This window comes from Cupressus sempervirens, chromosome 5 (genome assembly GCF_028749045.1).
Source record: "Cupressus sempervirens isolate cs-2001-9-10 chromosome 5, ASM2874904v1, whole genome shotgun sequence".
Classification (NCBI taxonomy): Eukaryota; Viridiplantae; Streptophyta; class Pinopsida; order Cupressales; family Cupressaceae; genus Cupressus; species Cupressus sempervirens.
Window position 1 is genome coordinate 1,440,045 of NC_143122.1, and position 72,089 is coordinate 1,512,133.

Below are 72,089 nucleotides of genomic sequence, written 5' to 3' on the forward strand. Positions count from 1 at the left end.
GAAAGATGCACCTTCAAGCAACATGTAGATGATAGTATGATGAAGAACTTGTAAATGATAGGTACAATAAATCCTACAATAGATAAAGAAAGAAAACAAAGTTAGGTAATAGAAATAAATGGATGGACATTTGGGGAACTTGGGCTATGGTAATTTAGCTTAATAGTATTTGATAGTAAAGAAATCATTCAAAAGCAAAGAAATTGTCATACCATCAATCAAAATGATTAATAAATATCCAAATTTTGTGTGGAATAAATGTACTTAAACTTATCACTAATGTAGTGGTGTAAATTTTTTTTTTTTAAATGTAGACTTCAATGAAACAAATTATTAAACCACCACAAAGAACAAAGAATTATGAAAAAATAAAAGGATAGAGTATTTTATTTGAATGGTCCAAAATATTAGGTGTAAAGAGTATTATTTTGAATGATATAATAAACAATAGTAATGCTTGAATTTTTTTGAGTAGACCAATTTTACTATTGAGGATTTACAATGAGGGAAAGATAAAAATGTAACTACTTGAAAATATGAGAATAATATATAAATAAATAATATGATAATTTGAATATACTATATTGTAATAGAAAAAAAATATAGTATTAAATGAAGACTAACATTTAGTTTATAGTTTTCAAGATTTAGAAATGCATAATAATATAATATATTATTACAATTTACTTAAAATACAATAACTAACAACTACCAATAAACATCTATATTGATAGGACCTAGATATTTAGGTTTTTTAGGTAATGAAATTTTGTTCCAAAATGTCGTATTGGTCTAAAAGACAATATATGAAAATAAAGAGAGTACTTGACAAAGGAGGATTTTTTTTCAATATATTTGGGTGTTAATTATTTATGGCACTCTTGACAAAGAGTATCTAATAATCAAAATACATTCTTTATGAACTAAGTAGACATAGATCTTATAGAAGATGTAAGAAGAGAAATAGGACCATCTAGTAGATCTAAAAAATTACAACATTTAAAAGTGAATAACCAAACTATGTTATGAGCTCTACAATGTCCATAATCTATTTCAAGTCTGCATAGGGTATTAAATCCATAACACATTGCTAAGTGTGGTTGAGGTAGTCTTGGAACACATGACGAATGAGTGGAGCATTGCCTTGATGATAAAATTCATCAGCATGCATTTTCCTCGGGAAAGTATAGAATCCAAGAAATATATCATAATTGGCACAAATTTTCTCAAGCATATTATGTATAGCCAAAACTTTGTTATCTTTGACATCACATGTATTGCGACATATTAATTTCAGTTGTTGAACACTGATATCAAAAGCCAGATTAATTGAACTTGTGTAATGCTCAATCTCTATTTTTGGAGACCCGTCATAGTTGATGGATGAGTTTGAGGCAGATGATGAAAGTGGAATACTTATATAAAACATGCTACTTGATATATCTATAATTTGGTCTTGAAGTGGATTATGTGTCATGACCTATAAAATAGTTGCAATGTTAAATATATGATGGAAAACAAATTGTACAATAATTTGGGTTGATGGAGTGCAATATATACATAATAATAAAAATAAATTAAAAAACTATATATGTATGTATATGAAAAAAAATTTTAAAATAGCATTTTTGAGATAGCTTCTTCTAATCCACATAATCAAATGTTGTAATTAGAAAAACTTAGGGAATGTAGTCCACATGAAGATAAACATGCCTAACCATCCTTTATTCCTATAAAAACATCATTTACCCACATCTAAATAATACCTATTTCTAAGCACACCCCAAGAATGCCAATAATATATTTATTAACTTAATAATAAGTAATTTTTTTCATACCAAATATAAGTATTGAACTAAAATGTGTACTTTTAGATAACTATTGTGCCCTATTAATAAGGTACAAAATTATCACATATGATTATTGTAATGTCCATAAACACATGAAAAAAAGATGACCTACCTTCCTAAACTTTGGTTTTATGATGACAAGCCTACAAGGATATCCAATCTACATCTATTCATCTTTAGATCATAATTGTAAATGATAACCATAACTAGATGATGCTACACGTAATAAATATATAATGGTAATACATAACCCAATTTATATTAATAAATTTAACGTAAAAGAATAAACCCTAACCCTAATCATAAGACTAAACCTAACTCTAACCATATTTTAAATACAAACACAAGCCTAACTGTATGCTAATCAAAACCTTGACCACAACTTGACCCTAACCATAACTATTGGCCTAAGTTTTCTATCTTCAATCTTAATATAACTAATCTAGACATCTAAAATAAATATAACTTAACCTATCAATTATAAAATATTTAAAATTAATAGTACTATGCAATTCATTATTCATCTAATTATTTACAAAGGTATTTTTAATAGTATATTATATTTATAATCAATATTAAAATTTTGACATGTAGTAGTTAGTAAAATTTAAGCTAAATGGATAATTTTTTTGACACTGATAGAATGGCACAATCATAATACAACCTTTGTTGGAATTGTAGAATGTCCTGTGACATTAGTTATAATTCCAACCCGAGCTTTAATAGTAATTCCAATGCTACTACTAGCAAAACTCTATTGTAACTAAACCTATGATAATTATTATCCAAACACTACCCTTACCATTAAAACTAAATAAAAATATTATTAAAGGCTATTATAATTTATTTATTTTTTAAAATACCTTACTGTTAAACATTGTAATTCAAAAAATCTTTTATTTAATAAGTAAATTAAATTTTATGTATATTGTAGTTCGTTGTTTACATTATAATTTTTTTTAATATTACTAATATAAATTATAGTTTTAGGATACATTTTAAAGATTAAATTAATTAGTTTATATATTATTTTAATCAATCTTTATATTGTCATGTATTCAAATTTTTCTAGATTTGATTATCAAGAAATAGATAAAATGTTTACAACAATTGAATAATAATAATAACAACATGAAAAAAAAAAAAATTAGATGCACATTTAAATGCACATATAGTTGTCTACTCTTACACATTTAAATGCACATATATTAATAAATCAATATATAAACTTAACAAATATTTATTTATAAAAAAATTACTTACTATGATTATTTGATGCATGCAAAACTAATACCAAACTGAACAGTATACATAGAGAAATAAAGTAGAATGTACAATAGATTAAAAAATTGAAAGTAGATTGATAACAAATGAATCTTGAATTAACACATGTGATACAAACCTATGAATTTAGCAATATTGTAAACTCTAAACCATAAATATATGTAATTTACTTAAAATTAAAAATTACATGCGTATTTAATCTTCCAACAAACTTTTAAGAGAGACTTATTTTTATTTTATATATCTAGTTTAAATCAACTATAATTGAGAATAATTAAGATAATATTATTTGTGTCAAATAAACTATAGTATTTATACAATTCAATCATAATAATTTTGCAAATTCTGAATTCTAAATGTAGCATACTATTGGTGCATTGAGTCTCTTGTCAAATCTGTCAATCAAAATATATCTAAAATCTAAAACAAAAGGTTGAAGGGGAAAAGTGTACCAATAAGAGCATTTGAAATGTGTTTTTGTTGTTATGAAGTAAAAAAATGACTTATTCTATGAAATAAAGTTTTACCTAAGAATGTAGCCAACTTTAAAAGGCTATGTAGAGGTTTTGATCCACTACTAGGTCTATATCATCACTAAGGAGAAGCAAAATGTTTTAACTACAAACACCTTCAAACATAAAATACACATAATGAAGGGGATTTCTTAGCTAGTATCCATTGTGGATGGAAACATAATTGATTAAATGAAATGAAATAACACTGAAAGTGCATAGTGATGAGTAGAGAAAACACATAAGCTACTATTAAACTAAATTGTGAAAAAAAGGATGAAATAAAGCAAGAAATTAGATATCAGTTCAATACTTGCAAAGTATAAGTATTCGGGAACAACTATAAACAAGTATTGATGCAGACTGCTATACAAAATAAATTGTGTTGCTGCTATTTGTATTTATTCTGTTTAGCTAAAGACATACTTTGGTGATAGGTCAAGCATCCTAGCTTTTGTGCATGCAAACTGCAGTAGCAAAGGTCTAACGTGGGCCAATTATCTATAGTCTAATAATGTAGAGTTTTGGATGGAAATACCACTCCCAACACCTCTTCTCCATGCATTATTGCATGTTGTTTATTTAAAAATTAGCGCACATAGCGGAAAGAGGAATGTGTGGATCCCCTACAGCAACTAGATTAAGCACCAGTTGGCAGCTCTGCCTCCTTTTTGAGAGCCCCACACCATATCTCTTGATTGCATCCTAATGCATAAATTGAATCCAGGGAATCTAGCTTGAATCCAGGGCTGGGAATATTTCTTGGAGCAGTTCTAGAGAATAGACTCTAGGATCAATTATTTTGGGGAATATGTCAATCCAGGAGAGTAGGGTGACTAATACTTTGAGATGCATTTGTGAATCCCTATATTGGAGAGGGAAGAGGGAATATTAGAGTGGGATTCCCAAGTGAAAAAATAGCACACAAAGCAGAGAGAGAAAGGTTGAAAGTAGCACACAGAGCCAGGAGATAGGAGGGTTGAAGCATGGGATATGCCAAGATGTGGCATGGATATGAAACCGACATTGGGAGTGCTTGAACTATTATGACAGGGAATGCAATGTGATAGTTCAATTTGAATAGTGCTATCGTAAAGTTTTGATATAAATGTGAAATCAATATTTAATACAAAGCATTATTCTAGATGCCACATTGTGTGGTGTCAAAGACCACTACAATTCAGTTGTAGAAACATAAGAGTATACTTGTGTTTTTATTGCAAATTTAGAGAGAATCTTATTCACATTCATGTGAGTCAATATTTTTTCTCTTTGTAACAAGCATGCCGTATTTTTGCAAAAAATCATTTATATGTGTTAAATGATGAAACAAAACAACTGAAACGTATTACCTATAAAAACATCATTTAAAAGAATTAACTGAGTTAATTGAGTTAACTGTTGACCTAGTTATGTATTGGGATCCTCTAACAACACATAGTGACTTAGTTGCGTATTAACTGACTGTACTTGAGACACCAAAAATATTTATTTTAGAGCTATTGCTCCATAGAAGAAGCCTATCAGTTTAATTATAATTATATTATAAAGTTTTAACTTTAGGGAAAGTTAAATATTTGCAAAAAATGTAGATTTGAGAATTAGTCAGGAACCTAGTTTTCAAATGATTGTCTAGGGCATGTTTTGGAGGCCAAAATATGACTACCATAAATTGACAAAAAGGTCTCAGAGTGAGCTTTCCAGATTTTCTTTTTTTTTTTGCATAGGATGAAGTGCGTATGAGATATTATGGGGTTTTTTTTTGAGGTGCTTTTTTTCAACTACAGTCTGGTATGGTGGTTCAGACTTGTTTCTTTGGTGAAATGATGAAGTGGGTGTGCACCAAAGTTAATGGAGATGTAGTTGGTGATGTCAATTACCTCCAAGTCAATTTAATGAAGGATTTATCAACATTTTAGATGCATATCTAATTTTTTATCAGAGTAAGGGTTTCCCATCAGTGGGGCCCAAGGAGGTCGATTTGAACATAATGAAGTAAATTTTAATCCAACATGACATTAACAAGAAGATAGTGTGGACATGCCAGACCAATCAAACAATGACATGAACACCTAGGCAACAAATGGCAAAGTGGCATGTGGCACATGCTTCTAGGGCTAGCATGGATTTTGAGGAGATGACATGGCAATGTGCAAGAAAAATGCACTAGATTACGACATGTGGTGAGATCATTGTCGCAAAATAAAGATGCTCGACCATTAACCAAAGAGACAAGGCAACACATGGTGGAGATGATGATGTGGTGCCACATAGATGGATGCTCTAGATTGTGCCATGTGGCATGAAATTGACACTCATCACATTATCACAAAATGAAGATGCTTGGAGGTTAAGGAATGCAAAAATGTGATGACGAATCGGATGGTGACACATGGCACTACATTAGAGGCTAATGACAAGTAGTGAATCAATTAGGTGATGCCACATGGTGCTTAGGTGGCAAAGATGTCTAGAAGGTATTGACTGGGTAGTACAGACCAATAAGAGATTGACACATGGCAATGATGTAGTATAAGGGCAATGAGGTAGGTTGATGTGTTAGTGTGACAATGCAGAAATTGATGAATCAGGTGCTGCCACATGTTAGATTAGTCAAAGCCAGATTCCATTCAAAAAGGGCTTAAAAGAAAGTATTTCAAAAAAATTATTATTATAATTATATTATAAATTTTTAACTTTAGAGAAAGTTAAATATTTGCCAAAAATGTAGACTTGAGAATTAGTCATGAACCTGGTTTTCAAATGATTCTTTAGGGCACGTTCTGGAGGCCTACATATGACTATCATATACTGACAGAAAGGTCTCAGAGTGAGCTTTCTAGATTTTCTATTTATTTTTGTATAGGATGAAGTATGTATGAGATATTATGGGTTTTTTCTAAGGTGATTTTTTTCAACTACATTCTAGTATGGCGGTTTAGACTTGTCTCTTTAGTGAAATGATGAAGTGGGTGTGCGCCAAAGTTAATGGAGATGTAGTTGGTGATTTTTTTTTTACCTCCAAGTCAATTTAGTGAAGGATTTATCAATATTTTAGATGCATATCTAATTTTTTTATTAGAGTAAAGGTTTCTCATCATTTGGAGGAGATATTTCAAGTTTTTTGTACACAATGATGAGATTCCATTTGGATTTCAATTGTAGAGAGAAGAGAGATGCTTTGAAACAATATGGGATGGAGATTCAAGTGTACATATGTCACTTCCAAATCAAATCTAGATTCTTCTTCCTTCTCTATATCTTTCTATTTTCTCTCATTGTAAATTGTTGGTTCCCAAGTTTTCTAAACAAGTTCTTAGCTAGGTTTCTACCATTCTCAACATTTCTCTATTGTATGAACAACAATAACAAAGTTAATATAGATGGTTTTGTCCTACTAAGTTATTTTCTCAGTTATTTCATGAATCCTTTATGTATTTATTTAAATAGAATAATTAAAATGAACGATGAGTTTACCTTTAATCTAAATATTCTCTCATGTTTGTGTTATTTTTAATTCTTTGTGGTTTGTGAACAAAGAGCACAAAACTAGTTATAGCCTATTTTAGGTTGTATGTGTTGATATATTTTGCTTGTGATTCATGGAGCCATGTAAATTCTTGGTTTATCATCACAGGTTATAGATTCCATGAAGGGATAGGTTGAGTATGAGATTTAGAAATGATGCAGATGCTTGATTCACAAGGTGAATGGATAGATTTGGAGTCTTGATACATGAGATGTATCAATGAACTCCAAGGATGTGTGTTAGTAATTTGTGTATTTTCCCAATAGGTAAGGCACTAATCAACTACATGATCTAAATGTTTTTTTGTTCATATCTTGGTTTTGCTAATATTCAACATATTAATCAAATTCATTTCCCTTTTATGTTGAAGAGTTCAATAAGTCAACCCTCACTCAGCTTGTGAATTTCATAGGTTTTTCAATTTGCTACTGCATACCTTTGTTATTACATATGTATAGGAGAAATAAGGGTTTCATCTGCTTTGTATAGGTTCATATTGTATGCTTTGGAATTAGTACCATATAAATCAATCTGAGGTCTACCCACCTAGGTCTTGTAGAGCCTGAGGTAGGAGTACAGTCTTATAGTTGGCCCTGATGTCTAAATAGGTATGTTGAAGATGGAAATTAGCTACCCCTAGATGTATTTGTTCATATCATTAGGTTATTGAAATTTTTTTAATTTAGGAGCCAACAACTCACATTTTATGTGTCTGGAATTTGGAGTAGAGACCCCATTCTCAAATAGGTTGGATTCAATGGTGGAATAATGCTATTACTAGAACTGCTAGGTTTCTTTGCATCTATGGGCGGCAATTGGCTATATTCAGAAAGAGGTCTTATGAAGCCAATACCAAGGCTCTTAGGAAGGCTTTTGAAGCTCTTTCCCTTAACCTGTTTGATTCTAATTTGCAAGTCCATCTTGTCAAGCTTCACCATGAAAAACAAATTGTTGATAACTATGCTTCTCAGGGTGGCCAAATTATGGCTCATCTCCATTGGTTGAAGACTGATGATAAAGGTTCTAAAGAATTCTTCTAGGCTCTTAATGCCCATCAAACCAACTTTGGGATTAAAAAGATTAAATAGGAAAATTCTATTCTTTCCAATCTCCCTGACATCCTACAAGCTTTTTTACACCAAATGTTATGAAAATGTTTTTGCTTCACAGGGAAATTTGTTTTCCCAGGAGGAAGCTCTTAGAAAGTGTATTTTTGTTACTCCAAACCACCTAATGGTCCAACAACGAGCTTTCTATGAGAAGCTTCTCATCACTAGGGACCTTGCGGAGATTGTCTTTTCTATGGTAGATGATAAGTCCCTTGGGTGTGATGGGTTCCCCTATGAATTTTACAAGCACCTTTGGGAGTATATTGGCCAGGACCCACACAAAGTCTATCTTGGAGCATATCATACTAGGAGTCTTGGAGCCATCATTAACAAAGGAAATATTAAATTCATACCTAAAGTTGGTGACCTTGAGTATATTTGCTACTAGTGGCCTATCACCTTGCTTAACGTGTCATACAAGGTCATTGCTAAGGCCTTAGCTCTCAAGATTCTACATCTTCTTCCCTTAATTGTGTGACCTAAGAAAAATGGTTTTATCAAATCTAGGTATATTCTTGACAAAATCATTGTTATTTGGGAAGGCATGGAGTGGGCTCATAACCAACCAACAGACTCTATTTTTTTAAATTGGTTTTTCCAATGCTTATGATTAAATTGAATGAACCTTCATTTTGGCTATGCTCTAAGCTTTGGGTTTTGGTCCTAATTTTCTCCATTATGTGGAGATTATTTTTGAAGATACTAATGCTTGTATTACCATCAACAACTCTCAATTTGAAGCCTCAAGGCTCTTTTGATCTATCTGTCAAGGTTGTCCTCTGGCTCCATCTTTGTATGTTCTTGTTGGTAAAGCTTTTGGTTACCTACTTTCCCACTCAATTTCTTCTAGTTTGGTGCATGGAATTTCCTTGCCCGAGTCTTCTTCCCTGCTTGTTAAAGGTCACTTTGCTGATGACTCATTTCTCACTCTCCTAGAGGATGAGGAAAATATCATTAATGCCTTGCAATGCTTGGATACCTTTTGTCAAGCTTCTGGTTTATCTATTCAATGGCACAAGACACTCTGTTATAGGCAATCCTTTCTTCTAGCTTAGCGTTGGCTTGCTCAATTTGAGTGGAAATGGGTCACTTGCGAGGAGATATTCCACTTTTTGGGCATCCCCTTTTCCTTTCAAGCTTCTTCGGTGGATTTGTGGAATGTTGTGCTCATGAAAATTGAGAAAAAGCTTGACTACTGGATTACCAAACCCCTCTCTCTTGCAGGAAAATTCCAAATTTTATCGAAGGTGTTGCCTGCTACTCACTCCTCTTATTGGGATCCCTTCAAAGCCTCCTACCCAAGCTGGAACACTTGCTTCATGAATTTCTTTAGGCTTTTGGTTCTAATCATCATGGCTTTTACAGGGTTGCCTAGGATTTTTGTTGTCTCCCTAAAGAGTCTGGAGGTCTTGGCCTTCTTTCCACACAAAAGAAAGGGCTTTCTCTTTGTGCTAAGTGGATTATTTGTGCTCTCACTAGTGTTGAAGCTTGGAAAGTGTTGGTTTGACACTATATCTCTTCTGGATATCCTATTAATAGGCTTGCGTAGAAGGGGATTTGTCTTTAGAACCTTCTCATTATGCGGGAGCCTATTCATATGAAAGGCTCTTTTGTTATCAAGAGTATTTGGAAAGAGTGGGAAGTTGTGAAGCCTTGGCTTTGCTAGGATGGTGATGGGTTTTTTGATGAGCTTTCTTTGAATCAACATAACCTTTGGTGGTCTCTTTTGTTTTCCATTCAGGGTGTTCCTCTAGCCAAGACTCAAGGCAATAGTGCTTTGCATTTTTTCAAATACAACATCAAGACTCCTAAGGATCTTTTCTCCAAGGTCTCTATGAGTCTCAAATCTTAGGAGGATATGCATGTCCAATTTCAACTTGCTCATCTAGATCGTCAAACTTTTGATTTGTTGCTCTTTGCCTTTCCTAATCATTTGCTTCATAAGTTGGGAATCTAGTCCGTGCGACCTTGGTGGAAAGACTAGAAGTGGTATCCTACCACACCCTTCACCAGTTATAAGACCAACTTAGGGTATCGATGGCTTTCTCCCCATCTCCCTATGGTTGATACTCCCAGCTAATGATGAAATCTTCAATTTTCTCCTCGTCATTGGAGGGCTTGATTTAATACTATTTGGGACTTTATTAATAAGCCTAAGATTGCCCATTTTTCCTAGTGCCTATTGTTTCAAGGGCTTCCCCTTGGGCTACGAATCAAACATCTTGGTGTTCCTGATCCTCATTGTCCTTTTTGTGGGCATCTTGAGTCATTTTTGCATATTTTCTCTAGTTCTATAGGCATGCTCAAAATTATTGGTAGTGGATACATGATTTTTTAAAGCCTTTTAGGCCAAAACCCTTTTCTTGGCACATGATTGTGATGGGTGATTCCCCGAGGATTCCTCATCAATTTACCTAGATCTGACATACTTTTAGGATGGAGATTTTGTTTACTTTGTGGAAAGCTAGGAATTTTATTATTTTCACTCACAACTTTCTTGATATCAATGTTGTTATGTACACTAAAGCATGCATTTGTAATAATGACATGTTGCAGATCCAGGTCCAGGCCAACAAGGTGGCACCGGAGGTGGTCCACCTCTAAGAATTTTTCAATCATTGGGGTACTGCACCTGGCACAATTTCCATTTGGTTGTCCACACTTTGGCCTAGGGCCACTGTCAGGGCCATAGTTCTTCTGCCCACCACTCGTATACACCATGCTTGTAGGCTCCTTATTACTACTCTCCTAGTGGCGACATTGCTGGTTTGTGACACCACTCATCTTCTCCATGTCGTCATGATTTTGGCTAGTCCCTGGTTCCTGTGGCTCCCCCTTCTGTTGTTCCTCTTGTATTTGGTGGCTGCAAGTGGTCTTTACCTCACTTGGATCTAGCAATTTCTTTGCCATGGGCAGAGGAAAAAGACAAAGAGAAAGTTGTTGATCTAAAGACGTTGCTAATGGTTGGACTGTTCCTAGTCCACCTGCCAATCCCATGGATTCTTGGAGTTATAATGATCATGGTGATCCCCCTTGGTTGGTATTGCTCTTGTGACCTAAGGGAGCTACTTATATTTTATTTTGTGAATAGTTGTTGTTTTTGACTTTTGTCGTGTGAACTTTCATAGGGTGATCTTGTATCCCCCGACCCCTTTTTTATGAATATGTAGTTCAAGTATATTATTTTATTAATAGAAAGGGACTATTCATCAAAAAATAAATTTATATAAAAATATTCTTTTCCAATATATTAATTTATATATAATTTCCTAGCGGCTAACCTCTACACCACCCTTTAGGTACACAAACTAGTTGTTTTACCTCTTTAAAGTACTAACCGAAACAATAAGGAAAATACAATCACAATTAAAAAAGATTTAGCAACATATTCACCAAATGTATACAATCAAAATAAAAAATTAAAAAATAAATAATAATTAGCTCAAGAAAAATTATAGCAATTTTTATATCTTACTAATCCCATGTGAACATCAACAAAATGACATTGATTTTGTTTTGGATTTGGATGCTAAATATCTATAACATAACACCATGATTCGATGAGGACTAATTTGGAGATTGAATTCATATAAGATGTTAAATATATAAAATGAGGAAGGAATGATTCTATTTGTAGAAATCTACTAAGAGATGAAGATAAATATAAAGAGTTCATTTTATAAAGCAAACTCAATTAAAATGGAAAGTTTATCATTTTGAATCTCTAATGGGATAAAAACAATTAGTTTATTAACTTGATGATTAATTTGTGTGCCCATTTTTTGTTTGAAAATGAAGTGAACTTTGTGAAAGAAGTTTCTAATTTGAAGATGAGATGATTAAGAGATGAATATCTATAAATTATAAATAATAACTATTAGGCAGGGATCCATGGGAGGGGCTTGGGCTCTATTTTTGTGGAGTGGGTGACTTGTGATAATTTTTTAAGGGGGGCTAAGGTAGGTGTCCCATGGGAGGGGCTTGGGCTCTATTTTTGTGGAGCAGATGACCAAATGATAACATTTTAAGGGGGGCTAAAGGTTATTTATAATCTTTTCCTATAAAATAGGAGCACTGACTTTTTATTCCTCTCAATTTAAGGGGGTGAAAATGGGGTGGGGCTAGAATTAGTCCCACTGCCTTAGGGAAGGATTTTGCCATTTGTCAAAAAGCTCTTCAACTTCCCACCAAAATGAATTAATCTCTTTAGTTTTAAAATTTATGAGACACCTAGATTTTTTTATTTTAGAAGTTGATTTTTTAAAGAGGATTCAATTAAAAACTTCATGGGACCCTGGCCTAAAGGTTTATTTAGAATCTTTCCTATAAAATAGGAGCTCCAACTTTTTAACCCCCTCAATTTTAGTAGGTAAAAACGGGTGGGTCTAGAAATAACCCTGGAAGAAATAAGCCACTTGTAACATCTAGTCTTCATTTTCCTATCAAAGAAATTTATGAAGAAATTAAATTTGTATTTTTTAAATTTATGACACTACAAGCTTCCTTGAATCTAGTAGTTAATTTTTTAAAGGTGATTCACATATAAAATTTATGGGACCACTTCCTTTTAGATATTCCTAACTCGCTCTATTAGGAAGCAGGTGCCCATGGGACCCAACATTAGTGGATAAGTAAAATGATGATTAAAAAATTATTAATATATATTATTAAAGAATAGATATTTAATAGTAATGAATAAATGTCAATGATAAAAGGAATATTTGTAGTCCCTATACATCTAAGACTTAGACATACCATCTTTGTCTTAGATTTCCCATAAGGTTTGCATTCACATGTGTGAATACATCAATGCTTCTTTCACTTAGGTTTAAAAGAACACACTGTCTTTTCTTTTAAATATTTTTTGTGAATCAAATTGGAATATATTCACATGGAAACTCTTATAGCTAATCTAGTACACCATTATATGTCTTTGTAGTTTTGATTTGATAAATTGTGCATTCAAGAGGTTACTAGGTAGTATGCAAATGAAAATAGTAATTAAGTGAAGATAAAGCTTTAACATAAATTTCAACAACTTTTGAGACAAAGTAGTGTGTGCTTCTTAGACCACAATGTCTCCTTTCTGTAATCAACTACACAACTTCTATAGATTACAAATGCTAAAGATTCTGTATTTTCACTATAGACAATTATAGTTTTATTATAGCCTAAGTCAAGTCTCAAACTCATGTTTTGTCATGTGTATGTTTTCCATTTCAAATTTATTGTATGTTTTCATTTTCATTCTCCTTTTCTCAAGTTATTTTAGATTATGATAGATTGTTATAGATCCATATTTTATAATGATTCAAAACTTAGATAAACAAACCTTGTGAATTTGTAACAAGTATATTAATTTATTAATAAAAAAGGACTATTCATTAAAATAAATAAATAAACTTAGATAAACACTTGAAAAGATACTAGTATTTAGATGTCTCTATTTTATTAAATTTACAACACTTATTTTCTTGTATTTGCACAAATTCAAATCCACATTCTAGATCAATTTAGTCTAACCTCCTAGATACATATTTGAAATGTAATAAAATATTATTTTGTAAATTTTAGAAAAATCACCCAAACAAACTTTATAATTCTACATCATGACAAGCACATAGAAACATGAGAGACACATAAGAAGCGTTAGTTCTCCCATATTCAAAATCCAACTAGAAATATTAAATTTTAATTCATTTAATTTCTATACTTAATTTGACATGAAAACTTCTATATGTAAACCAATTATTGTTTGATTATTTACTTCGAAGTGTCTAATTACGAGAGATTTTATATTAGTGGTTAATTGATTGAGGCTCAAGAGAAGAAAACATTAGAGTAAATAGTTTAGAAGGTGCAATATTCTGATTTCCTCATTGGCTTTTAGTCCACTTTTGGCAACAAGCACATCTCATCTCTTTCACGGCCCTCCTCTATGATTGCAACCCTAAAACTTCATGGAAAGGAAATTAGGAATCCACGTGGCATTAGCTTAATAAGCAGTCCACTTCCTATGGATTTTGTTTTTCAGCGCACATCATTCTGTTGCAGAGAGAGGGGAGGAGAGAATTAGCTTCAGGGGAGGAGGAAAAAGAAAGAAAAACCCCATTTATCTATCTCCCATTCTTCATCTTCACCGCATTCTCCTATTTGGTATTCGTATGGTGTTTACAAGCAATCGTAGAAATGGCTTCCACGGAGTCCATAAGAAAGCGTAGAAAGAAGTTTCATGCCCAGTTCACGGTTGAAGAATTGGATGTAGCAGAGGCCCTATTAACCTTCTGCTATTGTGGAGACAATGTTTTTTTCGAATGGGGTGCTAAAAGGAGAAGATCCCAGATTGCTGGAGGACGTATCTCTCAATTCTTCACTATTGGAGGCAGCCCGCTTACTCCACTCTCACTCTCCTGGAGTGAAGAAACAGATGATTATAATGGGCAGGGCAGTCCATCTCCTCAACCATCACTTGCACAGGTCAGAGGATTGGGTCTTTTGTTCACTTTCATGGGTTTCTGTATTACTGCTGGGTTGCATGTGGGTCATTGTTAGTTTTCGCATGTTACATTTATTTTGAAATTTGATTCTGAGTGGATTAGTATTTTGTTTATTTGTTTGAGAACGCCACTTTGTGAGCGCTTGATTTGTTCTGGATTAGCATTGCCGCTTTTGCATTTGTCTTTTCAAATTTTCTTTTTAGAGTTTCAAATATTTGATGAGTCTGTTTTTTTATAGCATCACTTTGTGGGGTGTCTGTATCTGTTCTTGATTGCATGTGGGTTATTGGCAGTTTTTATCTTACATCTATTTTTGTAGAAATTTAAGGATTGTCTTGGTCTTTTTAATTTTATCTTTTGAGAATTTTAATTTGTTGGGCTTCTACAGTATGTCTGGATGGCATACGGGTTATTTTTAGTGTTGTTATTTGCATTCTATTTGAAATGCGAGGACAAGATTAGTCCAGGTTTTTGAATTTAAGAGATGGGTCTGAGGAATAGTTCTGTTTGAAGTGCAGAGTGGAAGGGTTAGGACTACGCCCTCCAGAAGAGCTCCCAAGAAAAAGGTATGTAGCATATTGCTTTTGAATTTGGGTATATGAAGTTATTCCTATTTTGCTGTTATTACTGATTTTGGGTAATGTTTGTATTCCATTGTTTTTAATGAATTGGAACTGGTTTCTAGTCCTTCGTGGCCGGGGTATAGTTTTGTGCATGTAGCCATGAATGCTTATGCATGATGATGTTATTGGTTTTTAGGTTGTATCATTGGTTATGGGGTAGTACTGGAACTGGTTTCTTCTCCTTGGTAGGTTTTTTTATTGTTTTCTGCATGTGGGTATGTTTCCATCAATATGGGTCCTTATGGCAGTAGTGTGTGACTTTTTCTTGTGGAGCAAGTTTTACTGATATTAAGGTTGTATTTGTATTCATACTTCTTCTAACAAATTAGATCTAGTTGCTAGTCATCTATAATTCGTTAACAGCACTGACAGTGTGGATATGTGTAAATGGGTTTGGTTATGTATTGACACTATTGGTTTTTCTTTTGTTTATCTCTATGATTTTGGAGTACTGCTGCTATTTATGTTGCAAGTATATGGAAATAACGAATATTTTTAATAACGCCAAATAGTGGTAATATTGTATTCATTTGTTTTTGACCAAGTGGAACTTGGCTTCTAGTCTTTGATAGGTTTTCCATAGTTCTGTGCATCTGAGCATGTATAGACAAGAGTGGTTGGATATGGAAGTTACTGATATTTTGCTTGTATCACTTATTTTGGGCTAATGCCAAATTCAGAATCACAATGAACTGAGGGATTCAGTTGATGCTCTATTGTCAGAAAGGGACAGACTGAAAGAGGTTGGTGCTTCAACTTTTTCTTTAGAGCCTTGCTTCTTATTATTTTCTAAGCCCCTTCTTTTCATATTCTGTGGGATCTGTTATAGTTTGGAATATGCCATCAATATGGGCATAAGGTTTTTGTTTTAAGGGTACATTTCTTATGAGCTATATTATGGAACAGGAGGAACAGAAGCTTTTGAAAACCTATCAGGACTTGCGAGATAGAAATGAGCGTTTGAAGAACGAGGTGGGTCATTTCCCATTTACCATTGTAACAGTGCAACTGCTTTTGTATTTAATTTGCAATATGAGAGAAAATGCCATGTAAAATTTACTCAGTTGTGGTTTTGCAGTTGGCATTGCACGTTGATGGGAGACAAAAGTCGCAACCCATACCCACCACAAGGCCGACATTAACTGATCTGGACTTGGGGCAAAAAACAAAAACATCTCTATGTTTTGATGAATCATTGGGACTTGATGGCCACAACAATTCCATTGTTTCTGCTGATTCTTTAGCTTTAGATCCATCATGTAATGACACTAATAACAATGAAAAGTCACTATATCCACATTCTCCCAAGTGTTCATCTGGGTCTGGAGAGGAACATCCAAAACCCTCAAAGGATCTTCCCCAGGCAGCTATTCCAGATGACTCTAGTGAAGCTTTCCCTTATGCTACTATAGGTGGTTCTAGTGGCTGCAGGCTTTTCTCAAGGAACAAGACCACTTTAGCTACTGAAGCAAGCAATCAGACAGTAGAGCTTATTTGATCAAATATTGCTTTTATCTTAATTTTGGATAAAGCTGAAATCGAAGCTCCTAGCAGTTAGGTTGGTGGTTTTTATCTGTTACATACAATTTTTTGCAACCTCATCTGAATTCTAATCGTTTCAGCAGGCCAGAATTTTGTTAGATAGGGATGTATATTTGGTTCTTAGGAACAGCTACAACATTGGCTAACTTTGTATAAATGGACTGGCTATGAATAAGAGCAGCATGTTCTGAACAAATGTAGGTTGTAGGCAGCCTCATTTGATGTTGTTTAAAACGCATAGGAGGTTCTTTTTCTCTATAGAAGCAAGAAAGCTTTAAAGGATTTTAAATATTCGTGTGTGAGTGGCTCGAAAAGCATGCACTAAATCTGTGGCACTTATGGCTGGTGGAGATGCCCTATACGAGCGGTTTGCTACAAATTTAATAGAGAATATCTTTTATGAAGGGCATGCTGACAGAGTTGTTTGCAGAATTTTTACTTTACATTCTTGGATTTACTATGTTTGAGAAAATTTTGCCACACATTATATCATAACTTCTCAATATTGATTTTTAATTGCCCTGTAATATAAATGATACTGCAATTGATGAACGCAAATGGTGACCAGAAAGACATTTTAGAAAATTTAAAGCTGTGTTTTGAAAGTTTAGCCTTGGAGGGAAGGTTGCTTTTAGTTTTATCATTACAGAAATCCCCATGCACTGGAACCATGATTTTAAAGACTATACTTTTTTGGGTCTTAGATATGTAAACTTTTGTACAATTCTTTTTCTTTCATTTGCGTTTAAGCAATTGATTTGTTATGGAAAATCTGGGTATGATATTGCAGTAGTATTCCATTTTCACAGAAGACAGTTGTATGGCATCCAGCATAAAGTTCAGATGGCAGAGGCAATAAAGATAACGACAATACCTTGTACATAGAAGCATGTGCTGATACCATGATGACCTTGGTAATATATGAGTGAAAAAATTTGTTGCTTGTATTTTCCAGTATACTCATAAGCATTTATACATTAGGGGGTTCAAGGCCTGGCAACTCTGGTCTCAGACATCATGATGTATGCACTACAATTTAATTTTATAGCAATCTTTATTATACTTAAATCAGAAAGCCGTTTCTGAAGTACAAATAAATGAAATAAGACAATCATTGTGCAGAGAGAAGATTGAGCTGATGCTGTTGTTTCATGGTATTAGCTTATTTTGTAAGGGTCTATGGTCAATCTTCACATTGACAGCTTGTTTTGTTACGTAGGTACTTTGCTGCAAGCATGTACTAATAGAATCAAATATGATGTCTAAGGGATCTATGACTGTAGTGTTTTCAAGTGATTTGCTGTGTATGGCTCTTGCTTCTGTTCTTATTCTTTATTTCAATTTTTTATTTATTTTTAATGATGCAAGTCACAGAAATATCAGATGGCCTTTGAACAATGCAGTTGTATTTCTGAAGTAAGATAGACATAATTTTCCTAGGTGGATATAGCTTTTCCTTGAACTGACAATTTGAAATATAACTTTTCTCTGAGTGGAGATTATCAGCTATAGTTGCTTTACTTGATGGATTGCTTGAGGAACCATTAGTAGCTGCCAATAAATAGGTCTCAAATTTTATGACTTTCTATATAAAGAACACTCAATTAGAACTCTCTAACTATAGTACTGGCCATTGGGGAAACATTCTTCTTGTATTTGATGAATCGTGCCAAATCATAATGAAGCTCTTTTATATTTGATCCAGTTAGGGACATTTATCACATCCTGCATTTTGTGTTGAGATATCAGAGGTTGGGGGTTTATTTTAAAGAGTACTGAGTTTGACTTGCCCCGAGTGTCATCCTGCCAGGCAAAATGTACAGAAAGGTATGCAAACGTTATTAGATGGCAGTTTCTTTTTTTTTCGGCGTTTAGGAAGTTGTTGGTTCTCCTCTGTACAGTTGAGCACATTGATTATGTCTACATGTCAGATTTGGCTATCATAGAGTTTGACCCTGTTGGCACAAACCACCTATCTGCTTTCAGGAATTTTGTTGCACTTATTTGTATACCTGTGGATCTAAGCATCGGTCAAGTGGATGTGCATGCTAATGCAGTTCATGTTTCAGGCTACTACAGTAATTTTTGCAAAGGTGAAATTTATAAGCTAGCCACACTACTAACTTCTTATGTGTCTTGTGTTTTCTTTCGTCATCCTGTAAAACAGTCAAATCATAAGATGGATGGACTGTATGCATAAAATTGCCCAGACATTGTCAAAATTTTGAGGTGGATAATAGACTGCAAAGCTCAACATTCCAGCTTGAGATTGACCACATCGAGGAATGAATACTTCAATTTGAATGTGGAGAAGCGAGGATCAGGAGCACATTATATTGAAAGTGAGTGTCATTCTAATTGAATCATATCTTTATTTCAGACGACTTTGGTTATGCAAGAGTTCTGTTCATTATGAATTTGATGATTCTATGTTTTATATTTCATCAGTAGTTGTGTTTGTATACTGTGCAAGGGCGGTAAATATTGCAAGTTAAGAACTTCAGTTAATGAGGGCGTTCAAGAATATTTTGAAAGGGTTATCAGACCTACTTTCTGAAAGTAATGTATTATTTTCTGCATTCTTAGATCACTTGGATTTTGATCTTAAATACTGAGGTTTCTGCATTCTCAGAGATTTCCCAACGGTAACAACTTTGATAATATTGTATCATATTTCATCAGCCATTTGTGGCAGGATAACATAATGGTAGATTTCTCTCAGTCAATGTTCATTCAGGAATCAAGGCTTTGGCCGGCATTCAGGGAACAATAATTTCTTGAGAGTTACTCAGACTTACTCATTTGGTGCTTCTATTTTTATAACAGATTTGTATGTGTAATGTGAACTTTGATTTGCTTCCTGATGTAATCTTCGGTTCATTCAATAGCAGAATTGAGATGACAGATTTTTTTCGTTTGAGTATTTCGAAAAGCATTGCCCACCTTCTTGGAGCCACGATAAGGTAAGATTTAAAATCATTTTTTACCAGATGTCTATTCAAATCTGTGTATGACTATTAAGCTTACGAACATTTTTTCAATATGATGCCAAGTGCCAGTCGCTCTGCCAAACATAATTTATAATGATTAACAACATATCCAATTATAAAATATGCAGATCCACTTATAATTATCAGATCCTCTTATTAATAATCTTCATTCGTGCCTCCACTGCTCCACTGCCCAGATAAATGTAAGTACATGACGGGTTAACATGGGTATCAGTAGTTACAGTCAATTAATAACGAGTAGGATTTAACTCAAGATCGACTTAGATTGATACCGACAAAATAATATCACACAATGATGCTCGGCGGAAATAATTAAAAAAAAAAATTGATTTTGAGAAATTTAACTTCACTATGATTGCATAAGTTCAAATCATTGAGAAAATGAGATGTGAAGCTTTTTTAATGATCTGCCGGATCACTTTATTTAGAGAAATAATAAGGTAAAAACTGTAATAATTTAGGAACTTCCAGATCTGCTTATAAGGTAAAACAATTGTTTAGGTAGAAAAAGTTGTAATTGTCAGATCTCCTTTTTGTTCTTTCTCCTTTCGGCTGTATGTGGAGCCGAATTGATTATCCTATCAAATAGATTAATTTTTGTAGAATGCAATAAGGGATAATGGACACTCTAATTCTTGATGGTAAGTTGACAAATGGATACAACAATACTTATTCTGTTCTAGGTGATTTGGGGGTGAACCAAATGTCTAAACTTTATTGATTGTGTCTAAGAATACACAAGGTAGTACAAATTTATTGAGTGTACTAGAATATATGAAACACAAGTTAATGAAACATACAATTGAACAAGACTGGAACATTTTTAGTAGTATTGAACAGAAGTGTAAAGACTGCCCCTGCAAAATCAAGGCCACATCAGCAATCTCCATAAAATGCGGATAATTCAACGAGAGTCAAGGTCTTTTGAATATTGACCAGTCAACGATAGCTGATTAACTATCATTAACCTTAACTAAAAAAAATGATATACATATATGCTCAAAGTAAAAAGAAACCATAATTTCGTTACCTGAATACCAAGATGTACCGATTATGTCGACTACGTTGATAGGAGCTCAAAAATCTGTCTAAGAACAAAAGAGCGAGAATCTTGTAGGAGTGTTTTACCACCCTACCACAAAGCTATTAAGCTTCCTCAGAATCTTTCCTGACTTGAAAGATACACAGCCCAACAATGAGGAAGTCTAACATGTAAAACTTGGAGTAGTAATGGAAGGTGTGGTCAAATCAAACCATGTTAAAAAAAAACATTCACAAATAACATGGATAGCCGAATCAATGTATGAAAGAAATTCATTAACATTCCTTGATCAACATGTATAGATTAATTTTCTATCACATTCTAATTTCCACTATGCACTACCAACATATAGGCATACAATTAAAATGCTAGCTAAAAGTGTAAACACTTAATGGATACATTTAGTTTATGTCAGTGAGTATGGTGTCATTTCTAACATATCAATAAAATGTAGTTGTTCGTAAATCAAGCAAGGGAAATAATGGGTATCAAGTTAAGACACATCTTAACTAGTTCATCGAATCTCAACTATCCAAAAGAAAGAAACATTGTCGATATACTCACATGTGGATTAAAGACACCATATTAGACACACATTCGTCTGATCTACACTTCCTCAATTTACCCATAGTCAGCACCCTTCTAAAATTCATCTTCCTCACAAAAGAAAAATTAATCGCATATAGCTAACTTATTTAAAGAATAAAGCAGAAAGTGATCACAATCTTTCTCCTAGAAAGAAATAGAAGAAAATGAAACACTAAGAAAAATGGAACGCAATTTCCCATTTTTATAGAATACAATAATTTTTCACTAAAATCACTTCACAAGTGTAGGTATTCTTCCCATTTCATCATTTCATTTGATTCTCACATTAATTTACAAGGAATTTTAATTCTATATAATGGTAAAATTTCCTTTTTCTTACGAGAATGTTCAAAGACAAGCTCTTCTTACATTTTATATACACAAAATTTTCATCTTTCTTAATTCAAAAGAAAACAATTAACAACATTCATTATTAAATCACATAATCCATGAATCTTTTAAGATCTATCTAACCAAGAAAACACAGTAACAATATCACAAATTCAAATTCATTGAACCTAATAACTCTTTTCTAGGCCCGCTTTGCATTCAAGAAAAAAAATAAAAATGAAATCAAGTCATGACAAATTGAGAGTCAATACTTCAATTCATTTGTTTAGGTATCAAAATCAACCTTTACAGATAAGAAGAGTGATTTGATTTATAAAAAAATAACTATTCCAATGAGTAGAGGGAAAATTGAGGAACGAATTAAGCTTTTTAGCATAACTGAATCTATCTTACTAATAATAAGGGGTAGTTCTTACAGTAGGTAGTAGAAGTGTGATACTTTGATCTAGCAATCACGTGTTTGATACTAACAACCGATAGGTTCCTTATTGACATACCCATATATGAATGAGTAGTCTATGGTTGTATTTGTTGAAATAAAGAAAGGAATGATGCGACAATAGAAGACTCCACAAATTCTTATAATCGAAAGGTCATAGGTAATAGATTCCACACAAGATTTCTAGTGGGCATAAAACCTGGCACTAACATATTCAAATATCAAATTAACACACCAATCATCTCCATCATCACAGGATATATGACACAAAGGCAATGCAACTGAGCATAAGAGATCCGAACAAATCACATAAACTAGCTCATAAGAGCAACTCTCCAACAAAAATAAAAGAAGGAACAAATCCAAACAAGTCACAAAATGCTTGACACCATTAGTCATGTTTACAAAAGGACTTCAAATCATCTTGAAACCCTCTGATATTTACAGTGAAAACTATAAAAGAAAGGAAGGATTGCTTTTTCCTATCAGCAGTTAGAAATTGTGATATGAATGTACACAAGTTCTCCTACAAGTGCAACATTATTCATCCAATTTAATTAAACAGAAATATAAAATTGGCAATCTATGTTACTACCAAATTAGTTTGTATATAGTTACTTAAAAGCTAGCATTGAAAAGAGAAATTTGAGTGATCAAATTTCAAATAATAATCAACAAAGTGCACTTTTGTTTCTTATAGGATTCCACTCCCATAGTTTGCACATCTTTGTTTTTATCTGTATATCTTATCTCCAGTTGTTGGGCATCCCCATTCAACTTAAACAACTCAAATACCGTGGTTTGCAAGTCATGCAGAGAAAGGCCGCTAGGACTCATGACAAGGTGCCTCTTTTCATCTTAGTATTTAACCTTGACATTGACAAGCATATCTTCCGCCACTAATAATATTGCATTGGTCATGCTCCCACGTCCCATTTGAGTGTGACTTCATTAACATTTGAAAATACTCTTTCATATTGACTAACATTCTGCTCCACTTGCTATTGGGTTTTATCAATTTCACCAATTTTGGATAGAGAATCGTCTTCAGAGATGGTAGAAAACCTCTCATTATTGTTATAAAAACAGGTAATAGGAAATCTAGTATAACTACGTCCATGCAAGAAATTGGTTTTGTGATACCTGAAACATAATGCCATTCAAGCAACTGCAACAGAGTAGCCGGTTATAGAGGTAGAGCTACCACAACACACGGATTACCCCTCATAAAATGTTCGGTAGAAGAAATAAGGGGCTTTCGCAAAAAATAATTTGTAACTATTTCCTAATCTATCAAATGTGTAACGAACCCCCAATTCTTTGCATTCCCCAACTCCTTTTTTCAACAGTCGTATGTTATTATTATACTGTAAAATTATTAGGCTTAATAAGTACATGACACAACACCACCCCTTCTATTCGGAAGTAAGAGAAATGGGTTGCTACATCCACCCCCCTTAGATAATGCATCGTCCCGATGCAGATAAGAAAGACAACACAAAAATATTCATAGAAATTTAAGAAATCTAATTAATAGGACTAGAATCTAACTTTCATTACTCACAATAATGCATGCAACCACATTCAATTATATCAAAATGTTTCCTTTCTGCTCTAATAAGGTCAACTTTTCATTCCCTTAAATGAAATCTACATTTTGTTTGAATGCTTTCTAATAAATTCTACACATAATCTCATGGAAATAGTCTTTTCAAGACAATATTCACACATCTATTACATAAACACATGTATAAGAAATCATTTCAGGATCATTTTCTACATGTGGGTGTGTGAATTCCATTACCATTCTACAGTTTTACAAGGTTAGGCTACCTCTCTCTGACAATATTCCCCCTTTCTAATGATGTGTCATTCCCTCTATTTCATTACAAGAACAACACCAAATGTCAGTCCATCATATATCAGAAATCTATTGATTTTCCAATGAAATGCCAAATAAGATACTTTCTTATTTGAATGATTCTCAAAATTAAGTAACATATTACATAAAATCACATGATATCACACACATACCTGTGCTTACTTACCATATCTTGGCATCACCCGTGGATTTGACCCTGCTAGCAGGTACTTCATATCCACATCCTATCATACTTATACACATGCACTCTGTCATGTCTCCTTTTCAAATAATTAAAAATAATAATCTTTTCTAAGGCAGGCAGGCCCAAAAAAGGTGAAGTTTCGGAAAAAGGGGATAATCTTTGGAAGCTAATGAACTAATAAATGAAAATTATTATTAAAATATGTTTCATTAACCCCTCTTGGACATGAGTTAGGATTATGCCCTCTTTTAAGGGGTTTGGAGGCATTTTGGGCTCATTTCAGAACTTGATTTTTGCTCATTTCTTTGTTATTCTTCAGAGGCTGCCAAACCTATGGAGAAGGAGACCCAAGAACGGGAGTTTGTAGGTTTTCAGGAAGGCTAAGGATGGGAGTTTGAAGCCATTCCATGTGCATGCTCATGCAGAGTTTGCCTTTGTACTGAACAGTGCAGATTTGTAGGTTTTCGGGTGTTTTTTTTGTAAGAGTTTGGTGTTTCCAATTTATTAATAATATGTGAAGCTATGAAGTTTTTGGCACTATTTCCGGCATACCTGATTTGGGGTTTATTGAGAAATTGGTGGATCTTTGAAATATTGGTTGTTTGATCTTAAAGATCTGATTAGAGGCTTGAAATATCATATAAAATCAGAGAAAGGGACATTTCGGTGGTATCAGAGCTATGATCTTGCTAGCCTGAGGGTTTGTAGAAGTTTGCATGTCAGTTTTGACAACTACCCAAATCTTGCATGTCATAATTTATAGTTGCATGTTGCTTCTAATCAACTGCATGTCAAAATTTATGGTTGCATGCTACTTCTAATCATTTGCATGTTAGTTCTTGGTGAATTTGGTGGTTGCATGTTGCTTCTAATCAGCTGCATGTCAAAATCTATGATTGCATGCTACTTCTAATCATTTGCATGTTAGTTCTTAGTGAATTTGGTGGTTGCATGTTGCTTCTAATCAACTGCATGTCAAAATCTATGGTTGCATGCTACTTCTAATCATTTGCATGTTAGTTCTTGGTGTTTGAAGAAGTTATAACCTATTGGGGTTACACTCTACTTTATCCAGAATGGACAAGTATAGTACAAAGTCTCAGAGGACACAATCTTGGACAATTGATATCCAGAGTCAGAACAGTAGAAAGGATGGTTATTTAGACATTCGAGATAAACTTAGGAAAATAAGCCATGACATGTCTGAACAGTTGGTTGAGCACCATCGTATGATGAATGACATGTTGTCCGACCCAGCTAAGGTGGATAAGTTGACTAGATTTCTATTTGGCAAATTTTCTCACAGGGCAGGTGACACAATTACCAAGAACTTGTATGAGGAGTTTGAGAAACTAGCTTATAGCCAGTAGAGGTCTCAGATTCTACTCTGCCACAGGAGGTAGTGAGAAAGGATATTACACAGATTGATAGTAATGGTCAACTTGATACTCAAATTGAGACAATTGTATACAGGTCGTTAAAGGGTGATATCACAGGTATTCAGGATGGTATAGTTACAATAGGTAGTGACTACAATGTAGTGGGTTCAGATGATGATTATGAGGATGTTGTTGTGCATGATGGTGAGATACCTAGTAGAGATGAGTAGACATTGAGCATTCATGACTTTGCTGAGAAAGAGTACCAAGCATAGTTAGATGCTTCGTCACATGAGGTTGAGGCTGGTAGTACTTCACACGATTTGTCCAGCCAACTGAAAGTGAACAAAGACAGTATTGTGACTTCATTATCTCATCATGACAGGTATGTGGAGTTAGTTGCTATTGGTCATATTACTCAAGTGAGGATTTTGCTTGAGTTGCCAGCTAATTCTAGTTTACAGATATAGACTCTAGATTGTTATATTGGCATTTGGGATTCAGTTGACTGGAGATCTTTAACACTTTTTGGTAGTAGTGTTTGTTTGGGTGCTATCATGGATTTGATTAGCAGATTGCATGGTGTTGTCTTTTCTTGTGCTAGCAACTTGTCCGATGTTGGTATTAGTTTTTATACATTGGTGTTGGGCTTTGTTCATATATCCAGTTGACCATACTTGCTGGAATGTGTTGATGATCTTTCATATTTGGTAGTGTGTACAGATGAGTCCCAGGATCATATTGACATTGATGACATCCAGGAGGATGTAGTGGGTAGTTTTGAAGACTTAGTTTCCTTGGGTACAAAGGAGTTGGACAACAGTTCTACAGTTTTTGATACTCCGTTTGTTGATATGAGCTTTAGAGTTGATTCACAGGATATGGATGGTAATACTCTAGAGACTAGTAACTTTAAGGATACTCCTTTAGACAGTGCATCAGAGGAGGTTTGTAGGAGACAGTCAAGCCAGTGCTATCATGTGTCTAATCAGTTGAGAGTTAGTGAGCGAGACATTGCTATCGCTTGCCAACATTTCGATGTTGCTCGTCAATTGTTAGTAGTTTATGGATGGGGTTCTCCTACTAGTGATGAGCAGGGAGGTAGTTATCTTTCCTTGACAGAGTTCCACTCTTTATGGGAGGCTATCTAGATTTTGAGATAGGATTATATGCAGTTGGTAGCTAACAGGGATTATCTTATGGAGTGGGGCAGTACAACATATGATGCATTGTTGGCCAAGGAAGATGAGGTGAGTGAGCTTACTGAGCAGCTTGAGGTGACTTCTAAGATTCTTGAGAGTACATAGTTGGCTTTCAAAGAGTCACAGTTTCATTTGGCTAAGGTGATCATGGAGTTAGAGAAACTACAGTCTTTACTAGATTCTGTACAGTCACAAGCTGTGGTGTTTGATGATCCGAGGATGTCCATGGTCGAGATTGTCAAAGATAGTAGAGATGGGGATGCATCCATCCTTGATACTAACATTGGCATATCAGGTTCATCCCCACTAGAGTTAGGTTCAGTTGAGTTGGCTGCTGCAACAGATTGTTGTGGTATGCCTGACATGGTGGTGACCTCTAGCACTAATGGCACAAAGACTAGAGATGTTGTATCAAAGACCATGTGTGATGTTGGTGAGCCAATAGTTGGCATGGTTCTTGCTAGTAATACTACTCCCTTGGCGATGTCTTTAGAGATAGTAGTCAGTTCCAACTTGGTTAGTGATCGATTGCAATTAGTTACATCTGGATTGCAGTCTGAGCCACTGACTAAGATTGGTGCATTCTATCAGCATTACATTGTGAGGTAAGCTCATCAATTTACCTTTGATGACCATGTTGATGAGATGATGATACAGAGATGTACTTTGGTTCCTAGTGCTTATCATCAGTTATGGGATAGTTTGACGCCTTGGGATGAGAGTTCTGATGGGCACGACATGGCGATAGGTTCTGCAGTTGATAGCTTGATAATATGTGACTTACAGTAGGAGTTTCAGAGTGATGCTTCAACGGGTGTTGTTATTGATTCTACTCCTTTGGCTATGACATCTCTTGACTTAGCTGGTGATCAGTCACAGTGGGTTGTATCACTTGTTCATGGTGAGCCATTGACTGAGGTTGGTTTTTTTTGTCAACATTATATTGCAACATATGTATATCAGTTAGCATTTGATCCTTGTGTTGAGGAGTTGATGGCAAGCAAATTTGGTTTGGGTTCCAATTCTTGCTGTTTATCTTGTGATGGCTTTTCACCATCAGGGGTGCATGGGAGTTATGGTTATGAGACAGTGGTCAGTGATCTACAGAGTTTTGTTGACTGCAGGAGTTGTACAGTGTGTGGATTCTCCATACTTGGTACAGTTTCATTCGAGAGCATTCACCATTGTTGCAGAGTTGGATTGTACATTCCGCATAGGCCAGTGGAATGCGTTGATGGTATTTACTGTGTTGGTAGTTTGATTTGTCCACTTTACTTGGGTTTTGATGTTCTAAGAGTTTGTGTCTCGTGGGTTTCTAACTGTGGAAGTTGTGACTTTGGGGTTTGGTTGAGCAGTAATTGTCAGTTTGATTATGGATTCCTCTTGGTTATATTGCAGAGGATATTGTAGGAGCCTGTGTTAATTGACAATAGTATAGTTCATGACTACATTTGGGATCCAGGTGGATTGATTGGTTTATTGTTCAGCCATTGCTTGAGGAAAAGCAATATTTGGAAGGGGAGGACTTGTCATGTCCCCTTTTCAAATAATTAAAAATAATAATCTTTTTTAAGGCAGGCAGGCCTAAAAAAGGTGAAGTTTCGGAAAAAGGGGATAATCTTTGGAAGCTAATGGACTAATAAATGAAAATTATTATTAAAATATGTTTCATTAACCCCTCTTGGATGTGAGTTAGGATTATGCCCTCTTTTAAGGGGTTTGGAGGTATTTTGGGCTCATTCTAGAACTTGATTTTTGCTCATTTCTTTGTTATTCTTCAAAGGTTGCCAAACCTGTGGAGAAGGAGACCCAAGAACGGGAGTTTGTAGGTTTCCAGGAAGGCTAAGGACGGGAGTTTGAAGCCATTCCATGTGCATGCTCATGCAGAGTTTGCTTTTGTGCTGAACACTACAGATTTGTAGGTTTTCGGGTGTGTTTTTTTGTAAGAGTTTGGTGTTTCCAATTTATTAATAATATGTGAAGCTGTGAAGTTTTTGGCACTATTTCCGGCATACCCGATTTGGGGTTTATTGAGAAATTGGTAGATCTTTGAAATGTTGGTTGTTTGATCTTAAAGATCTGATTAGAGGCTTGAAATATCATATAAAATTAGAAAAGGGACATTTCACACTCTCAATACCTTTAGCTCATCCATAATGTCAATAGCTAAAGAAGATAATTTTTGAGTTATAAATGTCAAGAGTCAATATTTTCCTTTAACTCATCTTTAATCAAACCTTGATCATGAGTAACAAAAATAATCAACCATACGTACCATCTACATGCGGTGCTCACTAAGGGAGTAAGTGTCCACATCAATAAGTCAATGTCCATGAAACATAATCAAGTAACATAATCATGAAATACAAAGATATCCACACATAAAATCATCAATGTACTCATCAATATTTGATCATCATAATGCTTACATATACTTGTAGAAGTTGACATACAATGTAATTACATCATAATGCATCACATATATCCAACCAATATGATAAGTAAAATGGATGATAAAAAGGCCACATAGTCAATTGTATCAAGCGACTTTGAGAAAATAAAATAATATCCCAATAGAATATATCCACCAAGGTCTTAGTCAAATACATAATGACAAAGTCTATATCGAACAACACATCAACTATAGCCAAAATAGGCAATGCAAGATGACCAAATCATCAATTTAATGTTCATTGACTAGGTTGACTAAATAAAATGGGTCAACAACTTCATGCAGTAGAACTCACATACATAATGGATCATCACATACACATAACACCCATGTAATATATATTCTCAAAGATAGATAAAAGAAGGATCCATACATACCCTTTTCCATTCTCATAGGAAGATCATGTATTATAAAACTTGCCACATAGGTCAAATATTCAAGTTAGGTCAAGAATAGAAGTAAACTACCTGTAGTTGAATGAACATGTGGATAAAATATATTCCAATTAATTATGCAACTTCATTCTAGTTTCCCATTACATGTTGAAATGATAGATACTTTAATAGTAACTTTTCATAAACCAATTATTGACCAAATTGTCGAACACAACATATCATCACATGAATATGCCATAAATGAATATACTTAAGAAGTTGACCAACATGTCAAACTTTATTTCATCGTATGTAAGAACCATGCCCTACTAAGCAATTTCCACATCATCAATTGCAAAAACCATATAATAATCACGCAAAGCACTAGTTTAAATAGTCAACAACTATTTCATTCATCATGTTCAAAGGTTAGCAAGTAATTATCCATTTAAGAAGGTAACACATGAAATTATCCAAGGATCTTGACCTACCTGCATGTCGGACATGAAGCAATAAGCACATCATACAAGGGAAATGACATCTACCATATGATCAACACCATTAAGTAAGTCATCTAGTTATGCTCACCAATCACCTGCAAGGATCAGTAAATCTATTTTTTTTATCAATTCAGTGACCTTAGGCCTCAAGCCCATCTCATCACAATAGTGTGCTTAACCAACATATAAGCACAGGTTGTGATGTATGGTCTTCACACCATTCAATCATCATATAAAATATGGTTGAGGTGCTTTCTTGCCCAACCATTAAGCCTTACACTTCCTTGGGATCCTACTTAACTCGTAGAATACCCAACCCTATAATGCCCAATTATTACCAATAAGCATTTCCTTGGGATCCTACCTAACTCATAGAATTACCCAACCGAAAAGTGCCCTAGTAATACAAAAGGTACTTTCTTGGGATCCCACCTAACATGTAGAATTTCCAATTATGGAATGCCCATAAAATACCAAAGACATGAGGTATCTAGTGCAGCCATGAAACATACTACTTCCCACATATGTCCAAGTAGCCATAATCATGGATGTGGCAGGGAGATGAAACATGGGCAAGCATATCAATTAAACATATGCTCTGATACCATCTGTAAAGACTGCCCCTACAAAACCAATGCCACATCAACAATCTCCATAAAATGTGGATAATTCAATGAGAGTCAAGGTCTTTTGAATATTGACCAGTCAATGTTAGCTGATTAAGTATCATTAAATTTAACTTAAAAAAATGATACATATACATATATGCTCAAATTAAAAGAAACCATAATTTCATTACCTGAATACTGAGATGTATCGATTATGTTGACCATGTTGATAGAATCTCAAAAATCTATCTAAGAACACAAGGGCAAGAATATTGTAGGTGTGCTTTACCACCCTACCACAAAGCTATTAAGCTTCCCTGGAATCTTTGCTGACATAAAAGATACCTAGCTTGACAACAAGGAAGTCTAACATGTAAAACTTAGAGTAGTAATGGAAGGTGTGGTCAAATACAACCAAGTTAAAAAAAAACATTAACAAATAACATGGATAGTCAAATCAATGTATGAAATAAATTCGTCAACATTCCTTGATCAACATGTATATATTTAATTATCTATCACATTCTAATTACCACTATGCACAACCAACATATAGGCATACAATTAAAATGCTTGCTAAAAGTGTAAACACTTAATGGATACATTCAGTTTATGTCAGTAAATATGGTGTCATTTCTAACATATCAATAAAATGTAATTGTTCATAAATCAAGCAAGAGAAATAACGGATATCAAGTTAAGCCACATCTTAACTAGTTCATCGAATCTCAACTATCCAAAAGATAGAAACATTGTTGATATACTCACATGTGGATTTAAGGCACCATATAATACACACATTTCTCTAATCTACCCTTCCTTAATTTACCCATAGTCAACAGCCTTCTAAAATTCATCTTCCTTACAAAAGAAAAATTAATCACATATAGTTAACTTTTTTAAAGAATAAAGCAAAAAGTGATCCAATCTTTCTCCTAGAAAGAAATAGAACAAAATGAAACATTAAGAAAAATGGAACACAATTTCCCATTTTTATAGAATACAATAATCTTTCACTAAAAACACTTCACAAGTGTAGATATTCTTCCCATTTCATCATTTCATTTGATTCTCACATTAATTTACAAGGAATTTTAATTCTATATAATGGTAAAATTTCCTTTCTCTTACAAGAATGTTCAAAGACAAGCTCTTCTTACATTTTATATAAACAAAATTTTCATCTTTCTTAATTCAAAAGAAAAAAATTAACAACATTCATTATTAAATCGCATAATCCATGAATCTTTTAAGATCTATCTAACCACGAAAACATAGTAACAATATCACAAATTCAAATTCATTGAACCTAATAACTCTTCTCTAGGCCCCCTTTGCATTCAAGAAAAACAAAAAATGAAGTCAAGTCATGCCAAATTGAGAGTCAATACTTCAATTCATTTGTTTAGGTATCAAAATCAACCTTTATAGATAAGAAGGGTGATTTGATTTATAAAAAGATAACTATTCCAATGAGTAGAGGGAAAATTAAGGAATGAATTAAGCTTTTTAGCATAACTGAATCTATCTTACTAATAATAAGGGGCAGTTCTTACAGTAGGTAGCAGAAGTGTGATACTTTGATCTAGTAATCACATGTTTGATACTATTAACCGATAGGTTCCTAATTGACACACCCATATAGGAATGAGTAGTCTATGGTTGTATTTGTTGAAATAAAGAAAGGAATGATGTGACAAGAGAAGACTCCACAAATTCTTATATGTAATCGAAAGGTCACAGTTAATAGATTCCACACAAGATTGCCAATAGGAATGACATCTAGCACTATCATATCCAGATATCCAATTAACACACCAATCATCTCCATCATCAACGGGTATATGACACAAAGGTAATGCAACTGGGCATAAGAGATTCGAACAAGTCACATAAACTGGCTCATAAGAGCAACTCTCCAACAAAAATAAAAGAAAGAAAAAGGAACAAATCCAAACAAGTCACGAAATGCCTGACACCATCAATGATGTTTACAAAAGGACTTTAGATCATCTTGAAACCCTCTGATATTTACAATGAAAACTAAAACAAGAAGGAAGGATTGCTTTTGCCTATTGGCAGTCATAAATTGTGATATGAATGTACACAAGTTCTCCTACAAGTGCAACATTATTCATCCAATTTAATTAAACAAAAATATAAAATTGGCAATATGTGTTGCTACCCAATTAGTTTGTATATACTTACATAAAAGATGGCATTGAAAAGAGAAATTTGAGTGATCAGATTTCAAATAATAATTAACAGGGTGCACCTTTGTTTCTTACAGGATTCCACTCCCACAATTTACACATCTTCATCTTTGTTTGTATATCTTATCTCCAGTTTTTGGACATCCCCATTCAACTTGAATAGCTCAAATATCGTGGTTCGTTGGTCGTGCAGAGAAAGGCCACTTGGACTCATGACAAGGCAATCCTTTTTTTAAATTGTTTCCTAACCTGTCAATTGTGTAACAAACCCATAATTCTTTGTATTCCCCAACTCCGTTTTTCAATGGTCATACATTATTATTATATTGTAAAATAATTAAGCTTAATAAGTATGTAGCATAACAACACCCCTTTTATTCAAAAGTAAGAGAAATAGGTTGTGACATCCACCCCCCTTAGATAATGCATCTTCCCGATGTAGATAAGTAAGCAAACACAAAAATATTCATAGAAATTTAAGAAATCTGATTAATAGGATTAGAATCAAACTTTCATTACTCACAATAATGCATAAAACCACATTCAATTATATCAAAATGTTGCCTTTCTACTCTAATAAGGTCAACTTTTCATTCCCTTAAATGAAATCTACATTTCATTTGAATGATTTCTAATAAATTCTACACATAATCTCATGGAAACAATCTTTTCAAGATAATATTAACATATCTATTATGTAAACACATCTATAAGAAATCATTTCAAGATCATTTTCTACATGTGGGTGTGTGAATTCCATTACCATTCTACAGTTTTACAAGGTTAGGCTACCTCTCTCTGACAATATTCTCCCTTTCTAATGATGTGTCGCTCCCTCTATTGCATTATAGGAACAACACAAAATGTCAGTCCATCATATATCATAAATCTATTGATTTTCCAATGAAATGCCAAATAAAATACCTTCTTATTTGAATGATTCTCAAAATTAAGTAACATATTACATTAAAATTATATGATATCACTCAGATACCTGTGCTTACTTACCATATCTTGGCATCACTTGTGGATTTGACCATGCTAGTAGGTACTTCATATCCACATCCTACCATACTTATGCACTCACAATATCTTTAGCTCATCCATAATGTCAATAACTAAAGAAGATAATTTTTGAGTTATAAATTTCAAGAGTCAATATTTTCCTTTAACTCATCTTTAATCAAACCTTGATCATGAGCAACAAAAATAATCAACCATATGTACCATCTACATGTGGTGCTCATTGAGGGAGTAAGTGTCCACATCAATAAGTCAATGTCCATGAAACATAATCAAGTAATGTAATCATGATACATCTAATTCATCATCATTTAAATCATCATGAAATACAAATATATCCACACATAAAATCATCAATGTACTCATCAACATTTGATCATCATAATGCTTACATATACTTGCAGAAGTTGACATACAATGTAATTACATCATAATGCATCACATATATCTAACCAATATGATAAGTAAAATGGATGATAAAAAGGCCACATAGTCAATTGTATCAAGTGAATTTAAGAAAATCAAATCAAATTCCAATAGAATATATTGACCAAGGTCTAAGTCGAATATATAATGACCACGTCTATGTCGAACAACACATCGACTAGAGTCAAAATAGGCAATGCAAGATGACCAAATCATTGATTTAATGTTCATTGACTAGGTTGAGTAAATTAAAGGGGTCAACAACTTCATGAAGTCTTAGAACTCACATACATGGTGGATCATCACATATACATAACACCCATGTAATATATATTCTCAAAGATAGATAAAAGAAGGATCCATACATACCCTTTTCCATTCTCATAAGAAGATTGTGTTTCTGTACACTTGCCACATAGGTCAAATATTCAAGTTAGGTCATGGTTAGAAGTAAATGACCCATAGTTGAATGAACAAGTGATAAAATATATTCCAATTAATTATGCAACTTCATTCTAGTTTCCCATTACATGTTCAAATGATAGATACTTTAATAGTAACTTTTCATAAACCAATTATTGACCAAATTGTCGAACACAACATATCATCACATGAATATGCCATAAATGAATATACTTAAGAAGTTGACCAACATGTCAAACTTTATTTCATCATATGTAAGAACCATGCCCTACTAAGAAATTTCCACATCATCAATTGCAAAAAACATATAATAATCAAGCAAAGCACTAGTTTAAATAGTTAGCAACTATTTCATTCATCTTGTTCAAAGGTTAGCAAGTAATTATCCATTTAGGAAGGTAACACATGACATTATCCAGGGATCTTGACCTACACGTCATCCATCCATCACAATACATTTTTTATAAATACGTGAAGTATAATTTAAAGCATCATACCTTCATGGGCATCATAGAAAATGTCGACTTGCATGTCGGACATGGAACAATAAGCACATAATACAAGTGAAATGACATCTACCATATGATCAACACCATTAAGTAAGTCATCCAGGTATGCTCACCAATCACCTGAGAGGATCAATAAATCCTTTTTTTTATCAATGCAATGACCTTAGGTCTTAAGCCCATCTCTTCACCATAGTGTGCTTAACCAACATATAAGCACAAGTCATGATGTATGGCCTTTATGCCATTCAATCATCACATAAAATATGGTTGAGGTGCTTTCCTGCCCAACCATGAAGCCTTACACTTCCTTGGGATCCTACTTAACTCGTAGAATACCCAACCCTGTAATGCCCAATTATTACCAATAAGCATCTCCTTGGGATCCTACTTAACTCATAGAATTACCCAACCCAAAAATGCCCTAGTAATACAAAAGGTACTTTCTTGGGATCCCACCTAACATGTAGAATTCCCAATTATGGAATATCCATATAGTACCAAAGACAAGAGGTATCTGGTGTAGCCATGAAACATACTACTTCCCACACATGTCCAAGTAGCCATAATCATGGATGTGGTAGGGAGATGAAACATGGGCAAGTATATCTATTAAACATATGCTTTGATACCATATGTAAAGATTTCCCCTACAAAACCAATGCCACATCAACAATCTCCATAAAATGCGGATAATTCAATGAGAGTCAAGGTCTTTTGAATATTGACCAGTCAACATTAGCTAATTAACTATCATTAACTTTAACTAAAAATAATGATACATATATGTATATGCTCAAATTAAAAATAAACCATAATTTCATTACCCAAATACCAAGACATACCGATTATGTTGACCATGTTGATAGAAGCTCAAAAACTTGTCTAAGAACGCAAGGACAAGAATATTGTAGAAGTTCTTTACCACCTTACCATGAAGCTGTTAAGGTTCCTCGAAATCTTTCCTAACATGAAAGATACCCAACTCGACAACGAGGAAGTATAATATGTAAAACTCAGAGTAGTAATGGAAGGTGTGGTCAAATCAAACCATGTTCAAGAAAAACATTCACAAATAACATGGATAGTCGAATCAATGTATGAAAGAAATTCATCAACATTCATTGATCAACATGTATAGATTTAATTTTCTATCACATTCTAATTTCCACTATGCACTACCAACATATAGGCATAAAATTAAAATGCTTGCTACAAGCGTAAACACTTAATGGATACATTCAGTTTATGTCAGTAAGTATGGTGTCATTTCTAACATATCAATAAAATGTAGTTGTTCGTAAATCAAGCAAGGGAAATAATGGGTATCAAGTTAAGACACATCTTAACTAGTTCATCGAATCTCAACTATCCAAAAGAAAGAAACATTGTCGATATACTCACATGTGGATTAAAGACACCATATTAGACACACATTCGTCTGATCTACACTTCCTCAATTTACCCATAGTCAGCACCCTTCTAAAATTCATCTTCCTCACAAAAGAAAAATTAATCGCATATAGCTAACTTATTTAAAGAATAAAGCAGAAAGTGATCACAATCTTTCTCCCAAAAATAAATAGAAGACAATGAAACACTAAGAAAAATGGAACACAATTTTGTATTTTTATAGATTACAATATTCTTTCACTAAAAACACTTCACAAGTGTAGATATTCTTCCCATTTCATCATTTCATTTGATTCTTACATTAATTTACAAGGAATTTTAATTTTGTATAATGGTAGAATTTCCTTTCTCTTATGAGAATGTTCAAATCATTCTTACATTTTATATACACAAAATTTTCATCTTTCTTGATACAAAAGAAAACAATTAACAAAATTCTTTATTAAATCACATAATCCATGAATCTTTTAAGATCTATCTAACCAAGAAAATATAGTAACAATATCACAAATAATATTTCACTGATCATGCTCCCAATGTCCCATTTGAGTGCAACTTCATTGACATTTGAAAATAATCTTCCGTATCGACTAACATTTTGCTCCACTTGCAATTGGGTTTTATCAATTTTGCCCATTTTGGATAGAGAATTGTCTTCAGAGATGGTAGAACACCTCTTGTTATTGCTATAATAGCAGGCAATAGGAAATATAGTATAACTACGCCCATGCAAGAAATGGGTTCTGTGATACTTGAGAATTTGATTATCGTGTCCTTGGGTAGAAGACAATGGCTAATTTAAAAAGTGGTAGTATATCTAGAAGTGTTTGAGTCATGGATGCTAATGCCATTAGAGTAGCTACAACCGAGTAGCCGGTTATAGAGGTAGAGTTTCCACAACACATAGATTGCCCCCCATAAAATATTCGGTAGAAGAAATAAGTTAGGGCTTTCGCACAATTTTTTAAAAATGTTTCCTAATCCGTCAATTGTGTAAAAACCCCCCAATTCTTTGCATTTCGCAACTCCATTTTTCAATGGTCGTACATTATTATTATACTGTAAAATAATTAAGCTTAATAAGTATGTGGCATAACAACACCCCTTTTATTCGAAAGTAAGAGAAATGGGTTGTGACATCCAACCCCCCTTAGATAATGCATCATATCGATGTAGATTAGTAAGAAAACACAAAAATATTCATAGAAATTTAAGAAATCTAATTAACAGGACTAGAAACTAACTTTCATTACTCACAATAATGCATGCAACCACATTCAATTATATCAAAATGTTGCCTTTTTGCTCCAATAAAGCCAACTTTTCATTCCCTTAAATGAAATCTACATTTCATTTGAATGATTTCTAATAAATTCTACACATAATCTCATGGAAACAATCTTTTCAAGATAATATTAACATATCTATCAGATAAACAAATCTATAAGAAATCATTTCAAGATCATTTTCTACATGTGGGTGTGTGAATTCCATTACCATTCTACAGTTTTTCAAGGTTAGGCTACCTCTCTCTGAAAATATTCCCCCTTTCTAATGATGTGTTGTTCCCTCTATTGCATTACAGGAACAACACCAAATGTCAGTCCATCATATATAATAAATCTATTGATTTTCCAATGAAATGCCAAATAAAATACTTTCTTATCTGAATGATTCTCAAAATTAAAATCACATGATATCACTCAGATACTCACATTACATTAAAATCACATGATATCACTCAGATACTCATGCTTACTTACCATATCTTGGCATCACCTGTGGATTTGACCCTGCTAGTAGGTACTTCATATCCACATCCTATCATACTTATGCACTCACAATACCTTTAGCTCATCCATAATGTCAATAGCTAAAGAAGATAATTTTTGAGTTATAAATGTCAAGAGTCAATATTTTCCTTTAACTCATCTTTAATCAAACCTTGATCATGAGCAACAAAAATAATCAACCATACGTACCATCTACATGTGGTGCTCATTGAGGGAGTAAGTGCTCACACAAATAAGTCAATGTCCATGAAACATAATCAAGTAATGTAATCATGATACATCTAATTAATTATCTTTTAAATCATCATGAAATACAAATATATCCACACATAAAATCATTAATGTACTCATCAACATTTGATCATCATAATGCTTACATATACTTGCAGAAGTTGACATACAATGTAATTACATCATAATGCATTACATATATCCAACCAATATGATAAGTAAAATGGATGATAAAAAGGCCACATAGTCAATTGTATCAAGTGAATTTAAGAAAATCAAATCAAATTCCAATAGAATATATTGACCAAGGTCTAAGTCGAATATATAATGACCAAGTCTATGTCGAACAACACATCGACTAGAGTCAAAATAGGCAATGCAAGATGACCAAATCATTGATTTAATGTTCATTGACTAGGTTGAGTAAATTAAAGGGGTCAACAACTTCATGAAGTCTTAGAACTCACATACATGGTGGATCATCACATATACATAACACCCATGTAATATATATTCTCAAATATAGATAAAAGAAGGATCCATACATACCCTTGTCCATTCTCATCTAAAGATTGTATTTCTGTACAATTGCCACATAGGTCAAATATTCAAGTTAGGTCAACGTTAGAAGTAAACTACCCATAGTTGAATGAACAAGTAGATAAAATATATTCCAATTAATTATGCAACTTCATTCTAGTTTCCCATACATGTTGAAATGATAGATACTTTAATAGTAACTTTTCATAAACCAATTATCGACCAAATTGTCAAACACAACATATCATCACATGAATATGCCATAAATGAATATACTTAAGAAGTTGACCAACATGTCAAACTTTATTTCATCATATGTAAGAACTATGCCCTACTAAGAAATTTCCACTTCATCAATTGTAAAAAGCATATAATAATCAAGCAAAGCACTAGTTTAAATAGTCAACAACTATTTCATTCTTCTTGTTCAAAGGTTAGCAAGTAATTTTCCATTTAGGAAGGTAACACATGACATTATCTAGGGATCTTGACCTACACATCATCTATCCATGACAATACATTTTTTTATAAATACGTGAAGTATAATTTAAAGCATCATACCTCCATGGGCATCATAGAAATGTCAACTTGCATGTCGGACATGGAGCAATAAGCACATAATAAAAGTGAAATGACATCTACCATATGATCAACACCATTAAGTAAGTGATCTAGGTATGCTCACCAATCACCTACAAGGATCAATAAATCCATTTTTTATCGATGCAGTGACCTTAGGTCTTAAGCCCATCTCATTACCATAGTGTGCTTAATGAACATATAAGCACAAGTCATGATGTATGGCCTTCATGTCATTCAATCATCACACAAAATATGGGTGAGGTGCTTTCCTACTCAACCATGAAGCCTTACACTTCCTTGGGATCCTAAATAATTCATAGAATACCCAACCCTATAATGTCCAATTATTACCAATAAGAATTTCCTTGGGATCCTACCTAACTAATAGAATTACCCAACCCAAAAATGCCCTAGTAATACAAAAGGTACTTTCTTGGGATCCCACCTAACATGTAGAATTCCCAATTATGGAATGTTCATATAGTGCCAAAGACAAGAGGTATCTGGTGTAGCCATGAAACATACTACTTCCCACATATGTCCAAGTAGCCATAATCATGGATGTGGCAGGGAGATGAAACATGGGCAAGTATATCAATTAAACATATGCTCTGATATCATATGTAAGGACCGCCCCTACAAAACCAATGCCACATCAGCAATCTCCATAACATGCGGATAATTCAATGAGAGTCAAGATCTTTTGAATATTGACTGGTCAAAATTAGCTAATTAACTATCATTAACTTTAAATAAAAATAATGATACATATATGTATATGCTCAAATTAAAATGAAACCATAATTTCATTACCCAAATATCGAGACATACCAATTACGTCGACCATTTTGATAGAAGCTCAAAAACTTGTCTAAGAACACATGGGCAAGAAAATTGTAGGAGTTCTTTATCACCCTACCTTGAAGCTGTTAAGCTTCCTTGAAATCTTTCCTGACATGAAAGATACCTAGCTCGGCAACGAGGAAGTATAATATATAATACTGGAGCAGTAATGGAAGATGTGGTCAAATCAAACCATGTTCAAGAAAAACATTCACAAATAACATGGATAGTTGAATCAATGTATGAAATAAATTCATCAACATTCATTGATCAACATGTATAAATTTAATTTTCTATCACATCCTAATTTCCACTATGCACTACCAACATATAGGCATAAAATTAAAATGCTTGCTACAAGCGTAAACACTTAATGGATACATTTAGTTTATGTCAGTAAGTATGGTGTCATTTGTAACATATCAATAAAATGTAGTTGTTCATAAATCAAGCAAGGAAAATAATGGATATCAAGTTAAGCCACATCTTAACTAGTTCATTGAATCTCAACTAACCAAAAGAGAGAAACATTGTTGCTATACTTACATGTGGATTTAAGGCACAATATCAGACACAGATTCGTTTGATCTACCCTTCCTTAACTTACCCATAGTCAACACCCTTCTAAAATTCATCTTCCTTACAAAAGAAAAATTTATCACATATAGTTAACTTTTTTAAAGAATAAAGCACAAAGTGATCACAATCTTTCTCCTAGAAAGAAATAGAAGAAAATGAAACACTAAGAAAAATGGAACACAATTTTGTATTTTTATAGATTACAATATTCTTTCACTAAAAACACTTCACAAGTGTAGATATTCTTCCCATTTCATCATTTCATTTGATTCTTACATTAATTTACAAGGAATTTTAATTCTATATAATGGTAAAATTTCCTTTCTCTTATGAGAATGTTCAAAGCAAAGCTCTTCTTACATTTTATATACACAAAATTTTACCTTTCTTGATTCAAAAGAAAAAAATTAACAAAATTATTTATTAAATCGAATAATCCATGAATCTTTTAAGATCTATCTAACCATGAAAACACAGTAACAATATCACAAATTCAAATTCATTGAGCTTAATAACTCTTCTCTTGGCCCCCTTTGTATTCAAGAAAAAAAATGAAATCAAGTCATGACAAATTAAGAGTTATTCGTTTGTTCAGGTATCAAAAGCAACCTTTACGAACAAGAAGGGTCATTTGATTTATAAAAAGATAACTATTCCAATGAGTAGAGGGAAATTGAGGAATGAATTAAGCTTTTTAGCATAACTTAATCTATCTTACTAATAATAAGGGGTAGTTCTTACAGTAGGTAGCAAGTGTGATACTTTGATCTAGCAATCACATGTTTGATACTAATAGATAGGTTCCTTATTTACATACCCATATAGGAATGAGTAGTCTATGGTTGTATTTGTTGAAATAAAGAAAGAAATGATGTGACAAGAGAAGACTCCACAAATTCTTATAAGGAAATGAAATGTCATAGGTAATAGATTCCACACAAGATTTTCAGTGGGCATGATACCTAGCACTAACATATTTAAATATCCAATTAACACTCCAATCATCTCCATCATCACTAGGTATATGACATAAAGGCAATGCAACTGAGCATTAGAGATCCAAACAAGTCACATAAACTGGCTCATAAGAGCAACTCTTTGACAAAAATAAAAGAAAGAAAAAGGAACAGATCCAAACAAGTCACAAAATGCTTGACACCATCAGACATTTTTTAAAAAGGACTTTAGATCATCTTGAAACCCTCTAATATTATTAGTGAAAACCAAAACAACAAGAAAGGATTACTTTTGCCTATCTACTGTCAGAAATTGTGATATGAATGTACACAAGTTCTCCTATAAGTGTAACATTATTCATCCAATTTAATTAAAAATATATATAAAACTAGCGTAATTTATTGCTACCAAATTAGTTTGTATATAGTTACTTAAAAGTTGGCATGGAAAAGAGAAATTTGAGTGATTAGATTTCAAATAATAGTCAACAGGGTGCATCTTTGTTTCTTATAGGATTCCACTCCCACAATTTTCACATCTTAGTCTTTGTCTACATATCTTATCTCCAGTTGTTTGGTATCCCCATTCAACCTGAATAGCTCAAATACTATGGTTCAAAGATCATGCAGAGAAAGGCTACCGGGACTCACGAAAAGGTGCCTCTTTTCATCTTTATATTTAACCTTGACATTGATAAGCTATCTTTTGCCCTAGTTCCTACCATGGTTGCACCTAGACACCTCTTCATGGTGCTGGCCACTAGTAATATTGCATCGGTCATGCTCCTAGCATCTCGTTTGAGTTACTTCATTGACATTTGAAAATAATCTTTCATACCAACTAACATTCTACTCCACTTGCAATTGGGTTTGTTAATTTCACCCATTTTGGATAGAGAATCGTCTTCAAAGATGGTAGAAGACCTCTCATTATTTTTATAACAATAGGTAATAGGAAGTCTAGTTTAACTATGTCTATGCAAGAAATGGGTTCTATGATACCTAAGAATTTGATTATTGTGTCCCTCAGTGGAAGATGATGGAAAATTTTAAAAGTGGCAAGAGATCTAGAAGTGTTTGAGTCATGGATGCTGATGCCATTCAAGAAGCTACAATAGAGTAGCCAGTTATAGAGGTAGAGCTGCCACAGTGCACAGATTACCCCCCATAAAATGTTTGGTAGAAGAAATAAGTTAGGGCTTTTGCACAAATTTTTTTGAAACTGTTTCCTAATCCATCAAATGTGTAATGAACCCCCAATTCTTTGCATTCCCCAACTCCCTTTTTCAATGGTCATACATTATTATTATACTTTAAAATAATTAGGCTGAATAAGTACTTGGCACAACAATGCCCCCTCTATTCAAAAGTAAGAGAAATGGATTGTGACAAAGAGTGGAACATTTTTAGTAATAATCAACTACTATTCATAATAAGTATGATTGGACATTACAATTCAAAATGTTTTTGATACAAAAAAGCCAAAAGCTAGGGCACTGGCCCTTAACATTAGTGGTGGAACGACCATCAAAAACTGACTGGTAACTAGCACAAAACCAGCTAGCAACCAAAAAAAAACCAAACAGTCCCCCTAATGATTCATATCAAAAACATCATAAATAGTATACTAGAATATAGTGTTACTAGTAATCATACTCTTAAAACCAATAGAGTTTAAGTTAACAAACTGCATGTAGGTGGTCATCACATCGTACCACCTACAACCCATAAACAAGTTTAACATAAAAAACCAAAACCATCAACAACAGATAGGGATAGACCAAAAGAGTACCAAAAAAAAAAAAACTAGAAAGCCATTAACTACCCTCCTTTTTCTTTCCCTTCCCAACCACGAGAACCTTGGCCTAGTCATCAGCAAGGAAGCTGTAAAGGAGCTTTTTATCCTCCTTTCCAAGGTTCTTCTCCTTTGAGTTATTAGCCAATAGATGAGGAGAGGTAGCCACCATTTGTGTCACTTAGAGAGTGAACTTGGAGAAAAGGTTGAATCCCTCTTCCACTTCCATGCACCTGTCCATCAACTCCTTGTATTACTTGTGGGTAACAGGTTCATTCTCCTTGGTTTCTAGCTTTAGGGTCCTTCTACAATTCTCTAGGGGGTTTCAATTAACCTACACATAAAAAATATTAGCATGAACCTTTAGGCTCTCCTAGCGCTCTTTACCAACCAGGGAAGAATTAGTGTTGGGGGAGGCATTGGTGATACTGGGGTGCTCTTGGTTGACAATGGAAGGTAGGGTGATGGTGGCAGAGATATGTGTGGGGTCAGGAGAGAGGTCCTTAGTAGTGTTTTCTATTTGAAAATCCTAGGTACCATCAAGGGTATCATCCCATTTCTTGACATCTTTATCTGTCTCCTCTTTCCCCTTATGCATATGGTCTCCCAAATTCTTGTCACTCTCCTCTGAGTTGGTATCATCCTCCTCCTCTTCTTGAGAGTGACTGGCCATTTTTTTTTACTGACCCCGAGTCTTAGCAATTCTTCTCAACATTATTTTACCCCCACAAATTTCCTCATCAAAGTCACCAATTTCAACCTCCACCCTTTTGTCCATTCCAATTCTTTTATTGGGCTCTAGCTCAAGGTTGAGATTTTGTTTTTCCTTCCCTTAGTAGGGGTTTGGCTAGGCAAGGGCTAAAGAGTGGGGCCTTGGCTACCACTATTAAATTCCAAATTGGGGGGGGGGGGGGGGGGTGCAGAGGGGAGGATGTTATCAATTTAAATCACATGAGAAGGGCAGAGGTCTAGGTGAAATTGGAAGAGGTGGAACATGAGCCCCTGGTGGAGAATGGTGAAAATTTCCCTTTTTTCTTCTTTTTTCTAAGATCAATGATAGTGTCCTCAAGGACATGCAGCAAGAAGAAAGGAATACTAAAAAATTCCCTATTGAAAAAATGGTTAAGCAAAGGGAAATGATAAAAGTAATACACACCATGCCTACCCTCCAGCATCAAATACTTCATTATCATCAAAAAAATGTCATCCTAGGGATCTAGAAGTTTGTCTCTCATAAATCCTCCCTAGTACCGGTCAAGCTCCTCATTCTCTATGAAGCAACTAGATAGACTCATCTCATCCACCACCTTTGTGATTTTCTATCATTTCCTTCCCTTTATCTCTAAACCCATTTCCATAGCAATAGATTCTTCATTCACCTAAAAAGAAATGCCAGTAATGGTTACCCACCTATCCTTCCAGGTAGCGACAAATTGTTGCGAACAATTTTCATCGTACCCTGCCATGGTGACAAACCCTCCTTCCTTAAGCATAATCCAAGTGGCTTGCCTCTTTGAGAAGTCCTCCAATTTTGTGGGCTCCAACCTATTTAGGTCCCCACCCATGGAAACTTTCTCCTCAACCAAATCTACTTCCACAATTAGTAATTCTCATTTGCACCCAGTAAATCACCAAGGCAGGCCTAAAAATAGAATAACTAGTGGATAAAAGCTTTTATTTTTTGTTCTTCACGAGCTTGTGAATATAATTTACAGGCTCGTTAGTGGTATCATTATAGGGAGTGTCAGGATTTCGCATGTAATACCATAATGAATTGGCCATGGTATTAATGTGAACTTTTCCCTTAATCATGCCATAACACCACATAATAATGGTGTTAATTTTAAAGCCCATATTGTTTATTAATTCACCTTTTCTATGCATTTTCATGATGCAATCGATATTATTTCCCTTTGCAATCCATCTTGTCAACATTATGGCAACCTTAGCTATCATAATAACAACAATCCTGCCAAAATTGTCCATTTTCCAAAGTTGGAGAGTCATCCAACCTAATTTAGTAGGGTCTTTTCCTTGCAAATGAGGGAATGCACATTCTTGGGTAGTGATTTCATACCCCTCCAACTTTTAATGTTCACAAAATCAAAAGCACACCCAACCAAGGCATATACCACCGTATTTCCTTCCCTATAAGTGTGTTGTAAATCATAATGATCAAGTTTTGTAAGATAATGCCATATGTCCCCCAGAATGTACCTCAGTGTTCATCTAGGTTGAGCTCGGCCCTGAACTGAATCAATGATGAGTTTAGAGTCCCCCTTAATGGAAAGTCTTTTGACTTTCATTTCCATCACAAGTTTTACCCCCCATAGTAATGCGGTGGATTTTGCCACATTGTTGATTCCTTGACCCAAACTTCTTGAGTAGGTAGCCAAAACATCACCTTTTTTGTCCCACATCACCCTGCCCTATGCTACAAGCCCCTTATGTGCTACCCCATCAAAATTTAGTTTGACAGTGGGGCTAGTGGGGGGGTTACAATGTGTATTTCTTCTGGCAAGCATCTTCGAGTTGTCAAAATTATGGAAATTAGGAAGAAAATTCCATCTCTCAAAAATATCTCCTTCTTTCCTACTCAAGGGTTCCTGTGGCAATCTTACTTTAGCTACCATAACATTATCAGTTATGATCTTGCCCATAATCTCTCCCAATATCTCATCACCTCTCTTCTCCTCCCAAAAGACCCTATTTCTTCTCTCCTTCCAAATGCCCTAGCAAACATGTTGGGGGAGGAGAAACCAAAATGTTAATACATGAGAATCCTCATGATAAAAAAGTAGTATAGTATCAAATTGGTTTGTCTAAATTATTTAATTTTATTCTAAAACAACTATAATGTAATTGATGAAGGGTGATCCCTTTAATACCAAAAACATATAACAAAAATAGAAAAATAACAACAATTTTCAATAATAAAAAATAAGTTTCTTATTATTTCTAAAAGTATGAAATTACAAGTTTTTAGAATAAAACATGCAAAGCAACATGGGCATTTCCTTAAAAAAAATTTTATATAGTAGAGTCACGAAGAAGCATATAGAATTTCCCTAAACAACCCTATGAACCTTTCTTATAAAGACAATTTTCTACCACTCAAGAAGGTTCTAAACATTTATCCCTAATCCTTGAGGTTGAAAAAACCTAAATTCTTTTATTTTCACATTTGATTACAAAGTTGAATCAAAACAATTTCAAATAATAATTTTAGGTTGTCCAACTTACAGAGGCCGTAACTTTTTAATTGTAGTTTTGATTAGCTATTATAATTACTTTAAAAAAAGACAACTAGTCTACAATGTTTTGATTGTGCAAGCTTCATCAATTGAGGTTGGACCTTGTTATAGAGTCTCTAAAGCCTTTACAATTGAGCTCAAAGAATTTGTACCAAAATTATGTCAAAAATCCTCAACAAATTCACTAATACATATAGTATGGAAATGAAATTCAATTGATAGTTTGACATATCTAAGATGAATCTCCACTTATGAAATTAGAACAATCTAAGATTGTATGACTAACTTACTAAAAATAGTAAGTTTTCACAAATAACAACTCTACACTAAAATTCCCTTATTGAAATAAAAAAACAAAAATATTTTTGGGTGATGCAAGATTGCCCTTACACCCAAGATGCTCCCACATTAGATGCCTGGGGTAATTTGAAAAGTGACCTTGTCACATCTCAGGTGTTCAAAGAGAAATCAAGGCCATTAATGTTCTCCCTTCTCAGTCATGATGAATCTTCTATAAGTTTTCCTTTCCATTTAACTAGATATTATTCATATGTTTTGTTCCTTGTGCTTCTACCAATATGAATGTCCAATATATCCTCAATCTTCTTTGTAGCTAAAGTAGATTCTAGAATACTCTACTATGCTTTTGTGACCTTATTTTCAACTCTCCCTTCATGATACTCTGTTAGATTTGAAATGTTAAATATCTAGTTTAGTGGGCAAATCTATTTCGTAGGCATTTTTAGAACCATGCTTCTTCAATATCTTATTGTATGGTCCAAACTTCTCATTTTCAACTTATTATATGTTCCCACTAGAAATCACTCCTTCCCCAAATGAACCATGACTTTATCCAAAACCTAAAATTCTTTGTGTCTCTTTTCTTCATCTACCTTATCCTTATATTGTGTATTCATCTTTGTAATTTTCTTCTTCACCTCATAGGTGTTTTCCAAGTGATCTACAAAATCCTCAGCTTCAACACTACTTATCTCCCCTTTTTCCAACTTTCTTAATTCAAAAGGATTTTAAGGACTACTTCCATACACAGTTTGGAATGGTGATTTATCGGTACTCCTATTGATGAAATTATTGTATGCAAATTTTGTTTGTGGTAAAACAAAATCCTATCTTGCTAGCTTATTTCCAACCAAGCATCTCAACAATTTTTCCAAAGTTTTCTTCACCATCTCTATCTATCCATCAATTTGTGGATGATGTGATGAGATGGAATTCAAATCTATCTTTAACTTCTTCCATAATGTGTGCCAAAAGTACCCAACGAACTTGGTATCTCGATCTAAAACTACATGCTCTTTAGTAAACCATGCAGTCTCACCACTTCTCTAAAATACAACTTTATCACATTAACAACATCCTTAGTCTTTTTGCAGGGAATGGAATGTGTCATCTTTAAAAACCTATCAACCACAACAAAAATTGAATCATACCCTCATTGAGTCCTTGTTAAACCAATAGAAAATTTCATACTGATATCCTCCTATGACATCATTGGTACAACTAATGGTTGATACCAACATGTATTCTATTTTACTTCTTTTGTCATCTGACATACTTTGCAACTGTATACAAATGTCTTGACATCTAACTATAATTTTGGCCATTAATAGTTGTCACTAACCAGAGTAATGGTTTTGTCTCAACTAAAATTTCTAGAAAACCCTCCAATATGTTTCTCCTTGATGAGATTCATATTGAGAACTTCTTGGAATGCACAACTAATTTCCTTTGAATAAAAAATCATTCGAGATAATGAAATCTAACCACTTAGTTTTGTTCAGAGTAACTAGTTTTGTACAAGCTTCCAAGCTTCACCAAAATTATGATCCTCTAGATACAAAATCTTAAGTTCCTTGAACCCAAAAACCTTAGCTTGCATCTTTGTCAACAAAATTTGTACTTGAGTAATTAAAAACATGAAATTTGCCAAAATTGGACATCAGTTCGTGCCTTTAACTTTTCAAATTTACTTATTACAAAGAATCCAAACCTTGGAATGAGTCTCCTTCATTATTTTATAGGTTCCTTGAGAGGTTTCAAAAAATTATCTTAACTATCAACCTCTTTCTTGTGTTATACAACTTTCTTGTCAAAAAGTTGTCAAGCAACTTTTCAAAGTTGCCGACAACTTTTGCATTTCTTAGCAATTTTGACTTCCAGCATTTAGGAACTTCCAAATTAGTCCACTATGTTCCATTTATGATGTCTAGGCATGATTTATCCTTTAGAGCATCAATTCACATGTTTTTTTACCATTTTGACCTATATGACAACTTTTGCACTATTGACATCTTTCCTAACTTTTTTTCCAAATGACAATGTATGACCTCCAACCTATGAAAAAGAATGTAAAAACATCATACATGAAAAAATAAGTTCAAAACCATACTTTTCTTAGGCTTCTAGGGTATAAGACACATACCCCTGGTCTTGCTCCCTAAAAACCTAAACACAAGGTAAATAAAACATCTAGAATAGATTAAGACTAGTCAAATCCACCTAGGAGCAACCATACATGACCTCCAAACACAACCAAAAGACTTGTCTAAGGTCAATAGAAGCCAAAAACCAAAAGGTAGAGTTGGGACTAGGAGTTAGTCTAGGTGCTCCTGCACTATACTCCCTTGAAAAAAAAAGTTTTAATCCACCGTTGGATTGAGCAAGCTAGAGTCTATGCCCAACTTGTTGAAGTCTTCTTCCTTTATCCAAGTAGCTTCTACATCTTCTTGGCCATGTAACTTGACAAGATGTTCCCAATAAGTGGTAGTCCTAGTCTTCTTGTAGATCCTTGAGTCAAGTACCTTTATAGCTGCCTTGGGTGGTGGAGTCAAATTTAGGTCTTCTACATCTTGAGTGACTTCCTTATGTATCTAATCAATATCTAGAGTAGGGTCTTTGTATCTAACTAGATCAACAATTTTGAAAACTAGTGACAACCCTCAAAAAGTGTCACCTTGTAAGCATTGTTGCCATACTTGGCCAATATTTGGAAAGGTCCCAACCTTCTCACTTGGAGTTTATGAGAAACTCCCTTATGTAATATTGCTTTATTTATATTGACCATTACAAGATTCCCAACATGGAATTGCACATCCCTTTTACCATCATCTACCTTTTTCTTGAGTTTCTCAGAAATGTTAGTTAAGGTTTTCCTTATTGAGTCATGGACTTTCCTGATGGAGTGGGAAAAGTACTCAACATATACACTTCCTTTGGCACCATCCTTCAACTTTGTTAGTTCAAATATCCCTCTAGGATGCAACCCATAAACATTTTCAAAAGGGCTCTTACCAGTGGATCTATTGACTGTATCATTATAGGCATATTCAACCTGCCCAATGAGTTGATCCCAAACCTGTTCATATTCCTTAGTAAGACAACTGAGCAAGTTTCCAAGACTCTTATTGATGACCTTAGTTTGACCATCTATTTGAGGATGATAGGCAGACCCAAAAGACAAATTGATACCTAGTTTGTGCCAAAAATGGGTCATGAACTTTGTGTCCCTATCTGAAATAATACTTAAAGGAAAACCATGGATCCTTATCACCTCCTTGAAGAAAAAATGAGAAATTTGACAAGCATCATGGATTGTCTTACAAGGGATAAAATGTGCCATTTTGCTAAATTTGTCCACTACAACTTAAATACTATCAAACCCTTATTTAGTCCTTGGTAACCCTATCACAAAGTCCATACTTAAATGCTTCCATGAATTCCTAGGAATTGGAAGGCACTAGTAAAGACCTACATTCAAAGATGTGCCTTTTTCCTTTTGACATACCACACAATATTCCACATACTATCTAATATCTCTATTCATTTTAGGCCAAAAGTTGAACCTAGTGACTAGTTCTTGAGTCTTCTTAACTTCAAAATGACCACTAAGTGCCCCATCGTATTTTTCTTTAATCAAAATTTTCCTCACTAATCAGCCTAGGAATACATAGGTGACTTCCCTTAAATAAAAAATCATTTTGCAAAGTGTTTTTACAAAACTCTCCATGGATATTGTTCTTATACTTCTTGCATACCTTGTAAATGTTTGCAAAATCAACATCATCAACATATAGGTCCTTGAAGCTATCAATCCCAATGCTTTTTAATTAAGCTTATTGTACTATTAGGAGTCTCCTACTTGGGGCATCAACTAATTTTTCCTATACTCCTTCCTTGTGTTTGATGTTAAAAGTGTAGGCTTGGAGGTATTCTACCCATTTCATGTGCTTGATGTTAAGTTTGTCTTGAGAGTTGAGGAAACTGAGGGATTGATTGTCTGAATACACCAAAAAATCCTTTGGAAGTAAGTAATGCCTCCATTTTATCAAATCTTGGACTAGAGAATACAACTCTAGGTCATAAGAAGAGTACTTCCTCTTTGTATCGTTGAGATTCTCACTATGGAAATCCACATGCCTTTCTTCTTGGGTTAGGACTGCCCCAATAGCCACATTTCTAGCATCACACTCCACTATGAAGAGCTTGTAAAAAATAGGTAGGACCAAAATGGGATGAGTTTCTATCTTGTGTCTCAAAACCATCATTTTCTTTAGGAGTCCAATGAAAATTTGTCTTCATTCCACCTTTTATAGTGTCTAACATAGGAGCACAAATAGCACTGAAATGTTTTACAAATTTTCTATAATATTAGACCAAACCATGAAAAATCCTCACCTCTATTGCAACTTTGAGAGTACAACAATTTAGAATGGCATCCACCTTAGTCTGATCCATCTTGAGATTCCCTTGAGACAAAACAAATCCAAGGTACACTGCTCCTATTTCATGTAGTCACACTTCTCCAAATTTATCATTAGCTTTTCTTCATGCAATTTTTTGATAGCAAATTTTAAATGTTTGCTATGCTCCTTTTTAGTTTTAATAAAAATCAAAATGTCATCTAAATAGACAAAAACAAACTTACCAATGTATTCTTTCAACACCTCATTAAAGTGGAGGGAACATTTGATAAGCCAAATGGCATTACAATCTAAATGAAATTACAAGCCATTCATGCAACCCTTCTATTGTATTGAGGTTGTTTTCCATTCATCCCATTCTGTAATATTAATTTGGTGATAGCCACTTTTTAGATCTGTCTTGGTGAAGTACCTTGCATCCCCTAAACAATCCATTAGGTCTTCAATCCTTGGTATTGGGAACCTATGCTTAATGGAGATCCTATTTATGGCTCTTGAAGTGTCTAAGTTCCTACCTTTTTAGGTGCTAAAATAGTAGGCACAACATAAGGGCTTATACTTTTCGTAATTAGGCCTTGGTCTAAGAGTTCTTGGATTTGCTTGGTAATTTCTTTATTTGTTGAGGGGTCATTTTATAGGAATCTTTGTTAGGAGGGGCGGCTCTTGGAATAAAATCAATTTTATGTCTAACAAGTCTCTTATGAGGTAGGGTGACAGGTTGTCCATCACTAACAACATCCTTATATTCTTCAAGCATTTCTTGCACTTCCTTAGGTAGCTCCATTTTATTTCTTGCCTTATCACCAACTTCTTGTTTAGGCTTCAATACTAGGGAAAACCCTGTCCCTTCTCCTTCTTCCAAGGTCTTTAAGAACTCCTTCTCACCCACCTTGAGAATATTAGAACTTGGAGATTTCACCTCTCCCTCTTCTATTAAGGAATGAATCTTAAATGTCACACCATCTTTCTTGAATGAATATGCATTTTTGGATCCATCATGCATTGCTTGTCTATCAAATTTCCATGGCCTTCCTAGTAGAAGGTGACATGCATCCATAGGGAGAATGTCATACAAAACCTTATCCTTATACCTCCCTATTGAGAATTCAACCCATGATTCTTCTCTTACAAGAACATGTTGTCCCTTGTTGATCCATGTAGCCTTGTAGGGATTGTTATGTGGAATCCTTTTCATATTTAGCTTGTTAGCTACCTCCTCTAATATGATGTTATCTATGGAACTTGAGTCTATGATTATTTTAACCACTTGTACCATCATCTTGTACTTTACTCTAAATAGAGCTCTCCTTTGGCTTGGTTCTTCCTTTTATGGGCTCCTTAATCAGTGTCCTTCTTATCATTAGATTTTCCCCTTCCTCTAATTCCAAGGGTACTTCAGATGTTTATTATTACTACTAGAATCTTCTTTCATTGACTCTTTTTATAATTCCCTTGGAAGTAAAACCTTTCTTAGAGCACCTATACGCAAGGAGTCTTATCTAGTTGTAATTATAGCATTTCATGGTTGCAAATTAGGACCCCTACCTTGGTTGTTACTTATTCCTTTTCCACCATTATTAAAGTTTGTTTACCTACTGAAACTCCCCCTATTCAAATTCCCTTCTTATTGTTTAGTCCACTTAGTTTCCCCTTGGCTTCTTGAGTTTGAACCCCTACCACCATATCCTCTCTGATTGCTACCATCTTTGCCTCTATCATTACCTCTAAAGTTAGTGTTAGATTTCTTCTTGTTATTTTCTTCCACTTTCAGTGCTAGTTGGAAGCATCTATGGACTATTGTAAGTGTCCATAGGCTAATTTCTTCTTGTATGTTCCACTTCAATGCACCTAGAAACCTAGCCACCTTTAGAGACTCTTCTTCTTGGGTTCCTAATCTCAAACATAACTTCTAAAATTCTTTAGTATATGTTGCCACATCCACATCTTTTTCTTTAAAATTTGTATTTCCTTGTGTATTTGAATCTCATAATCTTCAAGAAAGTATTGTTCCTTTAAGTTAGTCACCATGGATTTTCAATTTGCAATTGGTTTCTTTCCAATCTTCTCCCTCTCTTCTTGGAGATACTTCCACCTGGTTAGTGTTGATCCCTCCACATTCAAAGTTGTTGTCGATCCCTTCAATCCATTCCATCACAAGTTTAGGGTCCATCTTCCCTCTTAAAAAAGGAACTCCTTCTAGATCCTTTCCCCCAATGCTTGATATATTTTAGGAATGGCACCTCATTCAATGAGGGGTTTGGTTATGGAATGATGTCTTCCTAATCAACCTTTTCCTTATCTCTATCACTAGTTTCCTCTTCCTGATATGTCTTTTTGGTTGCCTCAACAAATTCTTTCAATTTGGTCTCCATCTCTTCTAATGCTTCCTCTAATAGCCTATTCCTCTCTTTTTTCTCCTTCATCTCTTTGGAAAGTTTTGTATTGGTCACCATGTCAATTTGCCCCACTGACTCTTTAGTGAACAAAGACATGCCATTAGCCCCAAATATTTTGTGGCTCTGATACCAATTTGATGTAAGCTAGATTACTTACTAGTCCTTCCCTTCTCTAAGTACTCACCTAGGCTCTCTTCTAGCCTATTAGGGTTCCCATTTGTCACCCTAAACTCAAGCAGATATCTATCCTACTCTTAAAACTTCACCATCTAGTTACACCAATGATATTACAACTTGCACTCATCCTAAGGACATTCCCACCTATTCCTCAATATCACAATTTTACCAAAAAATGGACATTATGCCTTAAAAATGGAGTGAGGGAGGTAATTTGATGAATTTTAGTCTTCCCCTAACCTTTTGGACTCAAAATCGATAGGTATTCTTATTGATTCCCTCAAACTTGACAAAATTGTCCTAAATAGACCTAGTAGAATTAGACCTCCAAAGTTGATTTTTGGGCTTCAACTCAAAATTTATCTTAACAAGGTGACAAACTAGCCTCCATTTTGAATAATTTTTTTGGAAATATTCAATATTTTGTGGGTCTCAGGTCCTCCACCTATATGTACACCCCTTTTCTATTTATATGCCTAAAACCAAGTGTTTCTAGAATTTCCAATCAACATTCACTAGGGTCCGATAAAATTCATAAAAAAAATAATATTATAAAATTATTCTTTGGCATATGGATTCCCCAAACATCCCTCATCCTTCTAAAACTCTCAAATTGAATTATCCAACACATTCAATCCACTAAATCCCACTTGCTAGCACTATAATCATCTCGCCATGCAATGAAAGCTTGCCTAGTGCATCACTTAAGAAATAGAATTTTTTTATTATCAAGCCTCTCCTTGGTTATATAAACTATACATAGACTCCATTTACATGTCCCCCAAAACCATGATGGTTCCATTGTGAGGGTTCATGGAGGAGCCATTTTACACAAAAACTACCAAAATAGAACAACAAACAGACAAATTAAAAATGATTTTCTAACTACAATCATAGTACTTCTTATCAAATTTCACTCTAAATAAAAAATTACTATATGGACATGAACTAAAAGGACTAAATGAGAACATAAGTTTTTAAATCCATCATAGTACTCGAGGAATCAAAAACATGAAAATTATCAAAATTGGACACCAGTTTGTGCCTTTAACTTTTCAAATTCACTTATTAAAAGGAACCAAATTTGGGATGGGTATCCTTCATGATTTTATAGGTTCCTCAAGATTTTTCACACAATCATCTTAACTATCAACCTCTTTCTTGTGCTATGCAACTTTCTTGTCAAAAAGTTGTCAAGCAACTTTTCAAAGTTGCTAACAACTTTTGCATTTCTTAGCAATTTTGACTTCTACCATTTGGGAAATTCCAAATTCATCCACTATGATCCATTTATTATGTCTAGGTATGATTTATCCTTCAAAGCATCAATTCATAGCTTTTTTTTCTATTTTGACCTATTTGACAACTTTTGCACAATTGACATTTTTTTGACATCTTTCCTAACTTTTTTCCAAATGACAATGTATGACCTCCAACCTATGAAAAATAACATCATAGAGGAAAAAATAAATTCAAAACTATACTTTCCTTAGGCTTTTAGGGTATAAAACCCATACCCCTAATCTTGCTTCCTAACAACCTAAATAGAAGGTAAAGAAAACAACTAGAATGGATTGAGCCTAGTCAAATCCACCTAGGAGAAAGCACACATGAACTTATAAGGTCCAAACACAACCAACTAACTTGGCTAATGTTAGTACAAGAAAAAAACAAAAAGGTAGAGTCAAGACTAGGAGTTAGCCTGGGTGCTCCTACACCACTAACCCCTTCAAAAAACTGTACTTCTTCAAATTAAGTAGAAATTTATTTAACTTTTCAAACACTCTATGAATATGAATTATATGCTCCTCCAATATCTTATTGAAGATCAAAATATGATCTTGATAAACAATGAAAAATTCACCCAACAATTCTTTCAGTACCTCATTCATGAACCACATGAATTTTTTTAATGCATTGGTTAGCCCAAAAGTCATGACTAACCAATCATGCAACCCTTCCTTTATATTTAAGGAAATCTTCAATTTCATCTCCTTCTCTAATTTGAATATGGTGATATCCACTCTACATATCTATCTTTGTAAAATACATAGCTCCAATCAAACAATTTGTAATATCATCCATCCTCGAGAAAGAAAATTTGTACTTAATTATGATCTCATTGATGACCCTAGAATCTATATACATCCCATATTCTCCATTATTATTTGATATTAATATGGCTATTACAACACATTGAATCATAATCCCTTGAATCAACCCATTTTACAACAACTCCTGCACTTACGTATTCAAATCTTCATTTTTTACCGTTGTCATTTTGTGTGTTTCCTTATTTGGAAAACTACCTCATGGAATCAATTCAATTTTATGAATGATCTTCCTTACTCGTGGTAATCAATTAGGCACATTATGATGCAATGCAAGGCAAGAGAATAACCAAAGGAGATGTCCAGACCCCCAACAAATAACCACACAACAAAATACAACAACAAAGTAACAATAACGCAAGATTTGATACCAAATCACAACTCTTTATTCATTAATTTAACTAATTACATGCAACATATCCAACTGTAAGGCCTTCTCAGTTAGGGCCAACTACAAATAACAATTACAAAATCACTTCTGCAAGATCCAATAAGATCCACTTACAAACCCAATCCTTGCTAGTCTAGGTGCACAACTAGATAAGAGTACCAAGAATAATCCACACTTGTACCCTCAAGTACACCAAGAAATCCTCTAGTTTCTCAAGCCATAGCCCTAGCTCTTCAAAATTTGCATTTGACACTTTAGCCCCTTCTCAAAGCTGGAATGATAACTTTCTCCCCCTAAAGATTCCACAAAACCCCTTACTTATACCCAACTAAGCCATAAGTCAACCTAACTCATTACAAACTAAATTAAATCCTTTACATTAAATATAGGTCAAGTCACAAGTCAACCACAACACAAATTAAACACCCATTCATATATTAAGTGGCAAAATTTGGCTCACAGACAACTTGTCACGAATAGAACCAAGACTAATACTGGCACTCGACATATATAGGAACACTTGAAACCAACAAGAAACTCAACACCAATAGGTTCACTTGGCACATGAAGGAACATTCAGTCAACACAAGATTGCTATAGTAACTCGACATCCACTAGGAGCTACAATAACTCAACATCCACTAGAGCTATAGTAACTCGACATCCACTAGGAGCTACAGTAACTTGACATCCATTAGAGCTATAGTAACTTGACATAAACTAGACCTATAGTAACTCAACATTCACTAGAGCTACACTAACTTGGCATCCACTAACTAGCTTGACAACAAAAAAAAATTGGAAACCACTGCACTTGGCTCCAACATGCAAGATTGCAAGAAAGCTTAGGATGCTCCTGAGTTAGACACCCTAGGTTTGAAAAGATGTTCTAGCAACTAAAAGAACACCTTATGGGATTCAACACATAAATCCCAAATTGGTTCTTCACATACATATTCAACTTGTACACTCTTTCCCTTGTTCTTCTTCTACTTCTTCACATCCATCTTAGGTGTGCTATAGGTCTACTTTCCAAATTGACCTTCAACTTTCTTAGAATCTTCCAACTCAACTTGATTTCCAATACTTAGGTTCCTCCTACTGAACTCTTCATTTTGCAAATGAATCGTGGAATACTTCCTACCACCTTTCTCAACAATAAAAACACTCTTGACATAATCATGCACAACCCTACAATCATATTGCCAAGGTCTACCAAGCAACACATGACAAATGTTCATGTGTAAAATATCACACAACACTTGATCCTTATAGTGCCTAATTTAGAAATCAACAAGGCATTTCTCCCTCAGTTCCAAAGCATGCTCACCTTGCAACTAGCCAATCCTATAAGGATAAGGATGTCTTACTCTCTTTAAACCAAGTTTCTGAAGTATTTCCTCTACAACAAGGTTATTAGTACTAACACCATCTACAATCACCTTGTAGACTTTACCGTTAGACTTACAAAAAGTCCTAAACAAACTAGTCCTCTAACAAGAATCCCATGTTCTCTGACACACCAATACTCACTAAGCCAACAAATTATCTCCTTGCTCAAGCTAAATGTCTTGTACTTCAACCTCATTCACAACAAAAAATTGTCCTACCAATCTAACAGTCCAAAGATCTATGCCCTTCTTTCCCACATCTAAAACAATTACCTCTGAACTGACCTCTACCTATCCTCCTTTTCTGATTAGAAGGTTTTGGTTCACCTTCAACCCTTGGTTTAGCTTATGCTAAGCTATCTTGCTTCTCCTTCCCTCTAGCATTACCTTGAATTTTCCTTTTCAACTTATCTTTTTCCTTCAAAGCATACTAATAAGCATCCTCAACTGAAGAAATATTCAGCATACCAACCTCATCCTGAATATTGAATCTCAAACCATTAGTTTACTGAGCACCTTTTCCTTTGACAATTCTCTATGACCAGACCAAATAGTCAGCTTGTAGAACTCCTCAGTATAATCTTTCACAAACACATCCTTTTGTTTTAGATTCTATAGTTTTTTTAAACAACTCAAGTTCATAATCAATAGGAATGAGCTTAGCCTTCAACTTAGTCACAATCAATCTCCATTTAGTGATTTGCATTTCACCTTCTATTTCTCTGCCTCTTTGCAATTCTTTCCACCAGAGATTAGCACATCCTTTCAACTTAGTTTGTGCCAACCTTACTTTGAGTGGATCATCAATATCCTCAAGCTTAAATTAGTCTTCCAATTCACCAATCCAATAAATTAGGTCTTTAGGAGTTAAAGTACCTGATAAATTAAAAATCTCCATCTTATGCTTCAGCTTCAACTGAGATCTAGGTCTAGCAAACTGACCAGCCCTAGTTCTAATAGGTCTCTCCACACAATTAGTTCTATACTCACCACCAGATCTAGTAGATTTAAGGTCTTCAAAAACTTCCTCATAACTTCCTTCAATACCCACATGCCTAGGTACGCCACCTAAAGCGCTTACAATTTCAGCAATCATACCACTCTTCATCAATGCAATCTTAGATCTAAACTCTGGTCTTATCTTCATTGAGATCATTTCTTCCACAACATCAGTAAGATAATCAATTTCCCTAGGGTCCAATCTTCTTGGAGGCATCATCCAAAATTATAGCAAACCCTCAGCAATAGATCCACTAACCTAGAAGATCAATCAGCTCCACAAGATCAACCTTCTCTACAAATCTTGATGCAAACTACCTCAAGTTCAGAAGGAAAACCTTCACTCTGATACCACTTGATGCAATGTAAGGTAGGAGAATCCCCAAAGGAGATGTCCAAACCCCCAAAAAATAACCACATAGTAGATATACAATAACAAAGCAATAATAACACAAGATCTGATACCAAATAACAACTCTTTATTCATAGATTTAACTAATTACATGCAATATACCTTGCTATAAGGCCTTCTAGGTTAGGGCCAATTACAAATAGCAATTACAAAATCAATTCTACAAGATCCAACAAGATCCAGTTACAAACCCAATCTTAGCTAGTCTAGATACACAACTAGATAAGAATACCAAGAAGAATCCACACTTGTACCCTCAGGTCCACCAAGCAATCCTCTGGTTTCTCAAGCCATAGCCCTAGCTATTCAAAATTTACATCTACACTTCATCCCCTTCTCAAATCTGGAATGATACCTTTCTCCCCCTAAAGACTCTACAAAACCCCTTACTTATACCCAACTAAGCCACAAGTCAGCCTAACTCATTAAAGACTAAATTAAATCCCTTACATTAAATATAGGTTGAGCCACAAGTCAGCCACACCACAAATTAAATACCCATACATAGATTAAATGCCAAAAGTTGGCTTGTAGACAACTCAACTCAAGCAAAACCAAGACCAATACTAGCACTCGACATATATAGGAGCACTCGACACCAATAGGTTCACTCAACACATGAAGGAATACTTGGTCAACACAAGAATACTACAGTAATTTGACATCCACTAGGAGCTATAGTAACTCGGCATCCACTAGAGCTACAGTAACTTGACATCCACTAGGAGCTCTAGTAACTTGGCATCCATTAGAGCTGTAGTAGCTTGACATCCATTAGAGCTACAATAACTCAACATCCACTAGAGCTTTAGTAGCTCAACATCCACTAGATCTAAAATAACTCAACATATACTAACTAGCTTAATAGCAACAAAAAATTGGAAACCACTAGCACTCGGCTCCAACATGCAGGATTCCAAGAAAGGACAAGATTCTTCTACATCACATTACCGTATATAATATCCTGAAAAATCATCCAAAAAATATATAACTTCTATAGATATATATTCTACTTCTTTACCAACTTCTAGAATTATAGCGAAAAGCACATGCTCATGCTTCATACCTTCTAGGAACTTCCATCAACAAAAAACATTCTGACATTACTACATACCTATTTTTTTCTGTCCTTTAAGGGCTTTAGCTTATATCTTACTCCACCCTTTGTCAAGGAATAGATATTCACACAACCATTGTGTACAACACACCTATCAAACTTTCATGACCTACCCAACAACATATGACATGCATCTATGAGTATGATATAACATGTTACCTCATTATGGAAGCTCCGAATTGTGAACTTTACCAAACACCATTCATTGACCATGACCTTGCAGTCATCCTTCACCTAGGCAATCTAATATGCATGTGGATGTTTCTACCTCTTGAGATTTAAATTTGTGACCATATCCTCCAAAACAAAATTGTCAGTGCTTCTACTATTGCTTATCACATCATAACACTTATCCTCACAATTGCACCTAGTGTGAAACAAGCTCCTCCTTTGGTCAGGTTCATTCTCACCACTTAACAAGACTCCTTGGTTAACTATAAATTTTTCCTCTTTTAACATCTTCAAAATTCAATGAGTTGGCATCTTCATCTACATGTACAACTCTTTCTTGACCTTCAATTGAAATTGAGGACATTCACAAGCTTAATGACCCTCTTCTCCATGGTGAAAACATATTCCACAAAAGTATCCCCTTCCTGATCCTTTTCCTCTTCCTCTTCCTCTTTGATCCATCTTATTGTGACCTTAGAAATGATTGAAATGGTTTTACCTCCAATTTTGAATACTATTGACCTCGTCCTTCTTTTTCTAATCTTCATTTTTCCCTCCATAAGATCATCCACTAGATCTTCCTCCATAACCTCTTCCACTTTGCCTTCTCTCAAACTTCTTGTTCAAATTTTTTGTCTACTATTATAGAAAACCAGTATGCCTCTTCATACTATTTATTCTAACTAGACTTAACTCCTCTTGAATACTTGACCTCAACCCATTAAGGTAAAAAATAACTTTTTGATAGTCAACTTTTGTATGGCCTATTCTGAGGAGAAGTCGATAGAAATATTCTCTGTACTCCTAAACATATCTTCTCTCTTTCTTCAACCCTTGCATTTTCTTCAAAAAACCAAGCTCATACTCAAAATGAATGAATTTTCACTTTAATTTATCCACCATATGATTCCCTCTTATGATTTTCTCCTATCCTCCTATGTTTTTATCTACTTGAATCTCTTGTTACCAAATATTCACATGAATATTTAGTTTGAATTTCACAAACTTGACCCTATCAACATCTTTGACATCTTCATAATCAAAGTATTCTTCTAATTCATTGATCGATTTGATCAATTATTCTAGGTTAAGCTTTCCCAAAAATGTGGGGACTTCAATCTTTTGCCTTTTCCAAATTTTGGAAATGTCCTTGAAAAGTCTTTCATCCTTTTGGTTCATAGCTTCTCCTTCTCCTTCCTTTTCAAAATTTCCTTTTTCAAATTCATCCTCACTTTCATCTCTTATTACAGGATTCATCCCCTTGCTAATCTTATCTAGCAATACTTGAACTTATCTTTGGAGGGCTCTAAAACCCTTAAATGTTACACCTCTAGCTCTTTGGCTATTTTCCCTTTGTAGAGGCATTTTGGCACTTATCATTGAAACCCTAAGCTACGGTCCTAGTGAAAACTAGCTCACATTTGGTGATATATCGACACATTCAAGAAATTATTTGATACCACTTGATGAAGGGTTTTCCCCTTAACACAAAAAATACATAACACAAATAGAGAAATAATAACAATTTGCAAGAACATAGAATTGGCTTCTTATTATCTCCAAAAGTATAATTTTTTTTCATAAATACAATATACGGAGTCAAATGGGCATTTCCTTAAAAAAATTTGTAAACTAGATTCATGAAAAATCACCTAGACCTATCATAGACAACCCTATATACCTTCCTTATACATACAATTTTCCATCACCCGAGAAGTTTCTAGAAATTCAGCCCCAACCCTTGTGAATGACCAATTCTAAATTGTTTTATTTTCACATTCTATTACATAGTCTACTCAAAATTTATTTCAAATTATAATTTTATGTAGCCCAACTTTTGGAGGTCATAACATTTTAATTGTAGGCCTTATTGGCTATTATAACCACTTTTCAGAAATGATAACTTCTAAACAATACCTTAATTGCATGAACACTATCAATTGAGGTTTGACATCATTTCAAAGCCCCTAAGGCCTTCAAAAATTGAGCTTAAAGGTTCTATACCAAAAATCCTCAATAACTTCACCAATATAGATGGTATGGAAATGAAACTCAACTGGAAAACTAATATAGCTAAGATGAACTTCTTGTTGTGAAACTAGAATATTCTAAGCTTCTGTGACCAACTTCCTAAAACTATTGAATTCCCACAAATAACAACTCTACATTGAGACACCCTTATTGAAAAGACAAAAATATAAATATTATTGGATAATGTAAGATTGCTCTTATATCCAAGATACTCTTGCATCACTAATAGGTGCATGTACAATATGATTTTAAATAAAGCAAGAAGACCAAACTAATTGTGTCCCTCAATAGGTAACCTTTCAACTACTTAGCAATTGAGTTTATTATTTATTGCATTTAAATGTTACTAGCTAAACCATTTTGGATCTACTAGGTAATGCATAGATATCCACTAAACTACGTGATAATGAATTGACTTTTGTGAAAGGTAGCCATAATGTTATTAAAGTTTGTTTGGTAGAGCAGAGTGTTTCTAAGTCATGCTCATCAATAAAAATTATTTGTATTTGTTTCTATTAAAGAAGAGAATTATGAAAAAGGATGTAAAATAAGAGAAAAATTTAGTATCACATGTAGAAAAGAAAAACTCAGATTGGATTATAACCAGTGGATGGTCTCATCATATGAATGGAGATATGAATAATTTTTTTGATTTCAATAGTTATGATGGAGTAGCTAGATTTGGAAATAATGCACATTGTGTTAGATAACTTGGGGGTGGAGGGTGAATCAATTATAACTATTTATACTACATGTCTTAATAAATTTTTTCACAAACTTAAACTCTTTAATCTTTTAGATCATTAACTTGGTAACTAGATCTAACATTCAACATAATCATTCAATTAAGCTTTTTGCTTCTTCTACAAAGTATCAGAGTGAACTTTCAACTTATATTGAGTTGCATAAATAAACAATAAATATGATATAAATATGCACCACAATAATAATCCACACAATTTTGACACAAGTATTTAACATGGAAACCCTATTAAGGGAAAAATGCTCTGGGAACTGACAACCCAAAAATTTCACTCTTCTAAAGTGAGCTCTGTTAGGAGCCAACTATAATGTCCCCTTTTTGGGTCCATTATATTGAAGGCTTTAAATCAATTTTAATATTTATAATAGTCATTTTAGTTATCAAATGATGTTTTTCTAATTTAGATTTAAGATTGATAAATAAAAATATTTCCCAAGTTGCCTAGATACCATTTATGGACACCCTCAAAGTTTACAGGTCCAAGCTCATTTTCACTAACAAGACGTTGACCCCTACCCTATATTGGGATAAGATCCACTATATTTTATCATTTAGACCATAAGTCAAATGATGATAATATTGAAGATAATTATATTTTGAAAAGTCAAAAGATTAGATCTTATTCTTATAATGTCATTATTCAATTATAAGAATATATATTAAATCAAATACTATTTGAATAATCATAATTTATAATGACATTGGGAAATAAATTTAGATAGATAATGAGATTTTTATTGAAGGTTGATCCTATATTAATTTACTTATATCTTGGTGTTTATTCTATTATGACATATGTGATTAAATGATCCTTGATGCTTTTATTGGCTGACATGGTCATTCTTATATAATGTGGGGTCATACTAATAGGGAGGCCTTATTTAATACTTATCTTCAGATAATATTTCCTTCAGTCATATTTGGTGTGTGCCCGATAATGAATGGGATTCCCATGGGTGATGTAATCTATTCATCCACATTAACATTACAACCAGACTTTCATTTATAATGGGTACATAGTAATATTATCTTGGCTTCCTACCAAAGGGAGTCAAGCCAATAAAAAGGTCACCTTCTTCATTTGTATATTTTTTGGTTCATTGAGGGGTTTGATTGTTAGTCCGTACTGCCTAGAGGCAGGGACTAATGTTTTCACCATTCTTTTACATTAATTCTTGTCTAGGAAATTGTAACAACTCTAAAAATAAATCCCTCAAAAAATGCTTGCAAACAATATTTCTCATTTATTGTTAATTTTAGATTAAGTATTCCTTATTTTTCATTGGTTCAGGGCTTTATTCATTGTAGTCTTTTCCCTTTATAGTATCAAGAATTCTACAGTAAATAGAAACTTGGATGAGATGGTGAGCAGTGGCAATTGCATAATGCATTGTAGCCTAGTATCCTTTGTAGACTTTAGTCATGGCTTGTGCATGCAACATTTATCTTGAGTGAATCAAATTCTATTTACCTTATACTATAACAAACTACGATGAATTGATTCCTATTTACCTTACTATTGCAATATGATGAATGTGGTCTTCACTTTTAATGTTGTTGTATGCAACTTAACATTGGGTTCAATTCATAGGTATCATTGTTGATCTCTTAGCTGATACTTAATTCTATTTCAACTCCTTACCCTTTTGTGTTCCATGGAATATATCCTAGAGCCTTTTATAGGGCCACGTACAACTATTCTTATTGGTTTTGTTCTAAATATTTTCCATTTTTTTCTTAATAGGGTTGTGCATTTGAGGCTTTGACATTTTAGACTATTCTTAGTATCTTGGGTTTACCAACTGTACTCTATCCAAGATTCTACACCAAGAGCGAATGGTATGAACTACTATTGATTCTTTTTAATTAACTTATGTCTAGCAATCTTAGCGATGACTTTTAGCATCATAATAAATATTTAAACATAAAATTGTAGAGTGCCCTACAAAGTCTTTCATGAGCATATCTTGTAATTCTCACATTAGTTTTAACCAATATGTCAAACGGTTCATTTTCCTATCCAATGAGCTTCTCTAATACAAGATGTTGTAATAAAAATGGACTAGAACTAGAAAATAAATATTAATAAGTATATTCACCAAAAAAACATTAAAAATACTAATTTAGCTACTTCTCTAACTCTTAAACACCATTACATTTTAATATTTCACAACCCTTTACATACATAATTTCCTATAGATCTTGCAACATTACAAACTGCTTGTTGTAACTCTTTAGAGCTTGACCATTTCAAAGAGTACAAACAAATTGTAAAGCCAAATATCTATAGAAAATTGACCATGCACACAATACTACATAAATTGTGTAAAATAATAGTTTTTAATTATTCAATATACATCAGAGCAGGACATACAGTGAATGGTACCAATAGTATATTCAAATCCATCCAAGTCCTAAGTCATCTCACAACATATCTAAAGTGAGAGATAGACTTTAGATACGAATGATATGGAGATATTGCTAGCTTTAATTAGTAGTTGGGATCACAATCCCCAACAATTCCTTAGTTTTAGAATGCCCTTAATAGAAACATTTATTCTAATTCCCCCAATTCCCCTATTCTTCTTTAAAGGCCATCATTTTGATTTATGTAATCTCACTATAGATAAACCTTTTATCTTGGGAAGATAGGCAAGCCAAGTTTTGTCTCACCAGACCATATTGATAAATGATTGATTGCACTGTGTCTTTTCTTCCCTTGAATATGCTATACAAGTTGGGCATTTGTGTGCTCAAGATAAGGTAGAAATGATATGGTGGAAAGAATGGCATTGGTATCCCAATACCTATCTTTTTAGTTACAAGCCTAAGATTGGCTATTACTAGTTTGTTCCTCTTTTTTCTATGGTATTGGCCTTCAATTTTTGGTGGCACTCATAGTCATCACAGGCTCCAAACTATAAGGTTTGTCATTATTGCTCAATATGGTTCATAATGCCTACTATACTCTTTCCCAAGGCTACTTGTTTGGAACTTGTGTGACATTTTGGTTTGATGTTTATCTTTGACCTTAGCTCACATTGTCCTCCAAGAACTAATCATTTGAATCTTGAGCATGATCTCATTGTTAGAAAAAATAGTCCACCAAGATAACTGGGGGGGGGGGCGGGGGCAGTAAATCAGTTATCCAATAATTAAAAAATTTATTATCCTTAAACAATCTTAACCATTCAACCAAAGTAAAAAACAACCATACAAAGATGCACATACACAATTACACCAGATATGTTGACTAGGGAAACCCTTGATCAGAGGGAAATCCTCAGTGGTAATGATGCCCACAAGATGATGTATTAATATAAATATTCCTTGTTAGAGGATGGACCCTATTAGGAGTCTATTACAACATTTAGTACATATGAGTCTCTGTTAGGATATTCCAACCTGTTTGGAGTTGTGCCAACCCTATTAGGAGTTTTAGAAGATAGAAGGACCCACTGTCCAAAAAAATTCTAGGGAAAGATCACCAAACTCACTATCCAATTGATCTCTCAACTATTCCTCACTAAAATAATTGCATGAACTATACTTAAAATTTCTTCTTCTATTCTATCAACTAGACCAATCACTTTCAAAACTTGTAGGCTAGGTCACAGACCTCGAATCCAAGTATCAAACTTTGAATCACACAATAAAACCTCAGCAATGAAGCTTCCTTCACTTCTGCTCTACTCTACTTATCTTCACATTTTGCACTTGTACCACTTATAGTTATCTGCATACATCCATACATTCTTTTTCTTTTTGATAAGGGAAAATATCCTTCCTATATTGAATCCATAAAACAATTCTCTAAGTTGGCCATTACACTTTCTTAATTAATTATTATAGGACCACATTAAGAACATGTTACACATAGAGATAACATTAATATTATGCCATGCAACTTGAATAAATTTTTGTACACGTGTAATTATGATGAGTGAGCTTAGCCACATCATCTCCATAATTTCTTCGTCACATTTGTAACTTTGGCTTCTCAAAATAACAAATCTGCTAAGAGATATAACAAGTTTACCAGAGCATGTCTCTATAAACTCTATCTCAGGATAGTCTTCACTAAAACTTGCATAACTTCTTCTAAACTTAATATCTTATGCTTCCAAGGTTAGCTATATATACTAAACACTTAGTAGTATCTTCCTTTAACCTTGCTTCTAGAAATGTTTGATGATCTATCCATACCAACTTGATCTTTCCATTGTTCTTCTGTCAAATACCACAAAAAGCTGTTATGTCGACATCAATGACAAAAATAGTCACAAATGTAACATATCATCATGATAATGATCTACTCATGTTTCTGCACCACTTCCCCATAGGAATATCATCAGCATTCATGCTTCCAACAATCTCCTCCTTTGGCATTGATGACAACATAGATAAAAAAATCTAGTTCTAGGAATACCAACTGCAAAAGACTATTAATCTTACTTTTCAAATCCTTTTCATCAATCATCTTCAAATATTTTTCATAAATCATTCTCCCCCATTGATATACCTCAATGTACTTTACATCACACTATTTTTCCATGCTATACTTCTCTTACTGTACTTCTTTTCAAACATGTTGTACTTGTTTTCCATGCTTTCCAAACTATTTTCACATAGTTTTTCATGCTAAATTTCTCCCCCATTGACATCAACTTCAAAGGTCTCAGTAACCAACAATCTCTACAACAATTGTCTCTAACTAGCTCAAGTGTTCAAAGTCACCATTCAAAAGCAACATCCAATAAGATTCCTAGATGACTCTGTCCATCACAAATACTCCCCCATATAGGAAGCATCAACATTTAGTCTAGACAAAAAATGGTACTTTGTTACACTAGACTGATGCACTCTTGCAACATCTAGTCTAATGTAGGAAGGGGCATAACCCCTAGCATACCTTGAAAATACTCAAAAGTCTCTTTGGGAAGAGGCTTAGTGAAAATATTTGCAAATTTCTCTTTAGTGCTTACATACTCTAGTCTAATTTCCTTTTCTACAACTTTCTCTCTCAACATGTGATACTTGATAGAAATGTTCTTGGTCTTAGAATGCAATAATAGATTCTTAGACATATTTTTAGTGCTTGTGTTGTCACAATATATGACAATAGGTTCACTGAATTCTATCCTTATATCCTTCAACATTTTCTTCATCCAAACAACTTGATTATAATTGTTTGCTATTGCAACATATTCTAATTCTATTTTACTTTGTGAGGTACAATCCTACTTCTTGCTTAGCCAAGAAACCAATCTTCCTCCAAGAAGGAAGGCTCCACCACTGGTGCTCTTTTTGTCATCCATACTACCTACCCAATCAACATTAGTAAAAGCATATAGAGTGAAATCATTAGATTTCTCATACCATAGTCTAAACTTTGGTGTTCCTTTCAGTTATCTAAATATCCTTTTGACTGCTGCATAATGTGCTTCTCTAGGATTAGCTTGAAATCTTGTAACAATTCCAACTACATTTTCTATATCTAGCCTTGTGTGAGTCAGATATTACAATCTTTCGATCATAGATTTGTATTTCTTCTACTCAACAAGAGGTGTCTCATCCCTTGTAGATAACTTATGTCCAGTTACCATAGGTGTTCCAATGGGTTTAAATTTTTCCAAACCAAACCTTTTTAGTAAATATTTCAAATACTTAGTTTGAGAAATAAAGATTCCTTCTTTATCCTGAACAATTTTAATCCTAGAAAATATTTCATCTCTCCTATCACACTCATTTCAAATTCCTTCTTCATTTCTTCTACAAACTTATCACTTTCATCATCATTTCCTCCAAATATGATATCATCAACAAATATTACCAAGATCATTAATCCATCATCAATTTCTTTCCAATAGAGATTACTATCTACCATACCTTTGCTATATCTAGGTTTTTTCAAATGCTTGTCCAATCTTGCATATTAAGTTCTAGGTGCTTGCTTTAAGCCATACAATGCTTTCTTCAATCTGCATACTATTTCCTTGTCTTGTGTCAAAAGACAACCTTTAGGTTGTTCTATGTATACCTCTTTGTCAATTTCTCCATTCAGAAATGCTGACTTGACATCCATCTGATATACATTGAATTTCTTATGTGTTGCATAGGCTAAGAATAACCTTACTGCTTCTTTTCTTGCCATAGAAGCATAGGTCTCATCATAGTCTATTCCTTCTTGTTGTGAGTAATCTTTACATACTAGTCTTTCTTTGTTACTTTCACCTTGTTCATTCATCTTTTTATTGAATACCAATTTAGTTCCTATCACTTTCTTGTTTGTTGGTTTGGGAACTAATTCCCATGTCTCATTCTTTATTATCTGATCCAATTCTTCTTTCATAGCTTGTTTCTAATTTTCATCTTTACATGCTTTATCTACATTCTTAGGTTCAACATGAGATATTAAACATAGTTCTTCATTGATTCTACTTCTTGTCATCACACCTTTATCTCTGCTTCCAATGATCTGCTCGGTGGATGATTCTTTGTCATATTCCTACCTAAAGTAGGAGTTTTTATCTCAACTCTTGGCTCTGTTGAAGGTTTTGAACTTTGTTTCTATCTAGGCACTCTTTTATTCTGCAAATCATTGTTAGTCTAAAGGAATACTTCATCATTCCTTGGTTTAGTATCAACATTCTCATTATCTGAATTGTAATCAACTATTCTTTCTTGTATCCTAAATTTCTCATCAACTCTTTCATTTAAAATTTTTATAATAGTCTTAGTTCTCAAATTATAACATCTATAAGCCTTTCTTTTCAATGAATAACCAAGAAATACACCTTCATCACTTCTAGCATCAAACTTACCAATATCATCATCTCTTTTGATATAACACTTATTGCAAAAAATTCTGAAATACTTAACTGTAGGTGAGTGAACAAACCACAATTCGTAAGGGGTCTTGTTTGTGTCTTTCCTAACTTGCACTCTATTCATAGTGTAGACTTCTATATTCACAGCTTATCTTCAAAACATCTTGGATGCATTGTTTTTAGCTAACATAGCTCTTGCTACTTTTGTTATAGATCTATTTCTTCTCTTTGCTATACCATTCTGTTCAGGGGTTCTTAGAGCTAATAACTATCTTTTGAGTCCATTAGCTCCACAAAATATGTTAAACTCATTTGAAGTAAATTCTCTTCCTCTATTTGATCTTAAAAATTTACTCTTCATACCTGATTCATTCTCAACTCTATTTTTGAATATCTTGAATTTATCAAATGCCTTAGATTTTTCTTTAAGAAATGCAACCCACATCATTCTAGAAAAGTCATCAACTAATATCATGAAATACCTTTGAACATATAATCCTTTAGTTTTTGTAGGACTGCTAAGATTTGTATGTACAATCTCCAATTTTTCTATAGTACTAAACTTCTTGCTGGGAAAAGAAGTTCTATTATGCTTTACCAGAACACACTCCTTGCAAATTGTGTTAGTAGGCTTAACAATCTTAGGAAAATCACTAAGTGCAAACATACTACTAGTCTTCAAAATGCTATCAAAGTTTATATGACAAAATCTCTTATGTCATAGCGAACTACCATCTACCTTAGGAACCAAACATGTCATTTTAGTAAGATTCAACTAAAATACATTACCTCTAGATCTTGTTCCTCTTCAAATTACCTTTCCATCTTTATCTCTGATCATGCATGTCTTCTCTGTGAACTAAAACTAATAAGCTTTGTCCACTTGTTTTCCAACACTTAAAATATTATGCATCAAACCATCAACAAAATATATATCCTCTATGTTAGTCTTACCATCAAGATTTATATATCCAATACTTTTAACTTGGCATGCTACATTGTTTCCAACTCTGATAATGGCTCCATCATGGATTTTGAAGTTGA

The 72,089-nt window shown here is 33.9% G+C and overlaps 1 protein-coding gene and 2 long non-coding RNA genes across 3 annotated transcripts; 2 read left to right on the forward strand and 1 right to left on the reverse strand.

Annotated features, from left to right (window-relative positions):
- The first annotated feature begins 14,309 nt into the window (after nucleotides 1-14,309).
- Nucleotides 14,310-17,350, forward strand: LOC149554307 (uncharacterized). Its single transcript, XM_089828429.1, has 5 exons — nucleotides 14,310-14,761; nucleotides 15,300-15,347; nucleotides 16,085-16,147; nucleotides 16,311-16,376; nucleotides 16,483-17,350. Exons 1-5 carry the CDS (start codon nucleotides 14,474-14,476, stop codon nucleotides 16,900-16,902), a joined length of 885 nt encoding a protein of 294 aa, XP_089684555.1. The 5' UTR covers nucleotides 14,310-14,473; the 3' UTR covers nucleotides 16,903-17,350.
- Nucleotides 17,351-19,155: 1,805 nt separating this feature from the next.
- LOC149554308 (uncharacterized) lies at nucleotides 19,156-19,536 on the forward strand. The gene is made up of 2 exons (XR_016364350.1): nucleotides 19,156-19,288; nucleotides 19,420-19,536. It is a non-coding gene; the product is annotated as an uncharacterized LOC149554308 (long non-coding RNA).
- Nucleotides 19,537-39,925: 20,389 nt separating this feature from the next.
- LOC149554309 (uncharacterized) lies at nucleotides 39,926-41,502 on the reverse strand. Its single transcript, XR_016365220.1, has 2 exons — nucleotides 41,028-41,502; nucleotides 39,926-40,744 (listed from the first exon to the last, which is right to left on the reverse strand). It is a non-coding gene; the product is annotated as an uncharacterized LOC149554309 (long non-coding RNA).
- Between the last annotated feature and the right edge of the window lie 30,587 nt (nucleotides 41,503-72,089).

What these genes read in the sequence shown, in the direction of transcription:
- LOC149554307 (XM_089828429.1), top strand. Translation starts at nt 14,474, where the DNA reads ATGGCTTCCACGGAGTCCATAAGAAAGCGTAGAAAGAAGTTTCATGCC. An exon ending in GAAGAGCTCCCAAGAAAAAG is followed by an intron (nt 15,348 to 16,084) that starts GTATGTAGCATA and finishes TGCCAAATTCAG; the next exon opens with AATCACAATGAACTGAGGGA. An exon ending in AAAGGGACAGACTGAAAGAG is followed by an intron (nt 16,148 to 16,310) that starts GTTGGTGCTTCA and finishes ATTATGGAACAG; the next exon opens with GAGGAACAGAAGCTTTTGAA.